General features: G+C 34.4%; 4 protein-coding genes and 1 long non-coding RNA gene across 14 annotated transcripts in view; 3 read left to right on the top strand and 2 right to left on the bottom strand.

Annotated features, from left to right (window-relative positions):
• PSP (3-phosphoserine phosphatase) overlaps positions 1-3,874 on the bottom strand; it is a 4,604-nt gene extending 730 nt beyond the window's left edge. Inside the window, exons 1-7 of the mRNA XM_022037591.2 lie at positions 3,609-3,874; positions 2,815-3,042; positions 2,444-2,576; positions 2,245-2,352; positions 1,160-1,253; positions 384-533; positions 253-306 (exon numbers count right to left, since the gene is read on the bottom strand). Of these exons, the coding sequence (XP_021893283.2) occupies positions 253-306; positions 384-533; positions 1,160-1,253; positions 2,245-2,352; positions 2,444-2,576; positions 2,815-3,034 (759 nt within the window). The 5' untranslated portion in view covers positions 3,035-3,042; positions 3,609-3,874. The remainder of the gene's footprint in view (positions 1-252; positions 307-383; positions 534-1,159; positions 1,254-2,244; positions 2,353-2,443; positions 2,577-2,814; positions 3,043-3,608) is intronic.
• A 32,304-nt stretch (positions 3,875-36,178) lies between these two features.
• Positions 36,179-37,034, top strand: LOC148239778 (uncharacterized). The gene is made up of 2 exons (XR_015816270.1): positions 36,179-36,728; positions 36,837-37,034. It is a non-coding gene; the product is annotated as an uncharacterized LOC148239778 (long non-coding RNA).
• Positions 37,035-37,573: 539 nt separating this feature from the next.
• Positions 37,574-44,360, top strand: LOC110811156 (uncharacterized). Of its 8 annotated transcripts, none has more exons than XM_088211249.1 (7): positions 37,574-38,088; positions 38,504-38,677; positions 38,813-40,155; positions 40,863-41,513; positions 42,219-42,475; positions 43,187-43,500; positions 43,593-44,360. In XM_088211249.1, the coding sequence occupies exons 4-7, from the start codon at positions 41,485-41,487 to the stop codon at positions 44,184-44,186; spliced, it is 1,194 nt and encodes a 397-aa protein (XP_088067375.1). In that variant the 5' UTR covers positions 37,574-38,088; positions 38,504-38,677; positions 38,813-40,155; positions 40,863-41,484; the 3' UTR covers positions 44,187-44,360. The 8 variants fall into 8 exon arrangements, with proteins under 8 accessions (XP_088067375.1, XP_088067376.1, XP_088067378.1 ...); XM_088211250.1 differs by having other exon boundaries at positions 38,773-40,155; XM_088211252.1 differs by having other exon boundaries at positions 38,504-40,155; positions 40,863-41,308; positions 41,399-41,513; positions 42,260-42,475.
• Positions 44,361-46,131: 1,771 nt separating this feature from the next.
• On the top strand, positions 46,132-49,380 carry LOC110811164 (DNAJ heat shock N-terminal domain-containing protein). The gene is made up of 3 exons (XM_022037572.2): positions 46,132-48,017; positions 48,613-48,671; positions 48,781-49,380. Exons 1-3 carry the CDS (start codon positions 46,254-46,256, stop codon positions 48,836-48,838), a joined length of 1,881 nt encoding a protein of 626 aa, XP_021893264.2. The 5' UTR covers positions 46,132-46,253; the 3' UTR covers positions 48,839-49,380.
• Positions 49,381-49,736: 356 nt separating this feature from the next.
• Positions 49,737-71,414, bottom strand: HDA05 (histone deacetylase 5). Of its 3 annotated transcripts, none has more exons than XM_088212168.1 (14): positions 71,079-71,414; positions 70,366-70,567; positions 69,473-69,625; positions 69,196-69,308; positions 68,716-68,927; positions 67,807-67,871; positions 67,381-67,551; positions 66,992-67,075; positions 59,623-59,719; positions 53,847-53,968; positions 50,723-50,916; positions 50,408-50,540; positions 50,223-50,287; positions 49,737-50,089 (listed from the first exon to the last, which is right to left on the bottom strand). In XM_088212168.1, exons 1-14 carry the CDS (start codon positions 71,249-71,251, stop codon positions 49,924-49,926), a joined length of 1,950 nt encoding a protein of 649 aa, XP_088068294.1. In that variant the 5' UTR covers positions 71,252-71,414; the 3' UTR covers positions 49,737-49,923. The 3 variants fall into 3 exon arrangements, with proteins under 3 accessions (XP_088068294.1, XP_088068293.1, XP_021893272.2); XM_088212167.1 differs by having other exon boundaries at positions 59,623-59,722; positions 71,079-71,413; XM_022037580.2 differs by having other exon boundaries at positions 59,623-59,722; positions 69,479-69,625; positions 71,079-71,413.
• Between the last annotated feature and the right edge of the window lie 675 nt (positions 71,415-72,089).

Here is a 72,089-nt window from a genome sequence, read left to right as displayed (position 1 = left end):
GTGCAGTCCATTTGCTTTAAATCCTATTTATTTACTAGCATATCCTTCACATTGGAAGGATATCATATCTTTTCACATTTGAATCTCTAGCAAACCTAAATTCAATTTTCTTGAGACAAAATTCTAATTGGTACTTGGAACAATAATCTCATTTTACATGTAAAGGATATTCTACCAATTAAATAAAAAGAACTGACAAGGAATTGAACTAAACTGGATCTTATTACTAGTAACTACAAAGAATTTACTAACCTCTAAATCAGTGGCACCATCCCCAATCATAACTAATCCCTTGTATCCATGAGCCTGGAAAGTAAGTTCAATAAGCACTGATAGCAACAAATTCAGTGGCCGAGTATTAAAGATAAAAAATCGGTACTAACCTTCCTTATTTGTTCCACTGCAGTAGCTTTTCCTCCACTCCTTGAAGTAGGTTCATTGGCATCAAAACCCAGAAACTCTCCAGAGTCTCCAAAGAGCAGTTGATTGGCAAAAATATTTTCTTGAGGAATTCCAAGGATTGATGCAACGGGCTTCAAAGTAAAAAGGTAACATGATTTTATAATCCTTGAACCTTTTTGTTTTTTATTACTAACTACTACATTTTTTAAGCATTGAACCTAGGGGGATCCTTCCTCCTATATGTCTGCACAAGTCCTTTTGCATCACGTAAAGCAACATCACTATCAATTATGAGCAGGATGAAGAAATTAACTAGACCTAACCATGTCACAATTAGTTGAAGACGTTACTTTCTGGACTCCTTCAAGGATGCACCATATGAAATCATTAGGGAACTAACTAGATGTGCAGGTGTGACGTTTGTTAGAATAGTTTTCTACTTCAAAAAAATAAATAAAAAAGGAAACTCAAAGTATGTTCCACTAATAATTCTAGAAAACAAGTTTTCAGAGAAAATAAATCCACATATTTGTGAGTTCGCTACTTGAACCACATATCCGCAGCGGACTTCAATCGTAGTTGAGGGTTCGGCAATCATAATATTAGCACGACATAATGATTATTTTATTTGCCAACTTTACAGGATCCATCATCAAATATTCCAGCTTACTGAAGACGCTATCTTCAGCCCCTAATGTGATTAAAGATTATAACAATTGGAAGCAGAAAATAAAGTTCTTTTGGTTCAGCAGCATACATTGATCATCTGACGAAAGCCTCCAGATATCAGGTAGACACTGGTGTTATTAGCCTTCATTCTCTTGACCAATTCTTCTATGCCAGGAGAAATTCTAAAAAGTGAAAAGCAAGGTGCAGGACATTTAATTCATGTTTAGTAAAAAGCTCATGGAACATTCGGCAAGCTATCATGCATCAAGGATAAAAAAAAGATATAAAGAGAATAAGAGAAAATGATTTTTTTTATGGAGACTAGAACGAGAAAAAAGGCTAAACCAAGATAAACAGAACAGTGACAAATGCAGCGAGAACCATTTCAAAACAGCCAACGGTTCAAAGTTCGCATATTACTGTTAATACGACAATTTTTGTTGAAGGAAACATTATTGGCTAAACTCAAAATTAAAACAAGCAAAACTTTGATCCTTTTCTCATAAATTACAATGCCACACTTGATAGTCAAAGCAGTAACTACAGATCCAATGCCTGGCCCATTGACAACAATTATAAACTTTGTCCTATTATGATGTAGCTGTTCCAAGAAGATATGGATATAAAAGAGATAAAAGAGAACTATGACATGGAATCAGATGCATTAGGAGAGATCTAAACCATGCTTAGTTGTTTGATGGGTATAAAGGCAGACACTGAAAGAAGTTTTTTGTTTTAAACCTCAGGGCTCATAGTATCTTTACATGCCATGCATATACAGTATCCCATTATGTGTCAAACACAAGTTAAAATTTGGCTACGGGGACTGGCCTAATTGAAATATAATATTCCCCTTGAAATAATGTCTGAATTAACGCACTAATATGTAGCCAGATCCTCAAGGTAAATGAATGATTTCTAGTCAAATTTTTTTGGTTGTTCATTTGGTTATGAAAGAGAAAAGGAGCACTTCTAATTTCTGTTTCTGTAACCAGTCACAGGATATCAGGAAATGAACCCAATCTTGCTTGTTCCTTTCCTTTTCTTTCTAACAATGGTATTCTACTTTCCCACTCATATCCCCACATGCATGTACTGAATTTTTCTGATTTTTCAAACTACTCAAGCACTTCGAAATAAACATATACATATTGATATACAGTTTTTGATTACCTCGGGGGTCTTTTCTCAAGAAAATCCTGGACCTGGCAAAGGGAGGGTTTGAACAAAGAAAGTCTGGCAGCTAATGCTTCTTCAAAAGGAACAGATCCACCCATAGCTCTGGAAAAATTCGAGATTGCAATTTTTTAGAACCATCAGAGCATCAAGTTAAGTACCATATACAACCTTCCCAGTGACATGGGCAACTAACCTAGCAGTCCATTCTGCAACAGCCTTGCCTGCTCCACAAAATTCAGCAAGTTCATCAATTCCTTCATCGAGGCAGACCGTGCTATCAACATCAAAGCACACGGCATCAGCACCTCTCCAATGCTCAAGAACCTCTGACATTATAAAGAAGCAACCATAAAAAACGGCAACATGATTGTAAAACAATTGGAAAAACAATAAACACTAGCCTAAAATTAGTTTTTTTCATTTAGAAGTCTAAATTTAAAGCCAAGTTCCCAAACAAACAGCTGGCTAACCAAGTTCATTCACTATAAATTCTAAAACTAAGAAATTTCCCCTTTTGGATGCCTTGTAGAGAGACTAAAACTGACGGGTTATTAACTATACAACCTTTAGAAGGTACCGTGTTGTCAATATGCCCCAAAATGGACTCCAAAGGTTTAACTGAAGCAGCAACTGAATTCAATGATTTGGGATGTTTCATCATCCCAACTCGACCTGAATGAGAACTTTGATTCAATCTCAGGGATAATGCAGGAAAGGAAGGAGAACAATATCGTCTATAAGAAGCCCGAATCGGAATGATTCGTGAACTCAACAAGGCTTCCATCAAATTTACTGCAGTAGAAAAACCAAGAAAACGATTCAACATTTATACTTTCACATCAATGCAAATCTCTAACACCATAATCAAGATATTATTTAAAAAAAAAGCACCATAATCAAGATAAAAACAATCCGGACATTTTACTAGCTAAATGACCAATGCATTAAAACATTTTCCCAAACATTCAAAGACGAAATCAAACGCAAAACAACGTCCATAGAACTTCAAATATGTACATTTGGTAAAAAAAAAAAAATTATATAATGCACAAGTTACCAACAAAAACAAAAAGATTATTCACAATTCGTACAAAGTTCTGGATCTGACATGCCATGATCGTTAGAAGAAAACATAGAATTTACTAAACTCAGGAAACAAAACTATCTCCATTGAGGAAGGTCTATAGCAGCACAAGATTCTGACAAAACCAAATTCTTATTCGATATCCCAGGAAATGGCAGGAAAGAAAGGACCCAACAGAAAGAAAAGGAAAAACAGAAACAGAAACAGAACCCGGATGAAGAAGTACGCAGAAATCTGAAACGAAAGAGACTTGCATGAAAGTATAAAAAATTACCGGTAAGCTTTGCAAATCAGATACGATACTACTAATAGTCTGCTCGGAACGTTTCTACACCGCTGTTGCAGTTTGCAGTACTTCTGCTTTGATTTTCTTGGGTTTTCCCTTTCAGATCTCTCTGTCTCTGGCTTTAAATGTTTGGTGAAAACAAACTTCTCTCACAATTCAAATGTCTTTTGCTGGACCAGCTTCCCTTGAATTCGAGTTACCGAAAATGACCCGATCTGAACTTTACACGCCTGGGTTGGTAGCTATTGTCTTCCAGGTGTGCAAATAAATTCACACGGTCCCTAAAAAAAATTACTAGGGTTTCACTTTTTTAAAAAAAAAAAATTAAAATGATTTAATATTTAAAATATATTATGATATTTTATTTTTTTAATCCTTTAATTATTGCATACACATTTTTTTAAAAAAAAAATACAAGACCCTTAATATTCTTGTTAAATTTTGTAAAAAAAAAAAAAAAAAAATATCTGTTACAATTAATCACCAATAATAACACAATTTCCAATTAATATGGATGTTAAAAAATATAAGAAAATTGGTCACACAATATTTATATAAAGAATATAATTTCCTTCATTTCTTTGGCATTGCTAAACTCCAAAGTTTCTTCTTCTTTTTCTTGCATGCACACAAAATAAATTTTCGTTTCACATTATTATTTTTTTTAAAAAAATTATATTTATGTTTTTTAAAATATTATAATAATAAAAATAAAAATATATCCGCTTATGTTAAAAAAATTAAGTTAAAGTTAATCGATAAATATTATCAAAATTTATAATATCTTTTTAACTCTAAAGTATTTTATCCTCCCATCACAATAAAAATTTATTATATATAATAACTTAAAAAGTATTTAACTCTACTTGAATCTATAGCTATTTTAAAAAGACTAGATTATTAATCTTTTGAAAAGTAATTCTGATCATAATTATAAAGAAAATAAAAAAAATGGAATTTCTTTATATTTTAAATATATATAAGTGAATTACTTATATATCTTAAAAATAAGAATATTAAAGAAAATTGCATGATAATTAAGATACATAAATAGGAATGTTTTGAATAAATAAATGTATAGGTTGGAAAGAAAAAAAAAATTGCATATTGTACGAATGTGATTCCTCTCATTTATGGATATAACATGAATAGTTTTCTAACGCAGGAATTTTTGGAAGAATTATTAAAAATAGACTAGAAATGTGAGTGTGTGGGGGGGGGGGGGGGGGATTTCATTTCTAATAGGAATTGACTTTTGGAATGACCTTTGGTTGGAAACGTTATTTTTCATTTAAGATAAATTCTCTATGATGTTCTATTTAGCTAAGAGGCAATTTGGTTTCATAGTGTGCTTTACAGGTCCTGTATCATATATCCTACACCAATTTATCTAAAAATTGCAGTCCTAGTTGCCCTCTTCAACTGAAGGTTACCATTGTGGAGGATCGAAGAAAAAGGGATAGTAGAGTGATCAACATGGCCGCAAAAGGAATGCCGAAATGGAGAAGAAGAAGAAGAAAACATGAAGAGAGGGAGAGGAAGAAGAAGATGGATAGGGGAATTCTAGAGAGAACAAGTGTTTGATTGATTTTATCCTAAAATTGTTAAAAAAATTCATTTTTTTCATGATACTTACATATGTTGTTTGTTAAGAGATTTCATATTATTGAGATATTTATGGCTGACAAATTTGATAATGATTTATATTGGAACAACTTTACTCTTATAAATCTTGCCAAAATGATTGTCCAAGTGATAGCAAATTCTTTTGTGAACTTGGAATTGTAGATCATTTATTCTAATAAATGACTAAAATATTTTTCTTATTGTATTTGGTTGAAATAATATGACTACATAACTAAAATAACAAGAATTAACTTAGATATTGTAAGAAATCTTAAGGAGAGATTTGATTTCTTAAGCTCTAAGAAGAAGAATCTGAAGAGTGTATGAGGAGAGCAAAGTAAACGAGAGAGAGAAAGAGAAAGAGTCGTTTGACTTGGGAAAGACTACTTCTCATTAATTATTTTCCAATATTCATATACATAAAATTAGTGAGCTCAATTAATAACTAATATGGCAATTACAAAGTAATTATAACTAACTACAATTAGTTTGTTTAACTAATCTATTAACTATAGTTAGCTTCCAACTTTAGTTTGCGAACTATAATTATCTAATAAATGATTATAATGTTTTTTTAAATGTATTTAGTTGAAAAATATATTTACAAGATAAAACATTACAAAAAATTAAAATAGTAAATAAATATTAGATTATTTATCACCACTCATTTAAATTCATTCTACTAAATATAAATTTTAAACAAAGTTTTCAATTTATACCTATAAAATAATAAACTCAAAACAGAAAAACACACAATAACGAAGACATTAACAAGTAATTTCAAAAGGCTGGCTATATAATAAGACCATTAAGTTATGGGGTTGTCTCCTTGGAGTTGTGCACACCGTAATCTAAAGGAGAGGAATAAAGAGGACCTATTTCTTCATCATGAGGATCTGCAGTATTGTTGGTATCAAGTTTGCTAAAATATGGTATTCTTATTTTCTCATCAAAATGGATCTGCTTATTTATTGTCATTTCTCTTGTTTTCCCTTGTTTTTACCCATTTTCTGCACTTGTATGTGAAGTTTACAAGGGTTGATAGTGTATCTGTCATTGAGGAGAGCTATGAGTATCTTGATGCATTGGTTTGGAGGGTTACAAGGGTTAATGTTCTCATGCCCTATGCTGCAATTATTGATCGGATGGTAGTTTCTCTAGTATGTGTTTCCATTAAATATCTAATGCTTAAAATAATGTTGTTTTATATAAAAATCGTAGCTACAAAATAAAAACCTCCTTCTTTCATTCCAAATCCACGAAAAATGTCGCACATGAAGGTAAGTCTTTAAGAGTGCCCTTACATAGTAGAAGCCTCCCTTTTTCATTCAAATTCTAGGGGAATGTCGCGCGTGAAAGGAAGTCTTTAGAAGTGCCCTTATATTATAGAAACCTCCCTTATTCTTTCCAAATCCACAAGGAATTTAATGCATGAAGGGAAGTTTTTGGGAGCGCTCTTGCATAACAAAAATGTACCTTCTTCATTCCAATTCCAACGGAAATATTGCTCGTGAAGGGAAGTCTTTGAAAATGCCCTTACATGACAGAAGTCTCCATTCTTCATTCTAAATTTATGGAGAATTTCACGTGTGAAGGGAAGTCTTCGGAAGTACTATTGCATAACATAAGCCTCCCTTCTTTATTCGAATTTTATGGGGAATGTCGTGCGTGAAGGGAAGTCTTCGGAAGTGCCCTCACATGATAGAAGCCTCCATTCTTCAATATAAATCTATGGGAAATGTTTTGTGTGAAGGAAAGTCTTTGGGAGCACCTTTACATAACACAAGCCTCCTTTTTCATTCCAATTCCAGGAGGAATGTCGTGGATGAAGGAAAGTATTTGGAGGTGCACTTGCATGATATAAACCTCCTATCTTCATTCCAAATCCATGAGGAATATCATGTGTGAAGGGAAGTTTTCGAGAGTGCCCTTGTATAACAAAACTCTCCCTTCATTACAATTCTAGGAAAAATGTCGTGCACGAAGCCTTTGCATGATAAAAGCTTTTGATTTTCATTTCAAATTCAAGAGAATGTCGTGTGTCAAGGGAAGTCTTCAGGAATGCCCTTGCATTATAGAAGCCTTATAAAGACCCAAAATTTAATTGAATAATAATATTGAGATTTATAGGATATTAGTGGAAGTAATTAAGAATTTAGGGTTTATATTTCTTGCACAATTTAATCAAATGCATAATAGGGCTATGGGAATGTCCCTTGAGAAAATTAAAATCGTAAAGGAAAGAGAAATGCAAACTGAAGACCTAATGGGTCGATCTCTGCTGTACAACTCTGATAGAAAATAAGAGGCAACCTCTAATTGCTAACTTTCTTGCTACTCAGGATCCAGATCTTGGTCGTTATAATCTGAAATAGTTAATAAATGGAGATGAGCTATACTAGCCCAGTAAGAATATTAACATTTTACTACTGATACGGAAAATCAAAGGTTGGTAAAAATTACAAAACAACTAATTGAACTATTTTTTCTTTTTAGGTAAATTTATTAAATTTACGTTAATTTTATACTCACCTCTTAAGTTCTAAAATACTACTTATGAAGGAAATAATCAAGATAGTAATACATTATACACTCTAAAAAACTAACAATAATCAAACTTTATATTTTTACTTACTTATCGATGCTGTTGGGGGTTTATAGGGATTTCCATTACATGTTGACCGAATATTCAATCTATTGATCAACCGGCTGTCCTCATACCTTGTCCAGTAATGGGCACCAAACATACCACTGTCTCAATATCTCATCCGGTATAAGTGTGAACAAAGTACTTCCCAACCCCTTTCGGTATAGGACTTCTCAGCCTGTTCGACTGAAAGTAATATCCACAATAGGGTTTGCCTTATGTACTGGATTCATACACTATTTGCCATAACACTCGATAAGTTTTTTAATTTAATAACATTAACCAATACATACATGTTCATATCACCATTTAGCCACTAATTCCGTATGATAATTTCATTTAATAATTACAGGACAATAAGGTGATAATTAAATAGACAATATAATTTAATACTCGGTAATCAAAGAAGGCAAAATCAAGACATTCATTCAAACCAATTAACTGATAGGGGTATAATGGTTGAGTAGACTAATAAGCGAGAAAGCAATTAAAAGATAATGAATTAAAATGCATGAAGTAGCGGTAAGCAAACAACAGTATAAATAAGTAGTACAGATAAAATAGGACAATTACATACTGATCAGTTACTGCCTCCATCAGTGATCTATATTTAATTAATCAGGGGTTGTCAATATTTACAAAATTCACCATTTATTATTATTAGTATTATTATTTTTAGACTTTAATTAATTGTAATAGAAAAAAAAGATGATGGATTCTTACCACGGATTGGTGTTCGAAACACCAGCTTTTTTACTATACTTCCCAATAGTGTTTGGTTCCCTGATTTCTTTGGTTTTTATATGAAAGTAAAAAACACGCGTTACATATCTTAGAAATACTCGAGAAATGGCCAAAAAAGGGTTTAAAATTTTTCTGAGGCCGATTTAGAGTTCTGGCATGGCAGCACCACCATGCTCTGGGGCCAGCTCTGCCACCTACGACAGTGCCTTCTTCCAGTGTGGCCAGTTTTGGTTGGTCTTGTGCAAAAACCTACAAAACTCGAGGTTATGTGGCCCCTGTTGGTTAAAAAAAGGAAAAAAATGAGACTTATCAGCGGGTGGGGTTTCTAGTGCAGCGGCTCCACTGTTCCTCCTTCGCACTCAGGGTTTTTCTTCGATTGCTCTGCACCAAAAATGAGTCACAAATTCAATGGTAAAAAAATGGAAGGGAACATGATGGGGATTCGAGTTCACCGAAGGGGTTTTGGGTCGCGGGTGCGCCGGCTCGGACAAGCTCCGCCCTCTGTTTCTAGCTTCTCCTTCGATTTTTCGGTGCTGATATAGGTTTGGGGTGGCTTAGAATCAAAAAGAAAGAAAAAGATCACCTTTTAACTTCGGCGAGGCTTTTAGTGCGGCAGTAACACGGGTCGGCTTTTCTTTCGGCTGCCCTTCTTCTTCTTCTCTAGCGGGCTGGTTACGGTTAGGGTTAGGATTTCAGTGGAAGAGGAGTTTAAGGATGTGTGGTCCAATCTCAGCCATTAGATATGTCTTATTTAGGAAACAAATCAAGACCGCACGATCAGATACAATCAGGACCATCTGATCGTGCCTGAAGGGGATATGAATTTGGATCGTTCATGCGCGCTGGAGTGAATCTGGGCCATTGGATTGATTAACACGCGGATCGCCCACATGGCTTCTCACGTGGACGCGTATCTGCGTGTTTGCCACGCGACGCACGACGATTGGCCGCACTGCTGACGTTGTGGTCCTACGTGACCACTTTTTTATTTTTTACTTTTGCCTCAGTTTTTAATTTTCTTTTCAAATAAGTCATTTCTTATTTTCAATTTTTCCATAACTTTTGAAAATTATTTTCAAATACACCTAAAATGTATATTTTTTCAAAATTTTTTAAAAAAATTAAATTTATTATTAATATAATATTGATTATCCCAAGCCTAAATCCTGGGTTCGGGTGTTACAACTTCCTTATCTTAAAAAAAATGGAGGATACTGGGTTCCGAAGTCTGATTCTAACTCCCAAGTGGCCTCGTCTTGCGAGTGATTCTGCCATAAGACCTTGATGAAGGAAATTTCTTTATTGCAGAGCACTCTGCTATTCCAGTCCAAAATACCAACCAATACCTCATTGTACAATAAATTCTCATTGAGTGGGAGTGACTGATAAGACCAGGCATATGAGGGTTGGGGTTGTACTTGTGTAACATCGACACATAAAATACATTATGGACTCTGGATAGTTCTGGAGGTAGTGCTAGCCTGTGGGCGGATGTCTCAATCCTATCTAAGATGTTAAACAGTCTGATGAACTGGGGGTTTAACTTCACCCTCTTTCTAAATATAGTGATACCCTTAAAGGGGGTAACCTTAAGGAACACTCGATCGCTATTCTTAAATTCTAAATCTCTCATTCGGGTGTCTGCATAACTTTTATGTCTACTATGATCTATCTAGATATTCTTCCTGATTTTAACTATCTTCATTGTGGTCTCATCTACGAGATCTGGGCCAATCAATTTCCTATCACCCACATCTTCCCAGTAGATCAACAGTCTACAGGGTTGACCATATAATGCCTCATACAGAGCCATGCCAATATTTACTTAATAATTATTTTTATAAGCAAACTCTATCAGAGGTAGGTGGTCATCACAAAACCCTCTAAAATCTAGAACATAAGCCTTGAGCATATCCTCCAATGTGCGAATGGTTCATTTTTATTGTTCATATGTCTGAGGGTGAAATGTTGTATTTAAGAGATAATTTTGTCCCCGTTGCTTACAGAAAACTTGTCCAAAATCGAAAGATGAACCTAGAGTCCCTATCTGATACTATTATCACCGGAACTCCATGTAGCTTGACTATCTCTTAAATATAGATTCTAACTAGCTTGTCTAAGGGATTAGTCATTCAGATGGCCAGAAATAATATAACTTAGTGAGTCAGTCAATAATTACCTAGATTGCGTCATGCACCAAGTGTGCCCTAGGCAAACTGTTATAAAGTTCATGGTGATATATTCCCATTTCCACTTCAGGATTGGTAATGACTGAAGTAGCCCGCCTGGGCGTTGATTCTTTGTATTGAGCTGTTGACATACAAGGTACTTGGAGATGAAATCAACAATTTCTTTTTTTTATCCTGTTTCACTAAAATCGAAGTTACATACTTTGATACATTTTAGTACTTTTCGAATGCATGGTGAACCTTGAGCTGTGAGCCTCTGTCATGATATCATTTTTTAATTCACTGTCATTTGGAACACATAACCTGTCTTGGAACCTGAGCAACCCATCAGCAGAGACTCGAAATTCTAAATTTAAATCTTATTCTATATCCTTCTTGAAAGTTGCTAAAGTGGGATCAGTCAGTTGAACTTCCTTTATTCTTTGAATTAATTCGAGTTAGACTACTAGATGGGCCAGACATATGACCCTTTTTAAATCCTGAAGCTGTATCTACTGCGTAGCTTTTATTATCCTGTAGTCAGAAACTATTATGTGAGCTAATATACCTTCATTCTTCCTATAACATTACCTTTGCTCGGGTGATATAAGATTTTACAATCGTGGTCTTTAAAGAGTTTTATCCAACGCCTCTAGCGCATGTTGAGATACTTATGAATGAATATATATTTTAAACTCTTACGGTCCGTATAAATTTTAAATGTCTCATCATTTAAGTAGTGGTGCCAGGTCTTCAAGGCATGAATAATGGCGGCAAGTTTCAAATCGTGGGTGGGGTAATTCTTCTCATGAGTTTTTAACTACCTGGATCCATAAGCGATGACCTTCCCTTGTTGCATCAGAATGCAATCCAATCCTTGATAGGATGCATCACTGTATACTATATATCCACATGTTCCATTCGGCAGAGCCAAGATTGGCGTTATAGTTAGTCATTTCTTGAGTTTTATAAAGCTCCTTTCACATTTATTATTTCATTCAAACTTGACGTTTTTTTTTCGTAAGTTGGGTCAGGGGAGCAGCTATGCTTGACAACCTTTCTACAAACCTGCAGTAATAACCAGTAATACTAAAAAAAAGTTTCAACTTCCTCAACCGAAGTCAACTGCTTCTAACTCATCACTGTATCAATCTTATCAGAATTTACTAATATTCTATCCTTTGATATTATGTGTCCTAGGAAGGAAGTCTGCTCAAGCCAAAACCCACACTTATTCAATTTTGCATATAGTTTCTTTTTCCTAAGAACCTATAAGACCTGAGTCAGATGCTGAGCCTGTTCATCCCTGCCATTCGAATATACCAGGATATCATCAATAAATAATATGACGAACTAATCCAAGAATGGCCTGAAGACCCCATTCATTAAGTCCATAAAGATCGCAGGTGCATTGGTTAAATCGAATAACATGATAAAAAATTCATAGTGCTCATATCGAATTTTGAAGGTCGTCTTAGTGATGTCTTATGTCTTGATCTTTATCTAATGGTATCCCGAGCACAAGTCAATCTTAGAGAAGATTTTAGTACCTTGTAACTTGTCAAAAAAATTATCAATCCGTGGGAGGGGGTATTTGTTCTTAATTGTGATTTTGTTCAATTCCCTGTAGTCAATACACAACCTCAAAGATCCATCATCTTTCCTTGTGAACGTGACTTCAACACCCCAAGGAGATATAATATGCTGGATGAACCCATTATCCTATAATTCTTTGATCTATTTTTCAGTTCTTCCATTTCAACACGACTCATTCAATATGGGGTAACCGAGATGGGCTGGGTGCTAGGCTAAAGATCTATGATAAATTCAACTTCTCGATTTACTGACAGTCCTAGTAGTTCATCAGGGAATACATCTAAAAAATCTCGGACAACAGGGATATCTTCAATGCAAATTTCTTTCTTAGGTTTGCCTAACATAGAAAAGAATAGCTGAGTTAAGGCATTCGATAAACAATGCAGTTACCATGTGTGAATAATATTTAAATCTTTTATTAATTTATGAAATACTCTTCTTTAGGAAGGTTGAATACAAGCTTATTATGAAAATAGTCCACGGTGGCGTGATACACCATTAACTAGTTCATTCCTAGAATTACATCAAAATATTCCGTGTCCAGTGCTATCAGATCTACACTTAATTTTCTACATGTTATTTTTATGATCTGAGTTTTGTATAAAACATCTCCTAATAGTGTCTCATTCACAAGTGTAGACACAAATAGTACAGAATCAAGGCTTTCAGGTAACACATTTAAATTTTTAGTAAAAAGATGTGAAACAAAAGAATGTGAAGCACCAGTATCAATTAAAACATATGCAAGGTGATAACGAATAGTGTACGTATCCTGTATCACATATGGATTGGCTTCAACATTCTGTTGAGTGAGGGTATAGACTTTGCCTTGGACTACAGGTCTGGCCTGATTCTGATTCCACAGGCACTCTCTCGTGTAATGTTAAGCACTTGCGCATATGCGACATATGTTGTTGAGGCGATAGTAGAGTCGATCCCCATGGTCCTTGCCACAGTGCTGACAAGTCTTGCTATGTCCTGTTGCCGGGGCTTGGAGAGAAGCTTGAGTCGCAGGCATATATCTCTTTTTCAGCTAGTTCGGCGCAGTAGGTGCTGTCCTACAATGTGGAACCGGGGGCCTGAGGTTGCCCACCACTGGAGGAAAAATACAGAGCTTCTTTTTTATCAGCTGTGCCTTAGCCAAAACTATTGAGTAGGTGCTCAACTAAAACATATACAATTATTTTCTAATCTCAGGGGGGGAGACCCCACTCAAACTTCCTTGACTTTCTATCTTCATCAATCATGCTCTCAGGAGAGTATCGACATAACTCTAGAAATTTTCGGGCATACTCTGATACTGACATATCCCATTGGACCAAGTGTGCAAATTCCATCTCCTTCAAATGCCGAAGGTGTTCTAAAATGTACTCAGCACTGAAAGCTGTCAGGAACAGTTCTCAGGTGACTGGGGTAGATAGAGTGGCCTGCTTCAGTTGCCACCAACGCCCTGCCTCACCCACGAGCATATAAGTGGTAAGAATGACCTTCAGTTCAGAAATCACACCAAAAGTTGCGAAGGCCTTCTCCGTCTCTACTAACTAGTACTCAGCTTCTTCAAAAATGGATGCCTCTGCAAAAGTAGATGGATTAAGTCTTTTGTACCTTTTGATATAGCACGAGTCCATCATGGGTGGAGCTGGGTCCTGCTGAAAAGGGACTAGATTATGTTGGGGAGGGATCGGGTGGCCCTATAACGACACCTAGTTGTATGGTGGTGGCATCGGATTATATTGTGGCGGTGCCGGATGATATGGTGGAGGAGTAGTGTTGTACCATGATAGCACTAGGTCCTTTCGTTGTAGAGGTCGCTTATACTATGGCAGTGGTGGAGGATGATTAGATAGCTCCCTCCTTTCTTACTGGGTCTGTTGGGTAGAGATGAGTCTCTCCAGCATCTCGAAGCGTCGATCGACATCCTCATGAAGCGATCCTTCCCGGGCTGCGCTATTTAGTGGGGCATTCCTCTCCTCATGTCCCAATACCTACATTTCACAATAAATGGATGAGATTTAGGTTGTATTGAATTATTCTAACCTTTTATCTAAGGAATGATTTCGAGGAACACGACTCTAATACTAACTGTAAAGGCTCAAAATTTAATTAAATAATAATATTGAGATTTATAAGATATTGGCGGAAGCAATTAAGAATTTAGGATTTATATTCCTTACATAATTTAATCAAATGTCCACTAGGGTTATGGAAATGTCCTTTAAGAAAATTAAAATCGTAAAAGAAAGAGAAATGCAAACTGAAAACCTAATGGGTTGACCTCCACTGCGCAACGCTGATAGAAAACAGAAGACAATTTCTAATTGCTAACTTTCTTGCTACTCAGAATCCGAATCTTGGTCATCCTAATATGAAATAGTTAATAAAAGAGGATGAATTACACTAGCCCAGTAAGAATATCAACACTTTACTACTGATATAGAAAATCAAAGGTTGGTAAAAATCGCAAAACAACTAATGAAACTATTTTTCTTTTTAGGTAAATTTATTTAATTTAAAAATGTTAATTTTATACTCACCTCTTAAGTTCTCAAATACTACTTATGAAGGAAAGAATCAAGGTAGTAATACATTATACACTTTAAGAAACAAACAATAATTAAATTTTAATTTTTTACTTACTTACCGGTGCTGCTGGGGGTCCATAGGGGTTCCCACTATACATGGAACCAATATTCAATCTATTGATCAACTAGTCGTCCTTATACCTCGTTCGGTAATGAGTGCCAAACATACCACTGCCTTAATACCTTGTTTGGTATGAGTGTGAACAAAATACTTTCTAACTCCTTCCGGTATGGGACTTCTCAGCCCCGTTCGACTGAGGATAACGTCCACGGTAGGGTTTGCCCTATGTACCGGGTCCGTAGACCTTTTCTCATGACACCCGGTAAGCCTTTGAGTTTAATACGTTAACCAACGCATATATGTCCACATCATCATTTAGCCACCAATTCCATATAACAATTTTATTTAATAATTACAAGACAATAATGTGATAATCAAATAGACAATATAATTTAATACTCAGTAGTCAAAAAAGGCGAAATTAAGACATTCATTCAAACCAGTTAACTGATAGAGTTACAATGGTCGAGAAGACTAATAAACGAGAAAGCAATTAAAAGCTAATAAATTAAAATGCATGTAGTAATGGTAAGCAAACAATAGTATAAATAAGTAGTACAAATAAAATAGGACAATTACATACTGATCAGTGACTGGCTCTACCGGTGACCTGTATTTAATTAATCAGGGATTATCAATATTTACAAATTTTACCGTTTATTATCATTATTATTTTTAGACTTTAATTAACTATAATGAGAAAAAGGATGAGGGATTCTTACCCCCGGATCGGTATTCGAAACACTACATTTTTCATTGCACTTTTTGGTGGTTCCCAGTTCTAGGATTTTTTGGATTTTTCTGCAAAAACCAAAAACGTGCGTTAAATATCTCGACAAAACTCGAGAAACAACCCAAAAAGGGTCTAAAATTTTTCTGAGGCCGATTTAAGGTTCTAGCGCGGTCGCACCATCGTGCTCTAGCTGGCTCAGCTGTATATGGCGGTGTCTCCTCTTGGTCTAGCTAGTTTCGATCAGTCCTACACGAAAACTTGTAAAACTCAAGGTTAGGTGGCCTTTGTTGGCAAAACAAAGGGAAAAATCGAGACTTACCGATGGATGGGGTTTCTAATGCGACGACTCTGTCGTTTTTCCTTCGCGGTCGAGGTTTTTCTTCAGTCACTCTGCACCAGAAACGAGTCAAGAATTCAATGGTCAGAAAATAGAAAGGAACAAGAAGGGAATTTGGGCTCATCGAGGGGGTTTTAGGTCACGGGTGTGGCAGCTCGGTCGAGCTCTGCCCTCTGTTTTCAGCTTCTCCTTCGGGTTTTTAGTGCCGATATGGGTTTGGGGTAGCTTAGAATCAAAATGCGAATCCAAAGGGAAGAAAAAATTCGCCTTCCAGTGCCGGCGATGGTTCCGGTGCAGTAGTGATAGTGGTTGGCTTCTCTTCTGGCAGCGCTTCTTTTTCTTCTTTGGTGGGCTGGTTACAGTTAAGGTTAGGGTTTTGGTGGAAGAGGAGTTTAAATACTCCTCTTCCTTCAATCCGGGTTGTCCGTTCGAGGATGTATGACCCAATTTCAGTCGTTAGATCCTTCTTATTTGGAAAACGAATCAAGATTGCACGATCGGATGCAATCAGGATCGTTCGATCATACCTGAAGGGAAAATAAATTTGGGTCGTTCATGCGTGCGGGAATGAATCTGGGCTGTTGGATTGGTTAGTACGCGGATTGCCCACGTGGCTTCCCGCATGGATGCGTATCTGCATGTCTGCCACGCAGCGCAAGACAATTAGTTGTGTTGCTGACGTTGCGGTCCTATGTGGCCAATTTTTCATTTTTTTGACCCTTTCCCCAGTTTTCTTTTTTTTTTTCCAAATAGGTCCTTTCTTATTTTCAGTTTTTGACATTGATATTTGAAAATTATTTTTAAATACACCCAAAATGTATATTTCTTTAAAATTTCTAAGAAAAATTTAAATTTAAATTTTTTAAATTTATTATTAATATAATTTTGATTATCCCGAGCCTAAATCCCGAGGTCGGGTGTTAGAAGCCTCCATTTGTCATGCAAATTCCATGGGGGAATATCACGCATGAAGGAAAGTTTTTGAAAGCGCCATTTGATGATAGAAGCCTCCATTCTTCATTTTAAATATATAGGGAATCTCGCATGTGAAGGGAAGTCTTTAGAAATGCCATTGCATGACAACAACCTTTCTTTTTCATTCAAAATTCACAGGGAATGTTATGCATAAAGGGACATCTTTGGAAACACCGTTGCATAACAGAAGCCTCCTATATTCATTCCAATTATGGGGGAATGTTGCGCGTGAAGGAAAGTTTTTAGAGGTGCTCTTGTATGACAGAAACCTCACATCTTTATTCCAAATTCAAGAGGAATGTCATGCATAAAGAGAAGTCTTTGGGAATGCCTTTATATAACAAAAGGCTCCCTTATTCATTCCAATTGTATGGAGAATCTTGTGCGTGAAGGGACATCTTCAGAAGCACTCTTACATAACATAAGCTTCCCATCTTTATTCCAAATCCATGGGGAATATTGTGCATGAAAGAAATCTTTAGGAGTGCCCTTTCATAATAGAAGCCTCTCTTTATTATTTCAATTCTAGGGGGAATATCGCACATGAAGGAAAGTTCTCAAAAGCACCCTTAGATGACAGAAGCCTCCCTTTTTCATTTTGAATCCACGAAAAATGTTGTTTATGAAGGGAAGTCTTCAGGAGTGCCCTTATATAACAAAAGCCTTCTTCCTTCATTCTAATTTTAGGGGGAGTGTCATGCGTGAAGGGAAGTATTCATAAATGCCCTTGCATGACAGAAGCTTCTCTTCTTTATTCCAAATTTACATAGAATGTTGCATGTGAAGAAAGGTCTTTAGAAGCGCCCTTACATAACAGAAGCCTCCCTTATTCATTCCCATTCTAAGAGGAATGTCACATAAAGGGAAGTCTTCAGAAGTGCTTTTACATGTTAGAAGCCTATTTTATTTGTTTCAAAACAATAGGGAATATCCCCCATTAAGTGAATTATTCAAAACGCCTTAGCATGATAGAAACTTCCCTTCTTCATTCCAAATCTACGGAGAATATCGTGTGTGAAAGGAAGCCTTTAGGAGTGCCCTTGTATAATGGAACCCTCCCTTTATCATTTCAATTCTAGGGAGAATATCATGCATGGAGAAAAGTCTTTAGAAGCGCCCTTACATGATAGAAGCCTCCCTTCTTCATTCCAAATCCACAGTGAATGTCACGGATGAAGGAAAGTCTTCAGGAACACATTTGCATAACAAAGCCTCCTTTATTCATTCAAATTCAAGGTGGAGTGTTGTGCGTGAAAGAAAGTCGTCAGAAATGCCCTTGCATGACAGAAGCCTCCCTTCTTTATTACAAATCTACAGGGAATGTTGCAAGTGAAAAAAAGTCTTCGGGAGTGCCCTTACATAACAGAATCCTCCATTCTTCATTACAATTATAGAAGGAATGTCACGCGTAAAAGAAAATTTTTGGGCCTTTATATGACAAAAGCCTCATTTTTCATTCTAAATCCATAAGGAATATCGCATGTTAAGTGAAGTCTTCGGAAGCACCCTTGCATAACAGAAGCCTCCTTTATTTATTCCAATTTTAGGGGAAATTTTGCACGTAAAGGGAAGTCTTCAGAAGCGCCCTTACATAACAAAAGCCTCTCATCTTCATTCTAAATCCACAAAGAATGTCGTGCGTGAAGGGAAGTCTTTGGGAGAACTATTGCGTAATAGAAGCCTCCCTTTGTCATTCCAATTTATGGGAGAATATTGCACATGAAGGGAAGTCTTCAGAAGCGCCCTTACATGATATAAACCTCCATTCTTCCTTCTTAATCCATAGGGAATGACGCGCGTGAAAGAAAGTCTTTAAGAGTACCCTTGCATAACAAAAGCCTCCATTTTTATTCTAATTCTAGGGGGAGTATTATACATAAAAGGAAGTCTTCAGAAGCACCCTTGTATGACAGAAGTCTCCCATCTTCGTTCCAAATCCACGGGGAATATCACGCGTGAAAGAAAGTCTTCAGGAGTTCCCTTGTATAACATAAACCTCCATTCTTCATTCCAATTGTAGGGGAAATATCACGCGTGAAGGGAAGTCTTCAGAAGTGCCCTTACATGGCGAAGCCTCTCATCTTCATTCCACATCCACAGGAAATCTCATGCGTAAAGGGAAGTCTTCGGGAACTTTCTTACATAACAGAAGCCTCCCCTTATCATTCCATTCGAGGGGGATATCACGCATGAAAGGAAGTCTTTGCATGATCAAAGTCTCCATTCTTCATTATAAATCTATAGAGAATGTTGTGCATGAACGAAAGTATTCAGGAGCCCCCTTACATAATAGAAGACTCCTTTATTCATTCTAATTCTAGAGGGAATGTGTATGAAGGGACATCTTTCGGAGCGCTCTTGCATGCTAGAAGCCTCCTATCTTCTTTCCAAATCCATGAGAAATGACATATATGAAGGGAAGTCTTCGGGAGCGGCATTGTGTAACAAAAGCTTCCATTCTTCATTTTAATTATTGGGAAAAGGTCGCGCGTGAAGGAAAATTTGCGAAATTGTCATTGCATGACAGAAGCCTCCTATTTTCATTCTAAATCCACAAGGAATGTTGTGTATGAAAGGAACTCTTCGGGCACACCATTTTATAACAGAAGCCTCTCTTTGTCATTCCAATGTTAGTGGGAATATTGCACATGAAGGAAAGTCTTCAGAAGAGCCTTTGCATATAGAAGTCTCTCTTCTTCATTCCAAATTCATAGAAAATGTCACGCATGAAGGAAAGTCTTCAAGAGCACCCTTGCATAACAAAAGCCTATCTTCTTCATTCTAATTCTAGGGGGAGTGTCATGCGTGAAGGGAAGTCTTCGGAAACACTCTTGTATGACAGAAGCCTCCCTTATTCATTTTAAATCCACGTACTATATTGGGTGTGAAGGGAAGTATTTAGGATCGTCCTTGTATAACAGAAGCCTCCCTTCTTCATTCCAATTCTAAGAGGAATGTCACGTATGAAAGGAAGTATTTGGAAGTGCCTTTGAAAAATAGAAGCCTCCCTTTTTCGTTCCAAATCCACAGGACATGTTGTACGTTAAGTGAAATCTTCGGGATTGCCTTTGTATAACAAAAGCCTCCATTTTTCAGTCCAATTCCAAGGGGAATGTCATGCATGAAGGAAGTCTTTGGAAGGGCCCTTGCATGATAGAAACCTTCCTTATTCATTCAAAATCCACAGAGAATGTCGTGCGTGAAGGAAAGTCTTCGGAATGCCATTGTATAACAAAAACCTCTATTCTCCATTCTAATTCTAGGGGGAGTGTTGCGTATGAAGGGAAGTCTTCAGAAATGTCCTTGCATGACAGAAGCCTCCCTTCTTCATTCCAAATATACAGATAATGTTTGGCATGAAGGGAAGTCTTTAGGAGCGTCCTTGCATAACATAAGTCTTTTTTTTTTTAATTCTGGGAGGAATGTCATGCTTGAAAAGAAGTCTTCGGGAGTGTCTTTGTATAACATAAGCCTCCCTTATTCGTTCCAAATCCACAGGAAATATTGCATGTTAAGTGAAGCCTTCATGCATGAAAGAAGTTGTTGGAAGTGTCCTTATATGACAGAAACCTCCCTTATTCATTCCAAATCCACAAGGAATATTATGCGTGAAGAAAAGTTTTCAGGAGTGCCCTTACATAACATAAGCCTCCCTTTATCATTCTAATTCCAAGGGGAATATCCTACATGAAAGGAAGTATTCAGAAGTGCCCTTGTAGGACAGAAGCCTCTCTTCTTCATTTTAAATCCATGGAGAATGTCATGTGTGAAGGGATTTCTTCAGTAGCACCCTTATGTAACAAAGGCCTCCCTTCTTCATTTAAATTTCATAAAAAGTGTCGTGCGTGAAGAGAAGTCTTTAAAAATACCCTTATATGATAGAAGCCTCCATTCTTCATTCGAAATCCACGGGGAATGTTTTGTGTTAAGAAAATTCTTTGGGAGCACCCTTGCATAAAAGAAGTATCCTTTCTTTATTTTAATTTCAGAGGGAATGTCACGCGTGAACATAACAAAAGCCTCCCTTCTTCGTTCCAAAGCCACAGAGAATATTACACGTTAATTGAAGTCTTTAAGATTGCCCTTGCATAATATAAACCTCCCTTCTTCATTCCAATTATAGGGGGAATGTCGCACATCAAAGGAAGTCTTCGGAAATGCCCTTGTATGACAGAAACCATTCTTCTTTATTCTAAATCCACAAAGAATGTCATGCGTGAAAGGAAGTCTTTGGAAGCGCCCTTGTATGTCCTAAGTATCCCTTCTTTTTTTTAAATCCACATGGAATATCGCACGTTAAGTGAAGTCTTCAGGAATGCCCATACATAAAAGAAGACTCCGTTCTTCATTTTAATTTCGGTGGAAATATTGTGTGTAAAGGGAAGTCATCAGAAGCACTCTTATATGACAGAAGCCTCCATTATATTTCAAATCCATGTACAATGTTGGGAGTGAAGGGAAATCTTTAGGAACGTCCTTGCATAACAGAAGCCTCCCTTTTTCATTCTAATTCCAAGAGGAATGTCACATGTGAAGGAAAGTTTTTGGAAGTGCCTTTGAACGATAGAAGCCTCCCTTTTTCATTCCAAATCCATAAGGAATATTGTACGTTAAGTGAAGTCTTCAAGAATGCCTTTGCATAAGAAAAGCCTTCCTTTTTCAGTCAATTCTAAGGGGAATGTCATGTTTGAAAGAAGTCTTTGGAAGTGCCCTTGCATGATAGAAAACTTCTTTATTCATTCAAAATCCATGGAGAATGTCCTGCGTGAAGGAAAGTATTCAGGAGTGCCATTGCATAATAAAAACCTCTATTCTCCATTCTAATTCTAGGGGGAGTGTCACGCATGAAGGGAAGTCTTCAGAAACGTCCTTGCATGACAGAAGCCTCCCTTCTTCATTCCAAACCTACAGACAATGTCGGGCATGAAGGGTAGTCTTTAGGAGTGTCCTTGCATAACAGAAGCCTTCCTTCTTCTTTCTAATCCTGAGAGGAATGTCACGCCTAAAAGGAAGTCTTCGGGAGGGTCTTTGCATGACAGAAGCCTCCATTCTTCGTTCTGAATCCACAGGAAATATTGCACATTAAGTGAAGTCTTCGTGTATGCTCTTATATGACAAAAGTCTCCCTTTTTCAGTCCAGTTATGGGGGGAACATCATGCATGAAGGAAGTCATTGGAAGTGCCCTTACATGACATAAACCTCCTTTATTCATTCCTAATCCACAAGGAATATTGTGCGTGAAGAAAAGTTTTTGGGAGTGCCTTTACATAATAGAAGCCTCCTTTTATCATTCCAATTCCAAGGGGAATATCCTACATGAAAGGAAGTATTCAGAAGCGCCCTTATAGGATAGAAGCCTCCATTCTTCATTTTAAATCCACGGAGAATGTCGTGTGTGAAGGGATTTCTTCAGTAGCACCCTTGTATAACAAAGGCCTCCCTTCTACATTCAAATTTCATAAGAAGTGTCATGCGTGAAGAGAAGTCTTCGAAAATGCCCTTATATGATAAAAGCCTCAATTCTTCATTCTAAATCCACAGGGAATGTTTCATGTTAAGAGAATTTTTCAGGAGCACCCTTACATAAAATAAGTATCCCTTCTTTATTCTAATTTCAGAGGGAATGTCACGCATGAACATAATAGAAGCCTTCCTTCTTTGTTCTAAATCCACAGAGAATGTTGCACGTTAATTGAACTCAAGATTGCCCTTGCATAACAGAAACCTCCCTTCTTCATTCCAATTACAGGGGGAATGTCGCACATGAAACAAAGTCTTTGGAAGCGCCCTTGTATGACAAAAACCGTTCTTTTTTATTTTAAATCCACGAGGAATGTCATACGTGAAAGGAAGTCTTTGGAAGCGCCCTTGTATGTCATAAGCATCCCTTCTTTGTTTTAAATTTACAGGAAATTTCACAAGTTAAGTGAAGTCTTTGGGAGTGCCCCTGTATAAAAAAAGTCTCCCTTCTTCATTCTAATTTCAGGGGTAATATTGTGCATAAAGGGAAGTCATCAAAAGCACTCTTGTATGACAGAAGCCTCCCTTATTCATTTCAAATCCACATACAATGTTGGGCCTGAAAGGAAGTCTTTAGGAACGTCCTTGCATAACAAAAGCCTCATTTCTTAATTTCAATTCCAAGAGGAATGTCACGTGTGAAGGAAAGTTTTTGGAAGTACCTTTGAACGATAGAAGCCTCCCTTTTTCAGTCTAATTCCAAAGGGAATGTCATGTGTGAAGGAAGTCTTGGAAGCACCCTTACATGACTGAAACCTTCCTTATTCATTCAAAATTCATAGAGAATGTCGTGCGTGAAGAAAAGTCTTTGGGAATTCCATTTCATAACAACCTCTATTCTCCATTCTAATTTTAGGGGGAGTGTCGCACATGAAGGGAAGTCTTCAGAAACGTCATTGCATGACAGAAGCCTCCATTCTTCATTCCAAATCCACAAGGAATACTGCACGTTAAATGAAGCCTTTGTGTATGCCCTTATATAATAAAAGTCTCCATTTTTCAGTCCAATTATAGGGGGAACATTGCGCATGAAGGAAGTCGTTGTAAGTGCCCTTACATGACAGAAACCTCCCTTATTCATTATAAATCTACAGGGAATATTGTGCGTGAAGAAAAGTTTTCGGGAGTGCCCTTACAAAACAGAAGCCTCCCTTTAACATTCCAATTTCAAAGGGAATATCTTGCATGGAAGGAAGTATTTAGAAGCTCCCTTGTAGGACAGAAGCCTCCTTTCTTCATTCTAAATTCACGGAGAATGTCATGTGTGAAGGGATCTCTTTAGTAGAACCATTGTATAACAAAGGCCTCCTTTCTTCATTCTAATTTTATAGAAAGTTTCGTGCATGAAGAGAAGTCTTAAAAATTGCTCTTACATGACAAAAACCTCCATTCTTCATTCCAAATCCACAGGGAATATTTCGTGTTAAGAGAATTCTTCAGGAGCAACCTTGCATAAAAGAAGTATCCCTTCTTTACTCTAATTTCAGAGGGAATGTCAAGCATGAACATAATAAAAGCCTCCCTTATTCGTTCACCTTTGCATAACAGAAACCTCCATTATTCATTCCAATTATAAGGGAGGCTTCTTCATTCTAATTCCACATAAAATATCATGCATAAAGGGAAGTCTTCAAGAGCGCCCCTTGCATAACAAAAGCCTCACTTCTTTATTTCAATTTCTAGGGGAATTTTGTGCATGAAGGGAAGTCTTTAGAAGCACCCTTGCATGACATAAGCATCATTTCTTCATTTAAATTCCATGGAGAATGGTGCGCGTGAAGGAAAATCTTCGAGAACGCCTGTACATAACAGAAATGTCAAGGAGAAAAAAAGATAATTTAGGACGTTTTAAAATCTCAAAAATGAACAACAAAATCAAAGTAAATGATTGTAAGATTGTGAAGACAAGAATTTTGTACAAAAAAGAGAGGCTAAATAAGAAGAAGAAAAAAGTCAGCAATGAGCATTCAACCAAAGAGTAAGACTGAGCAGAAAATTCCAAGAAAAATATCTTGTAGGAGATGAAGAAAGAGAAAGAGTCTTCTATTTTCACCAAGCCACCAGCATAGGAAGTATCTTTTTCACCTTAGATCCTTCAGTTTTGCAATGATTATGAATAAAAACATGACATAGTTACCCTGTTCATAGTAGAATGAGGATAATGGATGTATTCCTATATCATTTTCATGCATTTTCTAATGTTTCAATGAATGTGGAATATGATGGATCATATGATGTTTATATAAATCATTACTAACAATGTTATATAAATGTTCTTACCAATTGTCAAAGTTAATCTTTTCTCTTATTGGACATATCTTTAGTTTGTAAATAAAAAAACAGTGATAAATTTAAAATGTAAGCTACTTTTGTGGAGCACATGTTTGGCTTAGTGTTTTAACATGATTAGGAGTTTGTAAATTTAAATAAAGTATTTATAACAAATTAAGATGTGGAATATGATGCTTATACAAATCATTGCTAAAAATGTTATGTAAATGTTTTTGTAATTTTTAAAGTTAACAGAAAACATAAAAACATTTTCTCTTACTGGACATATCTTTAGTTTGTAAATCAAAAAATAGTGATAAATTTGAAATGTACACTACTTTTGTGGAGCACATGTTTGGCTCAGCGAAAACTGTTGCAAAACGTTAGGAGTTTGTAAATTTAAGTCAAATGTTAATATGATAATTATATAAATCATTGCTAATAGTGTTATGTAAATGTTCTTGGCAATTGTCAGAGTTAACGTAAAACATTAAAATATTTTATCTTACTGGACATATCTTTAGTTTGTAAATTAGAAAACAGTGATAAATTTGAAATGTATGCTACTTTTGTGGACCACACGTTTGGCTTAGCGGGAACTTTTGCAAAACGATTAGGAGTTTGTAAATTTGAATCAAGTATTTCTAATAATTTAAAATGTGGAATATGATGTTTATACGAATCATTGCTAACAGTGTTATGTAAATGTTCTTAGTAATTGTGAAAGATTGCATAAAGGATAAAAAGATTTTACTTTACTAGACATATCTTTAGTTTGTAAATGATAAAACAATGATAAATTTGAAATATAGGCTATATTTGTGGAGCACGTGTTTGGCTTAGCAAAAAATGTTACAAAATAGTTAGGAGTTTGTAAATTTGAATTAAGTGTTTATAACAATTTAGGAAACGAGGAGAAACAAAAAACTTACAGCTTACAGGTGACCTATATTTTTGTCATGCAATGTCATCTTAGTGGAATAGTGAACTGATGGTTCATTGTGTTAGTATCTAATCATGTGAATAGACTTGAAGTTGAAGTTAACCTGGAAAGAAAAACCAGATGTAGTAAAACAATAAAGGGTTGTTGAAACAATTTAGTTTAACCTTTTTTCTCTCTTAAAAGATTTTTGATTGTATCTTCTACTTTCCTAATTACTTTATTTCCTATCCTATAATATTTTGTTGTTGCGCTTGTGATGTGATATTTGAGAGCTCTAAATCCACAAAAAAACATTTTCTCTTACTGGATATAAATTTAGTTTATAAATTAGAAAACAATGATAGATTTAAAATGTAGGCTACTTTTTTGGAGAACATGTTTGGCTTAGTAGAAACAGTTGTAAAATAATTAGGAGTTTGTAAATTTAGATCAAGTGTTTCAAACAATTCAGGATACAAAGAGAAACAAAAAACTTACAGCTCACAGGTGACCTATATTTTCATCATGTCTCAATGTCATCTTAGTGGAATTATGGATTGATGATTCATTGTGTTTATATCTAGTCATGCAAATAAACTTGAAGTTGTAGTTAGGCGGGAAAGAAAAACCAGATGTGGTAAAATAATAAGGTGTTGTTAAAACGTTTAAGTTTAACCTTTTTCTCTCTTGAATGATTCTTACTTATCTCATCTACTTCCCTGATTACCTTTGTTTCTATCCTGTAATATTTTGTTACTGCTCTTGATTTTTAATAATTGATGGTTTGAAATTCTAGTAGAAAGTATTGCAAAATGATTAGGAGGTTGTAAATTTAAATAAAGTGTTTCTAATAATTTAGGATATGAAGAGAAATAAAAAACTTACAGCTCCCATATGACCTATATTTTCATCATGTTTTAATGTCATCTTAGTGGAACTTTGGCTTGATGATTCACTGTGTTGGTATTTGGTCATGCAAATAAACTTAAAGTTGTAGTTAGGTAGGAAAGAAAAACTAGATGTGGTAAAATAATAAGAGGTTGTTTAAATGGTTTAGTTTAACCTCTTTATCTCTTACAGAATTCTTAGTTGTATCATTTACTTCCCTATTTACCTTAGTTCTTATCCTATAATCTTCTGTTGTTTCATTTTATTTTTAATAATTGATGGTTTGAAATTCTAGTGATATGCCCGGCTGATTGCATAAAGACACACCTTAACTTTGTTAGCTACAATAGACTTTATTGATCTTTTGTAAACCATGTAAATATCTTTACACAAGGAATGCAATCCCTTTGTGCTTTGTATATAATTTTTATTTTTCTTTTGTTTTTTCTGTTAATTTAAATGTCAGTTTGATCCGCATAAATGAGATAAATACGCCATGATAGATTTTATCAACACTTTACCTAAGAGTCTCTAGATACGCATCCCCTCGTTTTCACCCACAAAAGGTGCCATTAGAATCAGCACATTATGTAAAACATAGAAGCGTCTTTAGATTCATCTCCCACGCATAAAAATCTGCCGTTCTGATTTCAACAGGACCGTGTCTAATGAAATACAATATGAATCGATGCACAAAATTTTACTAATATACAAAGCTCTCAAGCTCCATAAACTTTTTCTTGATCTTCTAGAAGTTCCATATAACTCTTTTCCTCCCCTTATCAAATTGCTACAATTTGTCATCGACTATCATGTGGAGAAACTATCTCTATATTTGTGCAACTTTGAGTTACCTAAAGACTTTTACATGAATTCAATTATCTCAAAACTGAGTTTGTGTTTTGGCCATCATTTACCTAATACCTTATCTTAGATGACACTGAGGATTCTAAAAATTTCACTTACTTATGTACGCAATAATTTTTTAATAATGCTTTTACTTGGTTGTCTAGTTCTTGAGTTTTTAAAGCTGGACAATTACTTTGATGTCAACATTGAATTAAATATTACTTATGGTTTGTTGAAGGAGTTGGTGTTACAATCTCTTATTAGTTTCATGAGGGAAACTAAGATTTGTGCTCCAAATCTTTTAGAGTTGAGCCTAAATGGGAATTGCTTTTGGAGACTTAGATTAATAGATGTGTCGTCTTTGGTTAGCTGATCTCTCCATTTGCGTAGAAGAAGTACCATATGGATACTTGAAAAACCTCTAAGACATGGAGTGGACTATCTTGAAAAGCAATGTCACATTCAGAAACTTTTTTTGTGTTGTTATTACCTTTGTATAACTTTCTCTATAGACTTGAATCTATTATCGCACTGTGAATCATTTTATTCCTATAGGCTCTGATAAGGCATGTTTCTTTTCCCTTCTTGATGGATTAGAAGTAGTGCATGCATATTTTATTAAGGCTATTTATAGAACAAATGCATAATTTATTTAGAATGCATTTGCAAATCTACACTTAATCTACTGAGAAAAAGTATAAATTATATTAAGTGATGATAAGATTCAAATTCATAAGAGTACATGAAATTCCTAACAGCCCAAAAATATTTATCATTTTAGTTTAAATTTTTATCATTATCTTGTAGTTAAAATTAGTTCACATTTGTAAATGAATTCAACACAAATATATGTTTGATTTAAAAATAGGCTAAATATAGATGCATCTCTATGTTTCAAAATGTATTGCCTAATTTTTTGTCTTATTTTGCCTCCTTCAGCTGTTCTCAATATCAGAGATGAAAAGTTCTCCTACTCTGCTGTTCGAGTGCAAAAGTATAACTTTAAATACTTCGTTCATAACATCCATAGTTGTTGGTCTAAAAAAGCTGCTAACAAGTTCGCCTTACCTGGAGAAGTTAACAATCAATTGTCAATTATGTAAAGTACGTATCTTGTGAACCAAATATTGAGAGTTACACTTTTGTACTATGTGGATGGAGTTTATATGGGAACCTATTGATGGAGCTTTCAGAAATGGAATTCTGCACCCAAGTAATTATTTCTTATAATTTATTTAGAAAATACATTATTATTATTACTAAATTTTTGTTCTCTAATGTTAATTATGTTGGATTTTTTCTAATGTGTGGGCTTCATGTGAATCTTGGTATGCATATTAGGCTACCAATTTAACGGGTTCGTTTAAAAGCGATCAAATATGATTAAACAATATTGAGCTTTAATGCATTAGGTTTAAGTATGAGCTTGTAATGTGCAGATATCTTTTTTGTAATATTATCATTTTATGATAGGTTAAATGAGAATTGTAAAAGTTAGTCGATATAAAAGACGATTATGGTTCTCGAATCATAAAGTTGTTATTTTATTTTTTTAAAATTTCATCACCAGAAAAAACTAGTTACAAGGCACTGTGTTGATTTGGAGGATTCAACCACCGGACGCGAACAAATCTTCTGCTATGGATTCAAGTACGTTTTCGCTTATATTTTTCTTTAATTCAGTACGAAAATGTATATTTAATTTTTACAAATCTACTTATTTGAAAATAAATTTTATTTTAACATTTGGTATTACAGTCATTTCCCTTATTGAATTTTTTAAAAAGTTTTTTTTACATTATTATGTAATGTTGGACTCAGATTCAAAATTTTAGATTTTTGATTCTATTTTATTTAGTTGAAAATATATACAGAAAATTAAGAAATATATATTAAGTTAAGTATTATATATGTATATATATATTTTTTAAACATGTATGTATATATATATATGAAGCAAGAAAAAAAAAATAGAGTAACGGCCGATCGCCACTACATGATTAAGAAAATCTGGCAGTTCAGCAACCGTTCAGCAGCTGAAACGGCTGCAAATTTAGTCCATAATGGCTTGAAATTTCTAGCCGTTACTTTAGCAATTAATTCAGTTTTAAAAAAAAAATTAAAGGCGGCCGTTACATGCATAAGTTTAATTTACTGTTTAATTTTATATTCAAAATTAAAAGGGAAAAGGGTTTTGGGCTGGGTAGTTTAATTTTCTATTTTTAAATTTATTGATGTGGGCTTGATACGTAAGAAAAAAAAAATGAAGGACAAGGAGAGCCCATTCGGATGACCCAAAATCCAGATCCGTTTAGGCTGGACCTAACCCGAACTAGACCCAACGAATGTTGACTCGATCCGATCAACGGTTGATCGGTCAACAGTCAACGATCAATCCTGATTTTGACCGGTCAATGATCAACTTAAAAAAATAGTTTTAATTTCTTTTTAATTCAGTTTAAATTTGGTTTTAATTTTAAATTTTAATATTGGTAAGTGAATATACATATTGAAATAATTTAATTACACAACATGTCACCAAAGTGACATTTTTTTGGATAATTTATTTATTTCATAATGTAGATAATTGTATGGGTGTAATTTATGTAAATGTTAATCGGCATGAAGGAAGATTAACATTATTGCATTCCATATTTAAGGTAATGAATATATGACGGTTATTTAGTATGACATGTGAACTTTAAATCGGTCAAAATGAAGGTTTATTGTTTGATCTATTTCTATTGTCTATATTTAATTACTGCTATAGGGTGTTACTTATGAGTTAATTTTCTGTCCAAAGATAAAGTATTAATAGAGTGCTCGGTATCTTGATATGAGAATATACATTTATTTAAAATTCATTATTAAATTTTATGATTTACAGTTTTATGTGAGTATTAATTAATTTATTTTTTATATGTTTTCTGTTCAGTTTCCTTTTCTACTAGAACTATCACCGCAAATGTTAATTTCATTCTAATGTTGAACGACACAAATTTCAAGCAATGGAAGAATATTGTTCAAATTGTGCTTAGAGTTATAGATCTAGATTGGGCTTTAAGAGTTGATCAACCCAATCCAATTAATCTTGACAGCACCCCTGATGAAAAGAATGAGTTTGAAAGATGGGATCAGTTAAATCGTATGAGTATGTTAGTTATGGAACATGCCATTCTATATGTTTTTTGGGGCACTATGTTCGATGAGATCACAAAAACTAGAGATTTTATTAATTATCTATAACAATGTTTCGCCAGAAGTGATAAGGCCGAGACATGTACACTTCTATCGACTCTTATTTCCATGAGTATAAAGAAAATGAAAACATTAGAGAGCACGTAATAGAGATGTCACATGTGCATGTAAAGCTCAAAACACTTAGAGTGGAATTGTCAGAAGAAGTACTTGTGTACTTTGTTTTGATTTATCTTCCACCATAGTTTAATCATTTTAAGATGACACATAACTGTCAGAAAGAATCTTAGAATCTGAATGAACACATTTCACATTATGTATAAGAAGAGAAAAGGCTCAAGTTTGAGGGGACAGAGAGTACTCATTTAGCAGTGATCTCAAAGAATAAGAAGAACAAGAAAAAGAAAATAGGTAAATTTGTTGCAGTTTCAATACAACAGAAGAAGCAATAAAAGGTTTAGACGAAAAATGTTTGTTTTTTCTGTAAAGCTCCGAGACACCAAAAGAAGCAATGCACTAATTATCATGTGTAGCGTGCAAAGAAAGGTATGCTTCTTAATTTTGTTTGTTCTGAGGTTAATTTAACTTTTTTACCTACACATACCTAGTGGATAGATTCTGGTGCCACAACTCACATCAATGTGTCTATGCAAGGTTGCCTCCATTATTGCAAGCCAAGTGATGATGCCAGATTCATTTATATTGGCGATGGCAAACTAGTCGAGGTGGAAGCAATTGGCAAATTTAGATTGTTGTTAAGAACTAAATTTTATTTAGATTTAGAAGAGACTTTTATTATACTGTCATTTAGACGAAATTTCATTTCAGTCTCTGTATTAGAGAAATTTGGCTATTCATATTCATTTGGAAGTGAAAATTTTAGTTTTTTTCTTAATTCAAATCTGGTTGGTTCTGGTTATTTATCAGTGCATGATAATCTTTATTTGCTTAATACAATTGCTTCTTATAATGAATCCTTACATGTTAGTAAAAGAGGTATAAATAGAAAATTAAACAAGAAGGATTCAACTTCTTTATAGCACAAGAGATTTAGTCACATTTCTCAAAGGAGATTTGAGAAACTTGTGTCATATGAAATTCTAGATCCCCTTGATTTTTCAAATTTTGATAGATGTATTCATTGTATCAAGGGGAAACAGAAAAATCTTAAGAGATTAAGTGCCAACAGAGCTATGAACATATTAGAACTCATTCATACATATATTTGTGGACCATTCCTTATGGCTTCTTGGAATGATCAACAATATTTCATAATGTTCATATATGATTATTCAAGATATGGATACTTATATTTAATTTATGAGAAGTCTCAGTCCCTAAATGTGTTCAAAAATTTTAAAGTAGAAGCTGGGAATCAACTTAACAAAATGATTAAGGCTGTTAGATCTGATCGTCGTGGTGAATACTATACTAGATCTGACGGATCAGGTGAATAGTGTCCAAGACTGTTTGCTCGATTCTTAGAGGAATGCGGTATCGTCCCACAGTACACCATGCCAGGTTCTCCTAACATAAATTATGTTGTTGAAAAGCAAAACAGAACACTTAAGGATATGGTAAGGAGTATGATTAGTCATTCTACCTTACTTGAATCACTCTAGAAAGAAGTATTAAAGACCGCAACATATTTACTCAACAGAGTTTCAATTAAAGCAACTACAAAGACCCCTTATGAGCTTTGGACGAGTCAGAAGTTTAGTTTGAGACATTTGCACATTTGGAGATATCCAGCTGAGGTTAGACCTTATGGGCCACAAGAAAATAAACTGGACTCCAAGACTATTAGTTGTTATTTTGTTTGTTATTCTAAGGGATATAAGGATTATAAGTTTTATGATCCCACTACTAAGATAATTTTTTAGACGAAAAATGCTTAGTTCTTTGAAGATATTGAGTTTGCAGGGGGAGAAAGAGTTCGTGACCTTGTTTTTGAAGATGAATGGGCAATATTCTTATTTCCTTATGTGCTATTGACAATGATCAGGATCAGGTTCTTATACCTACTATTGTTTAAGAAGCAACTCCAAATCAAGACAATGTCATAGTATCTCCCGTTCTTATTTAGGAAACTATTCTTGAAGCACAAACTTCACACCCTCAAAAACTTATGCCATTAAGGAGATCCACAAGAGAGATGAGAAGTGCAATACTAGATGATTATATTGTATATCTCCAAGAACATGAGTTTGATATTGGCACGGTAGAAGATGATCATATCAACTTCTATCAAGCCATAGAAAGTTCTAACTCTCATAGGTGGATTGATGTCATGAATGAAGAGATAAAGTCCATGAAGGACAATGACGTTTAGAATTTTGTCTCATTACTTAAGGATGCGAAACTTAATAATTGAAAATAGATATTTAAGACCAAGAGAGATTCGAAATGTAATGTGGATAGGTACAAGACCCGTCTTGTCGCTAAGGGCTTTATACAAAAAGAAGACATCGATTATAAAAAGATTTTCTCTCTAGTTTTGTTGAAAGACTCTTTCAGGACTATAATAACTTTAGTGTCACATTTTGATCTTGAGTTACATTAGATGGATGTTAAGACAACATTTCTCAATTGTGACATTGATGAGACAATTTATATAGTGCAACCATAAAATTTTGTATCTGAAGATGCACAACAAATAGTTTGCAAACTAAAAAAAATTATCTATGAACTAAAACATATTTCCCGTCAATGGTATCACAAATTTCATCAAATCATCATCTCGTTTAATTTTGAGATGAATTTAGTAGAAGATTGTGTATACCATAAGTTTAGTGAGAATAAATATATTTTTCTGGTTTTATATGTTGATAACATATTGCTTGCCAGCAGTGATATAAGTTTATTGCACGAAACCAAAAGATTTCTGACAATGAAATTTGAGATGAAAGATCTTAGGGATGCCTCTTTTATATTAGAGATCCAGATACACTGAGATCGCTCTCGAGGTATTCTTGGATTATCACAGAATAGCTATATCGAAAAGATTCTTAAAAGGTTTGACATGCAGGATTGTAAACCAGGAAACACCCCTATATCTAAAAGAGCCAAGTTTACTCTAAGTCAATACCTCAAGAATAATTTAGAGATTACAGAGATGCAAAAAATTCCTTATGCTTCTGCTATAGGGAGTCTTATGTGTGTACATGTTTGTACGCGTCTAGATATTACGTACATTATTGGAATGTTAGGTAGATATTTAAGCAATTCAGGTATGGATAATTAGAAAGCAGTCAAACATATTACGCGGTATCTATAGAGAATAAAAAGTTATATGCTCATATACAAGAGGTCATATCAGTTGGAGATATTTGTTATTTTGATTCTGATTTTGCCAAATGTCAAGACAGTAGAAAATCTACATCACACTATATTTACTTACTTATTGAAAGAGCTATTTTCTGGAAGAGTGCTAAACAAACACTTGTAGCCTCTTCTACTATGACAGTAAAGTTTGTCGCTTGTTATGAGGCATCCAATCATGAAATATAGCTGCAAAATTTTGTCACCAGACTGCATATTTTTGATGGCATAGAAAGACCATTAAAGTTTTGTAACAATAAATATGCAGTTATGTATTCCAACAACAACAGGAGTTCAACGAAGTTAAAACATATAGATATTAAGTTCCTCATTATTAAAGAAAGAGTTCAAAGTAAGCAGATATCGATAGAGTACATTAGAACAAACTCCATGATTGCAGACTCGCTCACTAAGGGATTACCATCAAAGATCTTTCATGAACACACTTCTCATATAGGTATTGTATCCCTAAATGATGTGTAGTTCCAATGGGAGTCTTGTAACATAGTTGCATTTATTTTGTAAGATATGTCATAAATTATGTACTTTGGTTTGGTATATGTATCGATGGTTTCATTTAAGTTTTTGTTTTTTGCATTTATGTTTATATATATTATTATCTCTAAATTTTCTGACAGTTAATCTCACTAAGGAGAAGGCAAGATCAGTTGGAAATAGGTATGATTAGATCACATAGTGTGTAATTTTCATACTGCACATCAATGCTTGATCCATGTCGTTCGGTTATATTGATATATGTGACCATTAATGGGTTTAGTTATTTAGTTATAGCGAAAATTACTTTGATCATATGTCTTTATAATTGATGGACAAGATTATTTGGTGATACATTTAGGTATTGATAGCACAATTATGAATATTCTTACGGTTATTAATGCATAATTAAGGTGTCACATAAAGGTCAAGTGAGAGATTATTAGATTTTTTATAACGTGTGGGTTTAATGTAAACATTGGTATGCGTATCATGCTATCAATTTAAGAGACTTATTTAAAAGTGATCTTATATAGTTAAATAATATTGGATCTTAATGCATCAGGTTTAAATATGGATTTGTAATGTGCAAATAATTTTTTTGTAATATTTTTATTTTATAATTGGCGAAATGAGAATTGTAAAAGTGAGTCGATATAAAAAGTGGTTATGATTTTCAAATTATAAGGTTGTTATTTTTTTTTTTTAAATCTCGTCACCAGAAAAAATTAGTTATAAGATGTTGTGTTAATTCAGAAGATCCTACTGCCGGACGCGAACAAATCTTCTGCGATGGATTCAAGTACGCTTCTGTTTATATTTTTCTTTAATTCAGTACGATATGTATGTTTAATTTTTACAAATTTACGAATTTAAAAAAAAAATTATTCTAACAAATTATACAATCAAAATATTTTTTTAATTAAAATTTGAAGAATATTACTGTTTAATTTCATTTAGAGACTTTCTAAAAACGTTGCTTCTTATATTGAAATATTTTATTCAATTACCTGATAATTTCTTTTTTATTCAACTTATCATGAAAAAAAAGAAATGTAAAAGTTAATTGAATTTATTAAATTAGAATATATTTCTTGATTATTAATTCTTAAATATTATATATTTTTTTTTATTTTTGATAGATTAAAGATGACAAAATTAACTTAAATATTATTTAAATAATTAATTTATATTTATAATTAATTCATACTAATTTAAGCGTGTAGTTATATATTTTTTAAAAAAGTTTATATCTTTTAGTTTACAAAATTTTAGTTTTTTTATGCATTTGTGATAAATTAAAAATTTTTAGAATAATATTTTAAAAATTTGTAGTTTGTAAACTTATAAGTCATATAGCTGGGGGATGAAAATTAGTTATTTGTTTAATTTTTTAAAAACAATTGAAATATAATTATTATACATATTTAGTCATTTAGATTCTATAAATTAATAATAATAATTGATTTTATTAAATAATTAATAATACTCTTTTCATTTTATTTTTTAAATAAAGCATATTTAAGAAATTATTATTAAATTACAACAAGTTTTGTATTAAAGAGTAATAATACTAAACAATTAAATATTAATATGAAATAAATAATTTATTATAAAATTGTTATTTTACATGAATTTATCTAAAAATTCCAGCCCTAGCCGACCTCTTCGGCTGAAGGTTACCCCTTGCAGAGGGTCGAACAAAGAGGGTTAAGTGAGTGAGAAGCGGTGGAAGAATCAGGAGCAGTCCAAGAAACACAATTTTCATGGTGCTCAGGTGAAGTTTATTTATTTGAAGTATTCTTACTATTGGAGAAAACGGAGAACCGCCTCCCTTCTTCGTTCCAAATACGCGTGAAGGGAATCTTCAGAAGCGCCTCGGCATAACAGAAATGTGGAGGAGAGAAAGGCGGTTTTGAACCTGCTAGAATCTCAGAAACGAATAACTGAATCGAAGCAAATGACTGGAAGAAGGGTGGGAGGATTGCGAAGCCAAGAAGCTGGATGTGAAGAAATGTGTATAGAAGAAGGGAAAGCAACACAAGGAGAAGAAAAAAATCAGGAGTGAGCATTCGACCACAGAGCGAGACTGAGCAGAAAGTTCGAACAAAAATATCTTTCAGGAGACAAAGAAAGAGAAAGGGACTTTTGTTTTCACCAAGCCACCAGCATAGGTATAATCTACTTCACCTTAGGTCCTTTAGTTTTGCAGTGATTGTGAATAAAAGCATGAAACAGTTACTTTGAGGATATAATGAATATCCCTTTCACGTTTTTACCAGGCTTCGAATGAATGTGTGACATGATGAATAATATGATGTTTACACAAATACTTGAGGATAAAGGCATGTGAAGATTGCTATGTTTATAGTAGAACGAGGATAGTAGATTAAGCATTGCTAACAGTTTCTACCTATCCTGTAATCTTTTGTTGTTGTGCTTGTTTTTTTAATAATTGATGGTTTGAAACTATAGTGATATGCACGGCTAATTACATAAAGACACACCTAACTTTGTTAGCTAATGTGGACTTTATTGATTTTTTGCTAACCATGTAAATATCTTTATACAGGGGATGCAACCCCTCTGTGCTTTTCTTTATATATAATGGTTATTTTTTTTTTTCAAAAAAAATTTTTATTACCTCCATGTCAGTTTTGATTCGCAGAAAGGAGACAAATATGCCATGATGGATTTCATCAGCGCCTTACTAGAGACTCTCCTGCTACACACTCTCTCGTTTTTGCCCACAAAATGTGCCATCAAAACCAGTGTGTTATCCAAAACATGGAAGCCCCTTTGGAATTACCTCCCATGTATCAAAATCTATCGTTCTGATTTCAACGGGAATGTGTTTAGTGAAATACGATACAAATCAATGTGCAAAACTTTACTGCTATGCAAAGCTCCCAAGCTCCAAAAAGTCTCACTCGATCTTCCACAAGTTTCATCTGGCTCCTTTCCTCCCTTATCAGATTGTTGGAAGTTGCCGCCAAATATCATGTTCAGGAGCTGTCTCTAAATTTGTGCAACTTTCAACTACCTAAATATTTCTTCATGATCAGTTTTCCCAAAACTGAGTTTGTGTACTAGCATACATTTACCTGACACTTACCTTGGACAGCACTGAGGGTTCTGAAAATTTCCGTTACTACTATATATGATAATTTTTTAACAATGCTTTTACTTGGCTGTCCTGTTCTTGAGTGTTTAAAGCTGTTCAATTACTGATCCGGCGACAGTGAAGTAAATATTACCTCTGGTTCGTTGAAGAAGTTGGTGTTACAATCTCCTAGTTGTGAGTAGGGGGAATTTAAGATTTGCGTCCCAAATCTTCTAGAGTTGAGCTAGCATGGGTGTTGCTTTTTGAGATTTAGATTGATGGATGTGTCATCTTTCGTAGCAGTTGATCTCTCCCTTTGCAGAGAAGAAGTACCATATGAATATGAGTGAAACCTTAAGGACATGGCAGTGGGCTATTTTGAAAAGCTACGTCATGTTCAAAAACTTTGTTTGCGCTCTTGTTACCTTCGTGTAAGTTTCTCTATAGACTTGAATCTATTATAGCATCGTAAATCATTTTATTCCTCTAGGCTCTAATTAGGCAGGCTTTTTTTTTGTTTTTTTTTCTCCCTCTTGATGGATTATAAATAGCGCATGCATATTTTATTAAGACTATTTGTAGAACAAATTACCTAGAATGCATTTGCAAAGCGACACTTAGTTTATTGAGGAGAAGTATAACTTCTATTAAGTGATGATAAGAGGAGCTCAAATTTTTTTATCATTTTAGTTTAAATTTATACTATTATCTTGTGTTAACATTAGTTCACATTTATAAATGAATTCAACACAAATATAAGTTTGTTCTAAACATAGCCTAAATAGATGCATCTCTATGTTTCAGAATGTATTGTCTAATTCTTTTGTCTTCTGTTGCCTCCTCCAGCTGCTATCAATATTAGAGATGGAAAGTTCTCTTACTCTGTTGTTAGAGTGCATAAGTGTAACTCTCCATACTTGGTTCACAAGGTACATACTTGCTGGTTTAGAAAAGTTGCTACGAAGTTCCATTCACCTGTTGAAGTTAACAATCAACTGCAATTTATGTGAATGTTACGAGGTTTGTATTAGTGCAATGCTTTATCTTTCTCTTAATACATCTCTGTTCCTACATGTACACAAATATATATGATACTTCTTCTCTATGTTTTTAAGGTTTTTCGTCATATTCATATGGTACTTCTTCTTTGTAAAGGGAGTGATCAGCTGCTACCAAAGATGACACATTCATCAATCTAAATCTCCAAAAGCAATACCCATACAGGCTTAACTCCAGAAGATTTGGGGCACGAATATGAAATTCACCCTCCTCACCACCAGGAGATTGTAACACCAACTCTTTCAATGAACCAAAAGTAATATTTAGCTCACTGTCGCTATATCCATAGTTAAACAGCTTTAAACACTCAAAACATGACAATCAAGTAAAAGTATTGTCAACAAACTGTCATATATAGTAGTAACGAAAATTTTCAAAATCTTCAGTGGTGTCCAAGACAAGGTATCAAGTAAGTGTATGCCATTACACAAACTTAATTTTGAGAAAACTGAATTCATGTAGCAGTATTAAGGCAGCTGAAAGTTGGACAAACTTAGAGACAAATCCTCCATATGATATTTAGTAACAATTTCCAACAATTTGATAAGTGAGGAAAGGAGCCAGATGAAACTTGTGGAAGATCAAGAGAGAGTTTCTGGAGCTTGAGAGCTTTGCATAGCAGTAAAGTTTTATACATTGATTTGTATCGTATTTTGCTAAACACACTCTCGCTGAAATTAGAACGGTGGATTTTGATACGTAGGAGGTAGGTTCAAAGGGGCTTCTATATTTTGGATAACACGCTGGTTTTGATGGCATCTTTTGTGGGCAAAAATAGGAGGATGTGTAGCAGGAGAGTCTCTAGTAAGGCACTGACAAAATCCATCATTTCATATTTGTCTCCTTTCTGCAGATCAAACTGACATGTAGCAAAAAAAAAATTTTGAAGAAAAATAACAATAATATATAGAATGAGCATTTATAAGGAGCCTGAGTGGGTGAGGATTGAGGGCAGATAATGGATTGGAAATTTTTTTGGGAGATGGTGATAAGAAGAAGAATGATGGATTGAGAATGAGAGTGATGAAGCGGATTTTATGGATTATGATAACAAGAAGAGCACGAGGAGGAATCAGGGAGGTAAGAAGGAGAGGGGTAAAAGGAATAGTGGAGTTGCCATCAAGAGTGATGTTGATGGAACTAAGGAATGGCGCAAGGAAACTGGAGGAAAAAGAAGATAGGAAAGAGAGGGGTCAAAATGGTAGGGGAGCTGCCGTGAATCATGATATTAATGATAGTAAGTATAAGAGAGAGGAAATGGAAGGGAATGGCAAGAGTCCTCTTCATATGCTCCTGTGGACAGTGAGAGTATTAACGACAAAAAATGTGTGAGCATTTGGGAAAAAATCACAAGGCTACAAAACAATACCTTGACAGAGGCGAGGAAGAAAGATATGAATGTCAAATCAGAGAGTTCATCAAAAGGGAAGAAAGTGAAGGTAAGAATACTATAGACTTTTGTTTCTCTCCTTAATTACAAGCATTTACCATGTCAACTTCATAATATGTCTTATAGAAAAGTTTTGTCATTTATATATGGCCTATTGCAGTGAAAAAGGTAGTATTTGAATGTACTGTCCCTCAAAAGGGAAACAGAAGTCAGTAATATGATTGTGTTAGCGATTGAAGTTGAACGTTCACCTTCTTGTTTATTGAAATTTTCAATGCCTGATAATGGTGTGTATAGGGAAGTACTTTAACAACAAAAAGTAAAATAAGAGAAGTGGAAATAAGAAAGATTAAATTAACTCCATAGAATGGTAAACCCAGGCTGGTGCTACAGAACTCAGTTTGCAAGAATCTAAAGTAGTCTGATTTAACCATGTATGTAAACTACATATTGTGAAGCCTAGAACAGGTAGAACATCTCTAGCAGACCATATTCTCCTGTTACAGTATAAGAAAGTGATTTAGTTTTAAACTAAGCACCTACCGTCCAGCAGTGTCATTAGGGAAATGTGCAGCTTACCATCTTAATCTTCTTTCAATTCTCAAATTTTGAGAAAAATTAATGGAATGCTTACCTGCTGTGATAATTGATATCAACTATGCTGTAATTTTTCTATCCCTATTAAGGATGATCCATTGATTTTCATGTGACTTATATTCTAATTTAGCGATTAAAATCCTGGTGTATATCTTGCAGTGATGAACTAGATGAGGTACGGAGAGAAAGTAGAGGTCATCCATACCGTCAAGGCATAATGAATGTAATCCTCTTTAATTTCCCTTTGGAGGAAATGAGGACATAATCATCTCATGTTCTATGAAGTGTTGACAGTTATATCACGAAGTTAGGATTTTAAGTTCCATGAAGGATTTGAGTCTCCTTTCATCGAATTAACATTTTACATCAACCATTAGCCTACCCTTTTTTTTCGATTAATATGTCAAAAGAAATTTGTCTTATTTTGTACTTTTGTTCTGGAGTAATGTTTTTTTCCAGAGCATTTTTGTACTCTAGCTGCTGGATTGTATGTTTTGTTTCATTTAGAAAGCATATGTGGAGGGGAAGATCTTGTTGAAATGGTGCAAACTTTTCTTATGAAAAAAGCATTGAGCAAAAGCTAAATGCCCCCAACCATTTCTCAAGTATGAGTTCTATCTTTCCAAACTTTCATTTTTGTTCTTATTCTGGGTTTGAGGGTGGAGGAGATGCAAACATGACAATTACATCATCAGATGAACCAACAGTCAGCACAGGAAACGGAAGAGAATAATCTGATGTTTGAAACTTAAGGAAACAGGAAGAAGATCCAAAGAATGGAATGCCCTTTTACACGTACTTCCTGTCAATGTAAGTCCTTCCCCAAATAAACGATTGAAGTTGACAAAAATGATAAAATGTTCAAAACCCAAGATTAGAATAAATAGATTCACCGAACTAGTAGAGTAGATGATGAACTGAGCAGAGGGATCTCTCCAAGCTCAGCATCCAAAATAAAATTATCAAATCCTTCTTGTATGTTAAATTTATAAAATTTTACGGAGAAGAATCTAATTAAATCAAACCAGAATCGAAACTTAAAAGTGACTTATTTATTAACAATTGAAAATTTAATATAAGTTATTTTCTAATTTTTATTATATGAAAATAATAATAATAATTACTGTTATTATTATTACAAGAAAAAAAAAAGATAAAAAAACTGGGGTAAGATTTATTATTTAGATATTTTATTTATATTTAGATAGCAATAAAAAAAAAAATATATATATATATGTGATTGAAACAATCTTGTAATACTTATCATTTAAGATTAAAAAAATAAAATATTTTATTAAAAAAATATATCATTCTAATTTATCTATTTAAATACAAATCTAATTTATCTCCTCAGAGAAAAATAATGATAAAAAATCTGTTCCTCCCCCATATTATATAATTTACAGTGCAAATCTTGTTTCCGCCAAAACTGTTTTTATTTTTCAAAGAAACTTAACAAAGTCTAACCATGGAGGACCAGCAGCAACTGAATTTAAGTAAAACCTTTGTGAACAGCCCAGTAGACGTAGTTGATGATGGTTCTGATTCTTCTGCAGCCGCGAACAAGGGTTTTCTTAACCATGCAGATCAGACTTATAATTACGGCGAGCTTGAGGCTTATTTTGCCTCCTTTCCTCCTGGTTATCGCTTCAAGCCCGACGATGAAGAACTTGTGTTAGACTATCTGCGTCCAAAAGTCAAGAATATGCGTCTTCCGCCAAATATGATCATGGACGTTGAAGTATACAAGTTCACCCCCGATGATCTTTCAGGTTCTGTGTATGCATCATATATATATATATATATATATATACATACACGTATTTACACATGAACAAACGAACGCATATACACAGGAAACTTTTTTTTTTACTCTTTAATTTTGAATTATACCTTTTTTTTAACTTTTTAATGGTGAATTATTCTGATATATGTACTTTTTGATTTTGAATTTGACATATTACAGCATCAATGGTTGTTTCTTTGTGTTATATGTGTGTTTTTCTTTCTTTTTTTTTTTTTGTTTTATTTTCTGAATCCAGTGGTTAAATCTGGTAATTTATATGTACATATACTTATCTATATATTACATATATATATAGCATCAATTCTCATTGTGTTTTTTCTTCATTTCCTGACTTCAATGGTTAAATCTGATACATTACGCAGCATAAATTCTCTTGGTGCTTTTTCTTAATTTGTTTTCTGAATTCGATTTTTCTGTACAAAAAATTGTTTGCTGAATTCAATGATTCTCTTGGTGGTTTTGCTTAGTTTGTTTTCTGAATTTAATGGTTACCCTTTTGCATTGTGTTATATCATTGGCTTCATTGAAAGATTGATGGTAAAGGACTAATCTTTCTTGTTGGAAGGAGGTTAAAGTTTCTTCTTGATCCTCAAAAGTTTCTTTCTTTCTGTGTATAGAATTATGTATCTTCTACTTTTTCATACTTCAATTTAATTTTGTGAAATTTTTTATATAGCTACTTTCCCCACAATTGGAAAGTATCAGAAAGAATGGTATTTTTTCAGTCCAAGAGATCGAAAGTACCGCAATGGTGACCGACCAAATCGAGCCGCCGGCAATGGCTACTGGAAAGCTACTGGAGCTGATAAAGATATTTACAGAAACAAAAATGAGACTTGGTCCAGGAGGGCTTTAGTGTTTTATCGTGGCAAAGCTCAAAGAGGCAGTAAGACTGACTGGATCATGCACGAATATTATTTCAAGGAAAATAAAGATAAAAATGAGATCACTAATCCTTCCAACAAGAAAAAAGGAGGAAACTGCATGAGGGTATCAAAATTTTTTATTTCAACTTAATGTTTTCTATTCACTAGCCTAATATTTACACGTTTTTTCTTTCTTTTTTTTTTTTCTTCTTGCAGCTTGATGGCTGGGTTTTGTGTAAGATATACAAGAAGACTGGTAGATATGGTAATAAAGTTCCAAATGGCCAACAAGATGTTGCGATTGATAGCATAAATCCATATCAAAATGGAGTGCAAGAGCTAAATAATGATATTGCTCAAATCCCCATTGAAAATGGTGTAGCTGACAGCATTGTAATGGCATCTAAAGTCTACAACATGTCTCCTGCTGCTAGTACACTTCATCAGTATGCTCCAATTGAAATGTATAATCAATGCATGAGTTCTCACAAGAAGATCATTTTTCCTCCTCAGGTGCCCTTCGGTGAGTATCCTAATTTACTTGATCATCCCCACAATACCAACTTCTTATACATGATGCCTGATCCCATGGCTGCACATACCTCTCCAATGAAAGGACGGTTCAAGAATGAAGAGTCTGTTAATTTTCCCGGATTCTTTGACTCAACATCTGTTCTAGACATGGCTGTCCACTATGATCTCTCTTGGCTCGAGCATTTTAACCATTTTGATAACAATGATCATCATCCGTTCATGACGAGCTTGGAGAATATTGTGTCTGTTCCAGCATCTTTTTCAGAAACTAAATAATATTTAGAAATCTAAAATATATTAAGCTTGAGTATTAGGTTTGTTTTAATTCTATTTTTAGGGGTTTGTTTGGAATGTTTTTTGGACTTGATTTAACTTTAGATTTTTAATTTAACTTTCGTCTATGTTAGATTTCTAATTTACTATTCATGATGTGCAGATTGTGGTCATGCAGCCCAGCCCCCTGTGATATTACATATTAATGTGATTTTATAATTCCAACAACGAGCAAGTAACATTTATATATATATATATATATATATATATAGATGTGTGTGTGCGTGTATATTACGTGGATGTATGATGTATGTATGTTTTCACTCTCCAAACCAGCCTTTTTTCCATAGAATCATTTGAAAAATGGAGAACCTGATTGAAAATAAAACAAAGTTCTATTTGTAAAGATCTCAAAAAGAAGTGTCAGAGTAGAAAAATAATGTGTAAGTCATTGACTGAAAATGGAATATATACATATATTCTTTGAGGAAGATTAGAGAATGGAATTATTTCTTCTGTAATTACTGTGTATAGAAATTAGACTCTTAAGTGGTTCCAATACCTAACCAGTTTACTGGCCCGATTCCTACAGCTGATGACAATTATTAACCATGCACGTTGTTAGAGCTACTTGTGTTGGTAAGTTTTATTGGGGGATTAATTCACATTTTAACGTTTTATTTAATTCAAAATTAATTATGCAGAAACAGTAACACTTGTTTGTCTTCCTGCATCCATCTCTTTACTCTCATTTATCAAATTACATTTTCTTTTCCTTGGTGTCATTTGAGTTTGAAGCTATAAATTAATAAAATAAAAAAAGATATTACTTTAGACATGTCAATCAAAACAGTGTTGCAAACAGTCTCATCGTCATAGATTAAACGCACACACTTTTTTTTCGTATTTGGTAAAATATGTATTAATTAAAATTTTTATTACGCTTCCGCATTTGAGATTTTAAATACATATATTTTATTTAAACTTTCGGGGCCGTTACAATGGTAATTTACACAATATAAATAAAATTTCTCATTAAACAATTTTTACTATGTTTAATATGGGATAGTAGCACATTCTTTTTAGGTAGGAAGTAGTCTACTTAAATAAAATTTCAAACATAAAAAATTAAATATATCCTTTCTTGATTTACACTTAATGTTGGTTTTTGTATCAAACCTAAAAGGGACAAACTTTTGAAAATCCATCACATTTTTTTGTTTCACTTTATCTATACATTATTTAGTTTTTTAAATTACAAAAATATCAATCGTATGAAATACAAATAAATTTAATATTATAAAATTTCGTGTAACTCCATATTTATGTTGGCCTTGAGCATGAGTGATATTTCTACATTAACATTAACAATGTCTTGCGTCCACATTGCACTGCCTTATAATTAAAGAAATGCTATTTAATTGGTGATTTTTTAAGATTGTGAACATTTCTTAAATCTTATCAACATATATTAAGTTTATAGGTAATAGAGAAAAAAATTTCAAAATATAACAGAATTTACCCTTAAATTTTTGGCAAATATATTAATATGATAATAGTAAATATCTTATTTTATTTTTTAAAATGATTCGTACTACTATTATATTTTAAAATACTGTTAAAAATGTATTAATATTTTAATTATATATATTAAATTTATATAGATAAATAAAAAATAACTATAAACAAAATCTAGACACAGAAGATTAAATTATTTAATTTTTTAAAAGATCTTAAGTTTGAAAATATTAGCTTAATTTTAAGCATACATTAAAAATTAAGAGGAAAAAAAAAACATAGTGCAACTCGAAGATAATGCAAAGCATAATATTTATACATATAAAACTAAAATAAAGTTTCAGTAAAAATTACTTTAAAAGCAAAAAAAAAAAAAAAAATCAGTATAATTATATCTTAATATTTTAATAATTTTAATATAAATTATTCGGTTTCCGTTTCCATCTCTGGCCTCGCCTTCCTCCGCCCTTATAAAATTGCAGCTGTCGCCGCCGTCTTCAGCTGAAGGTTCCTAATTTCAGAGGAGCGAACAAAGAAGGAAAGTAACCCTAAATGGCATCGGAGAAGCGATGCCTATACGAGGTTCTTGGCCTACAGAAGGACTGCACGGCTGATGAGATTCGCTCTGCTTACAAGCGGCTCGCTCTGCAACGTCACCCCGACAAGCTCGTTCAGTCCGGCTTGTCCCAAGCTGAAGCCACGGCTCAGTTTCAGGAGCTCGCTCAGGCGTACGAAGTTCTCTCGGATCCCAAAGAGCGCGCCTGGTACGATTCCCATCGTTCCCAGATCATCTTCTCCGGTCTCAACTCTTCCTCTAACTCGGTTCCCAACTCAATAATCCCTAACCTCTTCTCCTACTTCTCAACTTCAGTCTTTTCTGGTTATTCTGACTCTGGCAAAGGCTTCTACAAAGTCTATGCGGACCTCTTCAACAGAACTTATTTAAACGAGATCAATTTCGTTAAGAAGCTAGGTTTAGGGTTAGACTCAGTGCGCGAAGCACCGATCATGGGGAATCTCGATAGCCCTTATGAACAAGTAACAGCGTTTTATAACTATTGGTTAAGGTTTACAACGGTAATGGATTTCTGTTGGGTGGACCAATACGATGTCATGGCGGGGCCGAACAGGAAGTCGAGAAGGGTGATAGAGGAGGAGAACAAAAAGCTGAGGAAGAAGGCCAGGAGGGAATACAATGACACTGTGAGAAGTTTGGCGCAATTTGTGAAGAAGAGGGATAAGAGAGTGATCTACATGGCTGCGAAGAGGAATGCCGAAATGGAGAGGAAGAAGGAGGAAGAGAGAGAGAGGAAGAAGAAGATGGAGAAGGAAAGACTGGAGAGAGCGAGCGCTTATGAGGAGCCTGAGTGGGCGAGGGTTGAGGAAGAAGATGACGGATTGGAAGAATTTGAGGGAGATAGTGATAAGAAGGAGAATGAGGATAAAGAATTGTACTGTGTAGTCTGTGGGAAGAAATTCAAGAATGAGAAGCAGTGGAAGAATCATGAACAGTCCAAGAAGCACAGGAAGAAGTTGGCAGATTTGAGGGAGTCATTTGCTGATGAAGATGAAGAAAGCGAAGAAGAAAGAGAAGAAGAAGGTATAATGGATGAGTTTGAGGAGACAAGTGAAAATGTGGATGAGTTGAGAGAGAGGTTTAGAGAGGGATTAGAGATGGGAGATGACATAGAGGAAAATGAGGATAGGATTGATCAGAGGACTGATGAGGAAGATAGGTTTATTGACGAGGAAGGAAATGATGAGGATGATGAATTGGGTGTTCTCGAAGCCATGGTATCTGGGCATAAGAGTAGGAAGAAGGATATGGATTCAAAGTATGAAGATGAGATTGTGCAGACTCAAGATGGGATCGAGAATGTGAATGATGAACTGGATTTTATGGAATATAATAACAGGAAGAGCACAAGGAAGAATCGAGGAAGTAAGAAGGAGAGGGTTAAAAGGAATAGTGGAGTTGCCACCAAGAGTGATGTGGATGGAACTAAGGAACAGAACAAGGAAACTGAAGGCAATGAAGATAGGAAAGAGAGGGGTCAAAACAATAGGGAAGCTGCCGTGAATCATGATGTTAATGAAAGAAAGTGTCAGAAACAGGAAACAGAAGGGAATGGCAATTCACATTTCACGGAGTCCTCTTTCCATTCTCCCATGGACAATGAGAGTTTTGACAAAAGAACGGATAATCATTCAGGGAGAAATCACAAGGCTACAGAACAATCCCTTGGCAGAAAAGAGGCAAGGAAGAAAGATATGGATGCCAAATCAAAGGGTTCATCAAAAGGGAAGAAAGTGAAGGTAAGAATAAGTTAGACTTTGGTTTCTCTCCTTAATTGGTAGCATCTACCACGCCAACTTTATATGTTTGTCATGGAAAAGTTTTGTCATTTATGTATAGCCTATTATAGTGAAAAAGGGGAGTATTTGCACGAACTGTCCCCTAAAAAGGAAACAGAAGTCGGTAATATGATTGTGTTAGTAATTGAAGTTGTATCTTCACTTCCTGTTAATTGAAATCTTCATTGCCTGATAATAGTGTGTTTAGGGAAGTACTTTTACAATGAGCAGCAAAATAAGAGAAGTGTTAAATAAGAAAGATGAAATTAACTCAACTGAATTATAGGCCTGGGTGTAAAGTAGTCTGATTCAAATACATGTCTAAAAGCCTAAAACAGGTAGGACAGCTCTAGCAGACCATGTTCTCCTGCTACAGTATAAGAAAGTCAATCAGTTTGAAACAGCAGCATTTTATAAAGTTAGATTGAGCACCTAGTTTCCAGCAGTGTCATCAAGGAAACATGCAGCTTCAAGATCCTAATCTCCTCTCATTTCATATCTGTTGATTTCACTAGTCTTGGACTTTCCTTCTTAAAATAAAAGTTTTGTCGTGCAGGGATCATCAAAAAATTCTAGTAATATGTGTGATAGATGTGGAGAGGAATTTGAATCAAGGTTAGTACAATTCTCTGATATCGTTGCTGCTGTGTTCTCTCTTCTTTTCCGGTTACCATTGTTTTTGAGAGATGAAAGAGTTAGCTTACTATGCTGTTTATTATGGCAGGAACAAATTACACAAGCATTTGGCTGACTCAGGTCATGCTAGTCTGAAATTCAGGTGATAATCCAATATTTATAATTTCTTGGAAGGAGCAAGTTATCGTCTTGCGAATGTCTACTAGAGGTTGGTCTGCAAAAAGGTGCATGCATGAAGCAGGCTAATGGAAATGATAAAGAGCATCTGCAATTGGGATGTTAAAAATTCATGCACCATCAAAGTTCTGGTTTGAAGCAGGGAAGCATGTTGTTGTTGTTAGATGTGGACCAAACAATGTCTTTTTGCCAAAATGAGTGCCAGATTCAGGCGTGCACCAAATGAACTCCTCTCACCCCACAAATTTTGTATGCTTAGATATTCTTTACAGTATACAAATAATACAGGAATGCAGTGTTCTCAAAATTTGAGAAAAATTAATGTTATGCTTATATGCTGTGATAGTTGATGGCAAGTGTGCTGTAATTTTTTGTCCCTATTGGGATTATGCATCAATTTTAATGTGACATATGTTACAATGTGTATCTTGCAATGTTTATGAAGTGTTGTACGTTACATCACAAATTTAGAATTTGAAGTTCAAGGAAGGATTTACTTCTATGAAATTAACATTTTATGTCTCTTATTAGTTCAATTTTGTTTGGATTAATATGTCAAATAAAATTTGTTTCATGTTGTATTTTTGTCTTTACGTAATGTTTTCGTTGGAGGCATATTAGCAATATTACTACTGGAGTATATTTTTGTATCATGTAGAAAGCATGTGTAGAGACAGGTCATGTTGAAATGGTACAAAAATTTTTACAAAAAAAGCATCGTGCAAAAGTTAAATGCCCCAACAAGTTTTAAGTACAACATCTGCCCTTCATGCTTCAATTTTTGTTCCTTTTCTGGTTTGAGGGAGGAGGAGATGCTTCAATTTTGTTTATTATCAGTTATTTCAGTCGCATGATAATCACATCACATTGAGCAGCAGTCCGCGACTAGTATGGTCTTTGGACTGAATTGATATAAAGGTGTAGCATAGAGACCAATTCGAGATGTAAGTTTTAAACATAACGCGTGAATTATAAAAATAACTAACTTTTTTTCTTGCACCAGCAACAGCTATTACACCATATTTCCACAATAAAAAGGAACCAAAAGCAAAAGTTACAATGGTTTAGCAGAAGCTTCCTCTATATACTGTATGGCTTCCTCTTCTGATAGCTGTTCTCCTTCCACCAGGCCCTTAACTAAGACGGAGGCATATTCTTTGGAAGGAGCACGCAAGGGCAGTTCCCCAATTTTGAAGCCTTCCACACGCGAAAGTGGGCACCTGAGTTGAAACCAATAAAATTACAAATGCAAATATTACACATGTAGATTACTCACTACTTAAGAATAAATCTGTGTGAAACTTGAGGAAATGGAAAGAAAAACAAAAGAATGGGATGTCCTTCCACACATACGTCATTGTCAGTATAGGAATATTGCGCTCTTTCCCCAAATAAACAACATTATGATACCAGCCCCGCTGCATGACAAAAATAAAGTCACCTAAACAGCTTGAGAGAAAAATCTCATTTTTGTAGGGAATAATATAAAAGAATTAGATGCAATACTATTTGAAATATGCATAATAACCATGGTTTACCTTGACAGCCTCCACTAAAATGGACCCTTCGGTTATGATAGAGTTCAAGTTCTTCAAATCAAACAAGGGTGAACTCAAGATGTCATGACTTGGTATATTTTCCTGAAGTAGAATATCATTAAACTGCTCAAGCCTGTTGAAGCGGTCCAAGGAAAAGAATTCAATTAACTTTTGGATGTAACCAGAATCCAATCTAACAATGTGATTCTGCTTTTTATCATTGGCTTATACTGAAGAATTCTGATAGACTGAAGTTTTTGCTAAGAATATAGAAGAAGCTACTTAGAAATGGAAGCAAAACCATAAGTAGCTTACGTGATTCTATATAGGCACATGTAAGTTTTATCCTGATGATTGGTCTCTGGATGGAGGAAAGCAACACCTCCAGAACCCCAGGTAAATGTCGATTCACGACCAAAGAATAAACGATGTGGAAAAATTTTCCATAGAGTTTCTTTTGGCGGGCTTCTGTCCATCGAACCAGAACAGAGCTTCTTCATACCCTCCACCTGAAAAAGCCAATCTACAAATATTAAACACATGGTAAAAGCATAAAAACGGTAGGAACTAGGCATTTTGACATGACCCAATTTCAATTACACATAGTTATGTAAGCCTAGGCATTGCTCAAATTTGCATTATACCCTGGTTGATTCTCAATATTATTAGGGTAATAGAATGATCCAAATAAATAAAATTTGTTTAACACCATTTCAACCTTTTTCATAAAGCACTAATAAACCATGAACCAATTAATATCAAGAATAAATAATGTCAACTAATTAGGGAGAAAAACTGGCTTTTAATTTTTTTTCTTTTTTAGTCTTTTCTTTTAACCCTGTCTTGAGCTTAGGGAAGAAAGCTAAGAGTTTCTAAAGCAGAAAAAACATTAAGCGCAAAGGTTTGTTTTTAAATTACTCAAACAAGAGAAGCATCAAAAATCTACTTCCCCCAACAAAAGCACTCTAGTGGATAGAGATAGTCTCCTTGACCACTTTAGTTAACCAAAGAGAAGAACTTTTGAAGTAATCTTATAAATGTTTGTGATTAGACTGATAGCTATTTAATCAGAAACCTTAGTGAGGGAAAGTCTTTTCAGATGACTAGTATAATGAAAGCCCAGTTCATGCTAGTACCAATTTTACTACTAAGGTGAAATTCCTGAAAAACCTTGATCAGATCCCCCTTAACCACTTCCAAACTGCATTGAAAGAAAGCAATAAAAAACAATTAAGCCCAGGAGCCTTATCCACTCAAAGACCCTTAACCACATGCCAACTACAATGGAAAGGGTGGTTGATGATCTCATCCTCATAAAATTCTTTTACTAAGCTTGTGATAACAAACCAATCACCTCCTAATCCCTCTTACTCTACCATCAACCTTAATTTCCTTAATACAATTCCTCCTCCTACTTCCATCAACCACCTATCAAAAGAATCTAGTACTGACATGTCCTTCCTGAACCAACTACGAGTTTCTAAAGCAGAAAAACATTAAGAAAAAAGGGTTTTTAGATTACACTCTTAACAAGAGAAGTGTAAGGAATCTGCTTTCGCCCAACAAAAGCACTCGGGTTGTGAGAGATAATCTCATTGAGCTCCTTAGTCAACCCAAGAAAAAGAACTTTTTAGCAATCTTATAAAAGCTCGTGATTAGACTGACAAGTATTTAATCAGAAATCTGTGAGAAACAGTCTTCTCAAGGGACCACTGTATAAATTCCAGTTTATGCTATTACCAAGTTACTACTAAGGCGAAATTCCTTAAGAACCTTGACCAGATCCCCCTTAATCACTTCCAAACTGCACTTCAAGAAAGTGATGAAAAATGATCAAGTCCAAGAAGTCTCCACTTAAAGTTTATTCATAAACTTAAGACTGCCCCAACCATTCAGAGACTCTCTAGCCACCTGCTCTTTGATGTTCTTATTGAAAGCAGCATGAATCAACCATATATTTTGAAAATAAAATGTAGGATCCTATCTCGTGCAATTGGATTTCAGAAGAACATCACAATACCCTTTGATTCCACAACCTCGTTAGTGGGCTTCTTCCTCCATTTGCATCTGGGTCTATAAACCCGAGCCCATTAACCTTTCTCCGAAACTGTAAATCTTCTTGTGGTATATTAACCCAAACTGACATTGAAAGAACTACATGGACTCGGCCCAAAAGGCTTCTTTTCCTTGGTCACAACCTGATTTGAGGAAATTCATTTTTGAACTTGAAATTCAACCTGCTCGAGCCTGAGTTGGATCTTGTCATCCCCACTTGCCTTTGACCATCATCTAGACCAACTCACCACCTTCATATATGATTTCATTGCCTTCCTCAAAATTTGCATAAATCACTGCCTTGCAGCTAGGACAAGAAAAATGCAAATGGGTTCTTCCTACTTTAATGGAGGTTGCACCTCCTAATTTTCTAGAACACAATTCGCCTTAACAATTGCAGTTTTGAATGGTTTTCCTAACAGCTCTCCTAGACTCGCCAGCGACCTCAACCTGCGGCCCTTTTAGGAGAACAATTCTTCTCCCTTTTCCCTTCTTTTCCCTGAGCACCAGGAATTTTCTCTTAACACTTTCACCCACTGCCACCCATAAATGGCACTTTTGTCCACCACGCTTCTCAACCAAGAAGCTTTTCCCTCTTCCCATCAAAACTCCTTGAGGCAACCTATCAACCAATCTATCTCTTCTTCTCAAATTACAATCTTGATCTGAATCCCCATCCATTCTCGCAGAATTTGAGCTCTTCCACCTTCTCCATATAGCATTACCTCACAGGTAATGTAGCATAATGGATCGAAAAACAGAAAAAGGAGAAAATTTTCCAATCCACGTGGGACCAAAACAACATAACCATAGGGTTGGCAAGCACTTACCACCCTCTAATTTTATCACAAGTGGAACCATGCGTATCTCATCTATAATTTCATCCATAACTAGTCCTAGTAACCATAGGGAATTACCCACCTATTTGTTGGGACAATTAGTTAACATGTTCAGAGATCAATTTGTTTTTTCTTGCTCCCCTTAATTTCCCATGTTTGACAAAATGACACTGAATTGCCACCCCAAGAAAACAGGCCTTCAGTGGAAACACAAAAAAGTGTGATGTGAAATGATTTGAAATTTTATGGATCACATGGAAAGTCACAGCTCGAAGGCAGTCATCATAGAAAATGAACTGGTAGATGAGAATTATCCTAGAGCTAACCAAAATGGGTTCCCACTTCAGTTCAAGCTTCAGCAACTAAATAAAAGAGAAATGACTGCACAAATTGACAACCCTGGATCTAACGTATACCATAGAACATTGTTAAAAGTGATAATCAAAAGCTGTAAAATAGAAGGGGGAAAAAGATGAAAGGAATTGTAGTTCCACAGCAATATTCAGGCATTTTATCTAATTACTATGATGAAATAACTGAATTACCTGTCCACCTTCAAGATAGCATAGGAGTCTTGATTTCCACATATTTGATCCAAAAGCGGCGTACCAAATGTCAACCCTTGAAAGCTCAGATCTCCAATGTGTAGAAACAGCAGCCCCTGGATCTGTTTTTCAATTTGAAGTTCCATAAGTCGAAATGAAATTGTCGAAATTACATATTTAGTCCTATTGACAATCAAATATTAATTTTATGAAAACGTTGGGGTCAACATTATTTGAATTTATTAAATGCAATTATTTAATCTTTTAAAAGCCAAATATGACATCTGATTGAGAATCCTTGAGAAGTGCACATATTTAGAGTCCTGGTTCCTGGACTTTGAACTCCCACAGTACCCCTGGAGTCTGAGTTGACTGGGCATTTTATGAAAATGCATGGTTTGTATCTTTGTTCGTGGTTGCCTAAAAGCTGGTTGACATATGCAAGTATGTTGACTGGTTGACACCTCACAAGGAAAAAGGGAATCACCAAAGCGACCTCATGTGCGATGGGCAATTCTTGACTTGGTACGCCTGAGGACGGACCATGACAAAGTTCCTTCAGTTTGTTCACTAAGGCCTCACCAAAAGCAAAAAGCTATCGGCTCTTTGAAGATGATATGCCCTAGTTTGGCCATTGGTGACAACCAAACTTCCAAGCAAGACTCCTCACTTGCCACTTGATATAAGTAGCACCAGCAAAATACTCATGACATATTAGGTCAACTTGATCCCACAATCCCTATATAAACTCATTCTTTCACGATATAAAGTCATCTCATCTTATACCATCCACCCTTACTCATCCTACCTCATTTTATATGTAATTTAAACATCAAAGGTGTTGTGCTAGATAAGAATATACTTTATCTTTCCACTGTTTTAGCAATCTGTCTTCGATAGCCCTTCATTATGAATTTAAAGAATATATTTTTGATATCATTTGTCCAAGCATTTAAGTTAAAATTCAAAAAAGAAAGAAGAAAAAATCTCCTAAAATACAAGTTCTCGACCTTGACTAGAGAATTAACCAAAAGAAAGGTAGAAAGGCTAATTAGTAAATAACCCTTTTCCAGATTGGTTCTTGTACAAAATTTGCATCCAATTAGGAGCAAAACTTTTTGGTCGTGTTCAAATAAACTGTTGCACAGACAGAAAAATGGATGCCCATCTGTGAATTACTAACATAGTTATTTTTGCAGACTAGTAGATGAAGTTCGCTTTTTATGCATGTGGCTTCCATGTGCTATTTACATTTATATCCTCTATTTTTTAATAATAATATTTGAAATTACTAAAAAACTTGAAAAATAGAATATTTCTATTGTTTTACATAAATTCATCGTCTTCTGCATAACCTTCTTTTCACTAAGAAATAAATGAGAGTTTATTTATGATTAAAGCAGAGTTTTTAAATAGATAAGGCACTATATCATAAACAAACAAAACTGGAAGCAAGCAAATGAAGTACATGAAATCAGAAATAAACTAAATCAGAAGCAAACAAATGCTAGAACATTTTTGGCAGACTAACACCTTCAATTTAAACAGATACATAATCCGACTAAAATGACCATGAAAGTAGCTGGGGAAAAAGAGTTGTAGCAACCAAAATGCAAGTTCATCATTCAAGCTGAGAAACTATCACCAGAAGATGGTAGACCACATAAAGCAAATAAGAAACAGACACCAGCAGCAGAAACACAATAGCATAGTAAAGAACTGCACTGCCCAAGCTTAACCAGAAATTTCTCCTCTTCCTTTTATTTCTCTCCTCTCCAAACACCCAGTATTTGCTGAATTTCTCTTACATTTCTCATCTCCCAACACCCATCTGTTCTCCTCCCAAATATTAATTACATCAAACCATTGTTTGATTCTCATCTCAAGGAGCAGAACCAAGTTTCCACAGAAATCCACTGTTGGATCCTCTCTTGCTGTCTCGACATTATCTCTTCTTGATTTGATCTATCTCCTCCCCTGCTCTCTTTGCAAAAGAGAGTCAGGCTGACAAGGTTTGCACGAAGAAGAAAAGGAGGAGAAGGAGGAGAAGGAGGAGGAGGAGGAAGTGGAGGAGAAAGAGGAAGAAGGCCGACGGCTTGGTGTGAGAAACCAGTTGGCAAGACATGCAGAGATAATTTTTTTTTTTGAAAGAAAAGTGTGAAGTTGTATAGATGTAAGGTGCAAAGGGAGCACCACCCATGTACAAAATTTACATCTCAATTAGAATATCTACAATGTCACCAAGATCTTCAAAATAGTCGAGGTTACGCCAAAATAAGTTAGAATCAAAGTAGTGAAACCAGTTATCCATGATTTTGTTGAAATTGAACTCGACTCCATCAAAAACCCTTTTGTTTCTTTCCTTCCAAATGACCTAAAAAATGGTGAGGGGAATGAGTCTAATGGATTTATTGTTGCTGCCAAGACCCTCCCAGGCCATTGACCGAAGAAGTTCCCAACAGTCCAAGAATCATACTCCAGAGTTTATGTGCGATTAGGCAACTCAAAAGAAGGTGGTTGCAAGATTCCAAAGCATTTTTACACAGAAAACATATGTTGGCAGTTGTATGACCTCTTTTCATCAAGTTGTCAAAGGTAAGGATCTTCTCCTTTGCTGCCTCCCATGCAAAGAAAGAAATCCTTGGGGTAGCACCAGAAAGGTTCTTGGACTATGCTGATGGTGACCATCTAAAAAACAGAACAGTGAGTCGACAGAGAAGAGACCGTTTTTCTTGAGATTCCACAATAATTTGCCGTCTCTGTTAGTGAGATTGATACTGGCCAACGTAAAAAGTATAGATTCGTATTGTTCAAGCTCTCAATCATTAAGATTCCTTGGGACTGGGACATTCCATGAAAAGCTGCCATCAAAACCAGCAGCTTCCCTTACAGTAACAGCTTTGTTCCTAGCAATGGCATAGATAAGAGGGAATCTGTCCATGAGTTTTTCAGTACCACACCATGTATCTTACCAAAAGTGAATTTTATCCCGTTACCAATGGACCATTTAGTGCAACCCAATACTGAACCATACATGTTTATAATATTCCTCCAGAGACTCAAACCATAATTTATATTCTTAATGTATGAAAGATCAAGGGGATTGCCATTATACCACTTGCAATTGATAACTATCTTCCAAAGGCTGTCATTGTCATTCTAATATCTCCAGATCCATTTACCAAGCAAAGCCTTATTAAGTTTGTTTAAGGATCTCAACCCCAAACCACCCATCCTCAAAGGTTTCTTGACATCCGACCATTTAACAAGGTGATATTTTTTCCTGTTATTAGTATCGCCTCATTGGATGGCTTCCAATTTTTTGGTTATTTTCGAAGGAATATTGAGAACATACAAGTAATAAATAGGAAGATTACAAAGAGTGTTTTTGACGAGTGTTAATCTACCACCTTTTGACAGGAATTTCCTATTCCAAGTGGCTAATCTGCTGTTAAATATATTTATCACCGGCTCCCAAGATTTGGAATCATTATGTTTAGATCCCAGCAGAACACCCAAGTAAGAAATAGGAAGACAAGATTTTTTACAGCCGAGAATGTCACAGAAAGAGTCCCCCGAGGCGCAGCTCCCCAACTCAGCCAATTCAGATTTTTGTATATTAATTTTAAGCCCAGAAACCGTCTGTAAACACAGCAGAATGCATTTCAAAAATATGAGGTATCGAGCCTTTGGTTGACAGAAAATAAGCATGTCATCCACAAAGAACAAGTGGGAAATCTCAACAGTATTTGCATTGTTTCCTACAGGCAGACCTTTAATTAACTTAAGTGATTTAGCTCTCTCCAAAAGCTTGTGCAAAGCCTCCATCACAATGATAAAAAGAAGAGGGGAGAGAAGATCACCTTGTCTTAATCCTCTGGTAGCAGTAAAAAAGGAGAAAGGTCCACCATTAATCAAGACAGCGAAGCTGATAGTTGTGATACAGGTATTGACCCATTTTCTCCACCTGTTACCAAAACCCCATTCTCTGGAGCATGTAGTCAAGGAATTGCTAATTAACATGATCAAATGCTTTCTCCATGCCCAATTTACACAAATTGGGTAAATTGTTGGGTTGTCATGGCTGGTAGATTTGGGGTTGGCTTTTCGTTGGAAGAGATTTGGATATTGTTAGTTACTTAAGAAGAAGATACTATAAAGTTTCCTTTTTTGATATTAAAAGTATACTCTTTTGAAATAAAAATAGTATATATGATTCATTCACATGCACCTAGGGGGTGCAAATCCATGTAAAATGTTATTTATATATTAATCAAAATATCAATAATATTCCCAAAGTCCTCAACTGAAGTGAGATGATGATCCATAATAAAAAAACTTAAGGTTTAGAACCATCTATCTTTTACCCTATCAAAATCATCTTTCATCCCCTCAAAAACCCTCTTGTTTCTCTTTTTCCACACTGCCCAACAAAAGTACCAAGGAGAATGAGACGGACATGTCTCTTCACGCCACTAATGTCGTTCCACACCCAAATTTCATCCTTCATAGAATCAGCAATTACCCAATTGATACCGAAGAGTTCACAAGCAAGGGTCTATAATTTATATACAAAAAAACACCACAGTAGGATATAATATTACAATTATATTACATTTTTAATTTTAAAATATCATTTGTCAGGATAAATAAGTAAAATCGTATATACCATATCAGTGTCACGTGAATAGAAAAAGCTATAGCCTCTGCCATATAACAAAAAAACAACGTTGTTATCGGATATTAATTGGTGTTCAATTTTCCTTCTATGCAAGGGTTTATTTAAATGTGATTGGAAAAAAAAATTTATCTAACTGAACGCAAATTTTGTAGCTGAGTTAATGTGAAAATTTTTAAAAATAAGTACATGTATCTTGACCTACCTTAAATAGGTATATGTATCTTGTCTAAATATCTTGAAATATATGAAATAAAGTCATTTAGCCACTTATCAATTAAACAGTCTTAAAGACCAATATATATAGAAATATATATATATATATATATGTAAACTAGTAGGGTCTACCAAAACTATATATATATATATAAGGGCACAGAGACAGAGAGAGAGCTTTGGCGAAGACTTTGAGGCAGGGGAGAGAAAAAAAGAGAACAAACCGTGTTGGAGAAGGAATCATGACTGGAGCGCATTCTAAGGCAGGGAAGAGAGACAACAGAAAGCAGAAGCAGCATATCTTAGTGGAAGAGAGAAACATAGGACATCTACTGCGCAGGATAGAGAATATGACTTGAGAGTTTGGGCCAGGAAAGAGAGAAAACAAAAAGCAGAGACAGCAAGTCTGCAGTGGAAGAACAGAAATGCAGGCTATTAGTGATGGTGCAGGAAGGAGAAGATAACTTTTTGCGTCGGTAGGAGAGTGGCAGAAGCTTGCAGCTGAGAAGATGAAGGGACAGAAAGTGACAATCTGGCATAGGAAGAGAATGAAGCTTGTGACTGAGAAGAGAGAGAACACAATACTTTTCAAAAACAATTAGCGATGAAGAGAAACAGCCAAAAAAGAAAAACAAAAAAAATCGTGTCTGGGCTCTAAACCATGATCGATTATGAAAAACGGTTAGTGGTTGATTTTATTCAACACAATGTGCTACTTATTTACAAGACAACAGGATATACAATTCTAATCTTACAAAATATTAGGTTGTGGCCTAATAATACAAAAATATAACATTAGTTAAAAGCATAAGTTACTAATGCTCCCTTTAATATTTTCTGTTAACATCTTGAACAATTAAAAAGAGTCTCAAAAGTTACTACCTTTACTATCTTCAACTTTTAGCTTCGAAAGGGAGTCCACAACAGCTTGACTGACAACTCCATCTTCGGTTTCAGAATCGGAGCTTGAGACTAGAATCTGCTGAAATGCACGAAAGAATTTGGTAAGGCACATTGGTCAAGAAGCACCATGTTCAAAAAGAAACAAAGGAGTCACCAGAGAAAGCTAGAAGCTTATTTGCTTCATAAGCCAGAAATTATACATTGTAAACTTCCAGCAAGTAACTAGCCAAAAGAAAATGTTGCACATATAGACAAAACATATGATAGATACGCATCTCAATTTGCTTCTTACTTTCTTTAGCATTCTAAAGCCTCTACTTGATGCGGAGAACAATTACAGAAATATTATCATTATTATTTTTTAAAGTATTGATATTTATTTTGATTTAAATTCCTCTAAGTAGGTTAATAGTTAAATACTATTTTAACGATAGTCCTAATTTGTTAGGATTTACATTCCAAATCTATTCCAATTTTTTCAATTTAATTAAGAATTATACTAATTATTAGTATTGGATTTCCTCTTCAATAATCATTGTTTTTGTAGGATTGGGATTGAAAACATTATAATATGCAAGTATTATCTCCATTCAATTTTTAATAAATTTTATACTATTCTTTAATGAATAGTTTTCCGTTAATGGATTATAAGAATTTTTACTTTCCCAATGGATTCCAATGAAAACCCAGTGCATCCTAAAGTATCCATCTAGCTTTGATATTAATAAAACACCCACATAGGCTTGAACAAAATCAGGCAAATTTATTCACCTTTCAATCCGGCATCTTTGTTGGCAACAAAAATTTTAGGTTCACTGATTAATCAGAAGAGCTCCTTCTAGATATAGCGCAAGGCATCTAGGGGGACAAAAGATCAGATATGCAGGCATGTGATAGAAGAAAGCATCACTGAAGGCAGTCAATAATTGTAAGTTTATCACCTTGCCTAGATGAAGGGAGGATCTAACTTGACACTTCACCATCGTTACCAACCAAACAATGTGCTTGCATGACCAAGGCACATAATGCCAAGTGCCTATTGTTGACATCACTTGGCTAAAAATATTGGTAGTCAATAATATGAAAGAAAATGTTGAATAGGGAACCACGGACAGCAATGGGGAGGGAACGAAGTTGAAGCTAAAAAAGAAAAGTTTAAAGCCCTTTTGATGCAGGACAAATTATAGTAGAATCACATTTACTCTAAAAAAAATGAGAAAAAGAAGAAAATATGGAGGAAGATAATAGAAAGAGATATATATAGGGAAATAGGGGCTAAAAGAAAGAGATATATATAGGGAAATAGGGGCTAAAGGTGAAGAACAGAAGAAAAAGAGAGAAAGAGGGAGATCTCCAATATCAAAGATCAAAGCAATATCTCAATATTTGAATAATAATCATGAATAGTCTATTTAGTAATTAAACCAGGATAGCTTATTTGTAGGTACCAAAATAGAAAATCTAAAAAATAGGAAAATGATCTAAATAATTAAGTAACCGGTAATGGAAAAAAAAACTAAATAACATCCTAATGAAATAGGAAATAACAAACTCACACTAAAATGAGCATATAGTTAGAAGGACCTAAATAAGCTAGCTACCTTGATAATATATAAAATCACACTTAAATAAATATATATCACCATAGAAATATGTATGTTATATTCTGTATTATTCTCCCCACTTGGAGAAAGCTTGACATTGAGTTCTAAAATGTCGAGAGTGAAAAAAAATCAAAGTTGGAACTTATCTTCCTAAGAATTAAAGCTTGTATAAGTTGAAAGTATAATGAAAAAATAAGAAGTCTTACCAAATCAAGTATTCTAAAGATATAATGAACCAATTAGGAAAAATAAAATCAATAAAAGAAAGAATAAACACACTTTACTCATTATTGTCAGGAGCTAAAGAATGTGGAGTAGTATCGTCAAGTGGAGTCTCTTTCTTGTTAAGATCAACAAAAAGAGCATTGTTTTCAAACTCAACAACACCATTACTTACAACTAAATTGAGAGACTCATCACTAAAAAATTTAACTTGATCAACATGAATAATAACCTCATTTACAATGTCTTCTACATTCTTAATTTTTTTAAATAATCTTCTACTATCTCAATTACCTCATTTGTGTGCATATATTCAATACCATTAGACAATTCTTGATTATTTGGCTGTAGGCATTTGCACAAGATTTTACTTAGTCGTAAACTCATGCAACTTTTATTATTTTCTTGTTCATGTTCCATTGAAGTTTTAGATATGTTAGGCCCCCCCATGATTGAAGATTCTAGATTTTCTCTATCTTTTTATCTTTATTTTATACATAGTGATCTTCTCATTTAAATCCTACAGATTTATTTTGAAATCCTCTAAAGCAACTTTATAAGGACGAGAATTATCACGTTGCCCATGTGACTTCTTTTTTCTTTTAAATGGAACACTTGTTTTCACCTTTTTAGATATCGAAAATTAATATTGATTTCATTTGATAATATCTATCACATTAAATGATATCTTTAAAGAGAATCTTAAGCCCAAATAACATCTTCACAAAATTTATAAGCCACAAAAACTTGCAATATTGAATTTCAACTAATTTAAATTTTCTCCAAATATCCATATTGATCAAAAGGTTCTATATAAATAATTTTATACATTATCTTTTATAACTGAACTATATACTAGATAGAACATAACAACAAGAACACGATTAACTCCATTCACGTTTTAAATTCATCTAAAACTCCTTTATCTCCAAGTAAATTTTGTCTAAATTATTACTTGCTAGAAAAAATGAATATTGGATAGGAACTTGACCAAACTAACCTCATAAGGTGAAAGAGCAAACCCAAAAGATATACAACCTGTTGGAAAGTATTGAAAACCAGTCTACAGGTACCTGAATCGAACGAGTCAGAAAGGATATGACAAAACAGATTCGAAAACGGCAATTGGAAGGCTTCAAAATTCTTAAAATCCACGTGTGTCGGTCAGTGTGTGGCTTCATGTCCCACCTTTTGGCAAGCTTTTGGTTACAATCTTCGAGTAGTGAGTTGTCTAGAGGTGCTGGCCTTGAATTTGCGCTTAGCATTTTTTGTCATGCCTGAGGAGGAGATCTCGTGCTTGGAGTAGCGATTTGGTGATTTTCTAGCGAGTGAGGCGACTTCCAAAGCGTTTCCGCGGCAAGGTCTCCAAATTTTGCCAATCAAGTCTTCTAAAGCTGGTGGTAGGGGCAATATCAACCACCATCAATGGTGGTCAGGGATTAATTTGAGATGATATTGTGATTTTCCTTCGGTTGTTTGTCGGCTATTTATGGTTAGTGTTTTTTCTAAGCAGTAAGTTTTGTGTTTTGTGAATGTAGGACAACAAAATTAAGCCAGCATGATAAATCGAATTCAAGCTTTGATACCAACTGATGTTGGACAAGTAATGGTAGAATCATACTCAGTGTATAAAGTCGAGAAAAATATATGGAAGAAGATAATAAAAGAATAGATAGAGTGGAAAATACGGACGAAAGGTGAAGACTTTAGAGGGAGAATATAAGAGCAATAGAGTAAGAGGAAGATCTCAAATCTCAAGAATAAAAGCAATATCCCAACATATGAATGATAACTATGAATTAGCCTACTTAGAAATTGTATAAGGGTACCTTATTTACAGGTATCAAAATATAATCAAAATAAGAAATATAGAAGATAGGAAAACAATCTAAATATTAATTTTTATTCAATAATAGAAAAATAACTAAGTACCATCCTAACAAAATAGCTAAATGGGTGGCATTGCCTTAATGCCTATTAATATACGTACATACTTTTTATCTCAAAAACATATCCAATAAAATAGGAAATAATCAACTCATACTAAAATTATTTCCAAAAATAAAAAAATAAACCCATACTAAAATAACCATGTACTTAAAAATTCCTAAATAAGCTAATTACCTTCAGAACATATAAACATTACAATTGAATAAATATGTATTATTATAAAAATATGTCCATTTTAGGTCTTTTCTCGTCTGCATCACCTTTAACTCTGGAGATTGGCGGATTCTCTCTAATGAGCCAAAAATCCTAGTATTTTAGATCTAATCCCATGGCAAATCTATAGTTAGGAACCATATCAAATATCTTAGTGTATAGACAATAATCTTTTCAGGCTATCAAAGTTCTCTATTTTTTGCTCTCCAACTCTTTTAAGCTCAGTCTTGATCCTACCTCTCTGATGAATGGGACCAAAATTAATAAAAGAAATATGGAGCAAAATAACATTTTAAATTTATTTATAAATTAACTAAAAAAGTTTTAAAAAATTGAGTGGAGTCAAGGCAACTAACTAAACTCATAATTAAAGCTCTACCAGCCACTTGGTATCGAAAATAGTCACCTTGACAGTATTTATTTTCCATAAACTGTCCCTTCCCATGAAATCAACTTTAAGGACATTAGGCTACAATTTGACTTGGGATAAACAAATAAGAATAGGCTTCAACCATTGCCAATTGTTGCCCCTTTTTCTCTTCATGTTAATGAATACCCTATACAGCTCCTTTATGAAGCCCAGAGGGGAGAAGGCTATGGGACTGGGCATCCAACTGTTGGCATCCAGTATGTGGTGAGTGAATCTATATCTGAAGTTCCTTGCTTGGGAAGCTATAGCCGTTGCCAAGAGTACAAAGAACATAATTTTTACTTCTCACTCCATTTTTTGGACTATTTGGAGAGAAAGAAGGGTTTTCCAGGGTCATGAATCTGACTTTTCCAGAATTAGTGATCTCTGGTTCTGGATCTTATGCATTTTGGTTAAAATTAAAGGTCATCCTCTCCTCAATGAGGTACGGACCTTCTCCGTGTTTTGGCTAATTCTCTCTCATAATCCTTTTTTTCACTGTTGGACATGGGTGGCACTCTCTTGGTGCCCTTGCCTATAATACTTATTCTTCTTCTGGGAAAAAAATGCTAGTGAACTTTTTTATAAGAAAATAAGATCCTATAAAGAGGGAAACAAAATAGAGAGACAACGGATAAAGTATCCTCCCACTGAGAAAAAGAAAAAAAAAAGTGCAAAAGAAGAGAAGGGAAAAATATCAATGTAAAATAGCCTCCTAATTCATTTGGAGGATAGACAAAGGCAATTTTGAAAACAAGTTCTGTTTTTATTAAAAAAAAAAAAATTATTAAGGGGAAAGAGAGGGTACAAAAGAGTAGGAGAAGTTAAGATATTCTCCTAACATTAAGAAATGAAAACCACAAAAACACAAAAGAGCAAGAACGCCTAGCCATAAAGATTTATGCCCCTAAATCTTCATAAAACTCCTCAAATGGCACAAAGCACCTCCAGCATGGGAAGGCAAATCCAAGAGTCCCCAGAGACAGGTGGAAATTTCACTCAGATTTATGCTCTAATTAGTAATTGCTTCCTAAATTGTTATGCATCTCGAGTTCTACCATATAAGACGAAGAACACTTGACATATTTTTCTTGTTTGTGCAATGGCTAGGTGAATAACAAAGGGTCAGCAAGACGGTTCCACCATGACCAATACCAGACAATGCATTTACAAAATCATAATTATTGAAGCATGGTGACAACCTCAATTATTGACACTACTAGGAAAAATATCCTCAGGAACTATGCTGTTATCATTTCTTCTCACAGCTGTAATATGGCGATCATTTCTTTAAATCATCCGACTCAGCAAGCATAGACATGGCTATTTCTCTAATTTATTAGCTCTGACATGCTCCTTTATCTATGCTAGAGAGATTTAGATGCTCTTTTGTTGACACAGCTTGTTATCCCATATACTTTTGTATTTGTTGTTTTTTTCATGTTGAGGACAGCTTATACTCCTTCACTTTATAGGCTCTTCTCCTTAATCTAATATACTTCTATAAAAAAATTAGTTGTAACAGGCAAGCACACATCCCTGAGATATAAAAGACTTATTAAAGCAAATGTGTTTATTTAATGTTGTTGATCAGGATATTTTATTATTTTATTATTTTATTATTTTATTGATTTGTTATTTAAGTAGTTAAGATTATGTAATTATAATTTTATGATAATAGTAATTTCATAAAATTAAAATTCTGTTACAATAAAAATTTTCTTACCAGTAAATTAATAATTCTATAAATATCTCAAGTGTAACAATATAAAGAATCAGAAATGAAATTTATATTTTCTTCTCCAAAATTAATATGGTATCAAAGCCAAATAAAGTTATTTTAGAATTCTAATTTCACAGTTTCCTTCAAACACTAAAATAGTATAATAGACCGATTTGGTACTTAGTTATCCAGATCTACTCTCATTATCACTCCATATCGGTGATGCAGACTCATCGCAGCTTTTTCCCGACACTACTAGCCGCTAGCAGTAGAGGCACGTGAGCTATACACGTTGCCGTCAGTCGCCATGTTTCGCCACGATTTCACCGTGAGTCATCAGAAAAACTGTCGACAGGTTCACGTCCGACACAAATCTGGGAAAATTGCGCGAAAACTTTCTGATCTGGCTTTCCTGCAATTTGGCCACCGCGGATCTTCTTCTTCTCCAACATGCATACTCTCTCTTAGGTTCTCTAGTTGCACTGGGCACAAACAAGCCTTCTTCACGCATGAGCCGCTTCGACTAGCCTTTTCTGATCTTTTTTCTGGCTCCTCCACGCGCGACCGCCTCTGATTTCGCGATACCGGCACAAATTTGCTTCCTCTGCATGCAAGCTGCTCCGACTGACCTTTTTTGGTCCTTCTTTCGGCTCGTCTGTGCGTGTCCGCCTCTAGTTTCATGATCTGGCGCAGATCCGCTTCCTCCTCGCACAAGCTGCTTTGATTGGTCTTCTCTTATCCATCTTCTGGTTCCTCCGCACGCATCCACTTCTGGTAGACTACAGGATGACTCTTCAGAACTTATTCTGCAAGTTGGGCATGCGTGATATCTTTGCACCAACTTGAAGGGATGTTGATTAGAATATTTTATTATTTTATTATTTAATTAGTTTATTATTTAAATAGTTGAAATGATATAATTAGAATTCTACAAAAATAATAATTTCATATAACTAGAATTTTATTATAATAAAAATTTTCTTATCAGTAAATTAAAAATTATATAAATACTTTATGTGTAACAACATAAAGGGTGAGAAATAAAATTTATTCTTTTTTCTCCAAAATCAACAAATATAATAGCAATGTAGTTATTTCTCTATTTGGAATTAATATAATAGTTGCTACTTTAGTAAAGTTCTACTATAAAGAATTTCAATCTCAAAAAAAGAGAGAATTGCTCAAATGTAGTAAGAAAAATCATTGACAAGAAAAAAGATGTCTTACTGGAGGAGGAGCCTTCTGACTGGTTAATTTCGCTGGTAATTCATCAGCAAGTGAGGACCAGTAAGCACTTAAATTCTGGCGAACCTGGAAAACAGATAATACATACTTTAACAAGATGACACCTTTTTTTTATAGAAAAAGTATAGTATTAATGAGCATCAAGGAGGATGCAACTAATATACAAAATTATTTACAAGCTGAAAAAATTTTCAATCAAATCCCCAAAGTCCTCAGAAGTAAACAATTATTAACAAGATGATACCTATCTGAAATACAAACTGCTTACAACTGATAGATCCAGGGAAGGGGGTGCAGAGGGAAGAAAGTAGCATTATCTTACATGAGGATATAAAATGATTAACTGAGCACAAAATCAAACTTTATCTTACTGCTTGTATTACACGCCATGTCGACTCAAACGGATAAGCCTCTGAAGATCCAGGCCTAGGTCTTTTGTCTAACAGAACTTCCATGCAGGCAAGTGCAGAATTTGCTATAGAGTCAAGATTGTATCCCCCCTCTAATACCAATACAATTTTATCTTCAGCAAAATCCATCAACTGAAATGCAGAATACATAATAAGTATAATCAATATACAAATTTGTAAACCAATTGATCTTACTTCAGATTACTTATTATGGTAGAAGGCTAGAGACTGAAATTCTTAACCAGCTGTAACAGGAAGCAAGTGTAAGAGTTGAAATATAACTTGAGGTACTGCAAATGTTAAGCCGTATCCTTAATGGTATTTACATTCTTTTCTCTTTATATTAAAGAAACTATCATTCCTACTCATATTAATTTAAATACCGACCTTTTTCAACATAAGAGAGTACCCATATGGTGTAACACAACAACCCCCAAGTGGATCACGAATAGCTGTTCAAAGAAATACCTGAATATGAGAACTGAGGGGGAACAAAGGTCAAAAATACCTAATGCTATGAAAATCAACTATCATCTAATGTTACAAAAGTAAAGTAGGCAAATCATTTTCAGAATGGCTTTGTCGATAACCATTTAGGAAGAAATGGTACTTAATGGCTAAGCCAACAGCTTCATCCTGCAGTGCAGTTATACCACTGAATTCTTCCACCCACTATTTGTTTACTTGGATGTATCTTCAGATATAACTAAACGAGATTAATAAAGTATAGAAATAAAATATCTACGCCTATGGCAAGCTACTGATTTTTTTGGGTTGGGGGGGGTTAACAATCATTAATTAGTGTAGGCAAATGACTTGGATCAAAATCCAAGAACAAAAGATCAACCTCCGCATGATTCAAGATAGCACTTTTTTATCTTTTGTTTCAATTTATAAAATGATAAGATGCCGTCTTAGTCATGAATTGATTTTGTTAAGAATCTGCTTAAATTCCTAAAGAAACTTCCTGGAAATTTATAGATAATTTACATTTATTCACAATACAAAACAGTTTTTTCTAGATTTTCATCTAAACAGCTTCAGTTCAAGCATATGTCACAAAAAAGGTGGAATGGCATGATATTAAGTGAAATGTTATATTAATTAAACAATCACGAAACTAAGTGATACACATCATCTAACCAACTAGGTAAGTAGATCAGTAGGATATCAGACGGTTAAATACCTAAACCTTCACCAAACATTTAAAAAATAGCAAGAAAACTTCTAAGAAGATCTGTTTAAAAAATAAAATAAATAAATAAAAACTTTAATGGAGACGGAAAAGAATTGAACCTGCATCAAATCCGGCAGATATGAAAACTATGTCTGGATCAAATTGCTTTGCAACAGGAATCAAAATATGATCCCAAACAGCAAGGTAGTCTGCATCTCCACACCTTGCATTCTCCCAAGGGACATTTATATTATATCCTGCACCTGGTCCTTCTCCAATCATACTATAAAATCCATCATCATTTGCAGGGTAGAAACTCCCAAACTCATGCCTACATGAAACGAAAACATAATATAATTACCATTCGGAGTAGCTGCATCAAAAGCCATAAGGTAAAAACTCAGGCCAGAAACAAGATGAATTTAAAAACAAAACCAAAGAAAAACTACTTTCCAGCATATATAACTGCTTCATGAGGACATGGAGATCTTGCCAACATTATAGTTTTATCTTTATATCATGAAAGCTTGGGACTTATACTACAAGTAAATCACGATGGTGAAGCAAATGAATAAGCATGGCTCAGATTTCATACGTACCTATGAACAGAGAAGAACAGAACGCGAGGATCATTCCAGAATGTTTTTTGAGTACCATTACCATGGTGAACATCCCAGTCAACAATTAAGATTTTGTTCAGACCCAAATTTGGCTGGAAAATAGAAAAATGTATATGGTTAACAAGGAAACAACTCATTAAAGGATTGAAAAAGGAACATCTAATTTAAATCCCTATAGGCAAATATACATCTAACAAAAAAAGTAATTGATTAATAACTTCAGGTAAGAAACTATATCTAAAGAATTAAGACTGACTCTCACTCTTTCATTCAATAGAAAACGTGTTGCAACAGCCACGTTGTTAAATAAACAGAACCCCATAGCTTCATCTTCTTCGGCATGATGCCCTGGAGGTCTAATGATAGCAAAAGCAGACTCCAACTCCTTTTTGGCAACCCGCTCCGCTACCTATTAGATAAAACAACCATATTTAGTTTTTTAGCTTTGAAATATAAACTAGCTTATAATGAGTAACTGAACTGCACTGAAAATTATTCTTGACATTAACAAGATGGTCAGTTGATGCCCAAACATTTGACAGTTCAAACATATATGTTGACAATGATAAACCTGATACCATATACTAAGAAATCGTTTAAAGTAAAGTAAATTGCAAAATAATTAATCCCTTAGATATTTTAGCTTAATAGAGACTAATTTTTTGTAACTTTGGAGAACTATCGGTGATGGATTTCAATAATAATTAGAATTTTGATACAATATCTTTCATCCTTCTCCCTTTTCCTATTAATTAGTATTAGAACTTGTTATCCTACAACAAGACCTTGAGCCTAATAGAACAGAAAGAATATCTGAACAAAAACCATAAGTCGACCAAATGCCATATTTACCACCGAAAACAACTGTTTAGCATTTTGCTAAACAAATAGATCAAGCAACATTCATTTTATATAAGGTAGCTTTAGCTATTATATTAGTTACTAATATGGTCATGAATGGCAAAATATTTTAATATACAGGTTGCATCTCCTTGATACTTCAAACATATTATACTTTTTCTTTCAAAAAAATTGTTTGTGAAATGCAAGAGTTTAAGATGTGATCTGGTCAAAGATCAAACAAAAAAGCAGCATAACAAAACCGTTAAGAATCATTACAGTAGCTTTACAAAATTGCTTGCTTATTACCTCAATGACAGAGCCAGCAGCAAGATATGCAGCTTCAGATGATCCTTCGTTAAAATATATGGAATTTAATTTTGAAGCAATCCTCTTCCGCTGCAAATCAAACTCTTTTGAGCTTATATTCTTGATCAATTTAACATGATTTTTTGAGTGAACCAATTGTATGTGCTTATCTTCTGCTTCTTTTGCACCTAAAACCACGCATCTGAAAGGAGGAAGCGCCCAAAACCGTTTTTAGAATAGCATCAAGTAAATTTCGCGAAATATACAATCAGTTCAATAGTTAGCATCACCAGGACATCCATCAAAACATGAACAAAAAAAAACACATAAATGCAGTATATGTAGAGCAAAAGGACAACATGCGACAAACACTTACAGATAAAGACTAACTCCCCTACATTTTTCTAAAAAGCAAAACAGTGAAGTGTGCAGAAGTGAATAGATCTGATCTTAAAAGTCCAAGATCTACGCCGTTGTTACGACTCGGCGAAGGTAGGGACGTCTTATTCAATAAATTTGCGAGTGAATTTCCCGTTTCTAGAACCTCATAAAACAAGAACAAACGCTCCCTCCATTAAACATGACAATCCCAATAGATTATAAAATTAAATTCTCCATGTCAATTCTTCATTTAGGTTTCTCGGCAACCAAACGAAATAGAGAAGCGAACAGTATGAAAATAAAGAAAATAGTTTTAAAAAAATAGGAAAAACCTTTGAGGGATGCCAGCACGTTGGAGTTTATTCCAGATAGCCCTGATACGATTTGGATTCTCCGGATGGGCTTCGCCGTCCGGTGTATGATGCTTACACATCCGCTCGTCGTACAGCAAACCTACCTTCCGCTGCAGTTTACCATCCCGACTGTCGTTACCGCCACCTTCCATGGATAAGTGCCCCGATCCCTTTCGAACTCTGCGTTGACGTGATGAAGGAGAGAGCTTTGGTGAGTGAGCCGAGCGACCAAGAAGACGAAATATTAGGAGCGTCTGGATTCCTTTGACTTTTATTTTTTATTTTGATAGAATGTTTTGGAGGGAAAAATACTTTACTGCCGTCAAATGATATCTTTTTTTTTTTTTGGGGGGGGGGGGGGGGGGTCTTTTTTTAAGGATTAGGGTTTAGTTTAATAATATTAATTTTTTCTGAAATTATTGAAATAAAATTTATTTTTATTTTATTATTCTCTCAGCTTTTATCCTTTTTTAACAATAGCGGACTACAACAATTTACTCCATCTTTTAATTCAGACTTTATCTATATTTTCTAATAAAATATATATTGTACATAAATTTTCTACTAAATATGAGGTATTTATATAAAAATTATAAGTAATATGAAGTAAACATATATTTCTACTTATTTCTTAACAACTTATAAGTTTTGCTTTGAAAATAAATAAAATAACTCATTATCTTGGTCCATAAGTATTCAATACTACATTTGGTTAATTTTTTGTTTAATTTTTAGTAATTCTTATTCTAAATACTCATAATATTTTTATGTAATATTTTTCTCACCTTATTTTTTTATAATATAAGTTTACAAACTTTGTATAAAAATTTGTTATAGAATTGTCTGGTGTGATTTTTATTTTAAAAATTTTAAAAATCATGTAAAAATACTAATATTGATAAACTAAATTACTAAGATAACACAAATAATATGTTAGTTGAATGATAAATATTTTTATCATTTTATATGAGGATATGAGTTAAAGTTGTG

This window comes from Carica papaya, chromosome 9, assembly GCF_054855325.1.
Source record: "Carica papaya isolate Zhongbai chromosome 9, ASM5485532v1, whole genome shotgun sequence".
In the NCBI taxonomy this organism is placed as follows: Eukaryota; Viridiplantae; Streptophyta; class Magnoliopsida; order Brassicales; family Caricaceae; genus Carica; species Carica papaya.
Note: the sequence above shows the minus strand (reverse complement) of the source record. Positions and strands in the feature narration are given on the sequence as shown.

Coding starts and splice junctions, on each gene's coding strand:
- LOC110811164 (XM_022037572.2), top strand. CDS start 46,254: ATGGCATCGGAGAAGCGATGCCTATACGAGGTTCTTGGCCTACAGAAG. Junction 48,018..48,612: donor CAAAAGGGAAGAAAGTGAAG/GTAAGAATAAGT, acceptor TTTGTCGTGCAG/GGATCATCAAAAAATTCTAG. Junction 48,672..48,780: donor GGAGAGGAATTTGAATCAAG/GTTAGTACAATT, acceptor TTATTATGGCAG/GAACAAATTACACAAGCATT.
- LOC110811156 (XM_088211246.1), top strand. CDS start 42,172: ATGGAGGACCAGCAGCAACTGAATTTAAGTAAAACCTTTGTGAACAGC. Junction 42,476..43,186: donor CACCCCCGATGATCTTTCAG/GTTCTGTGTATG, acceptor TTTTTTATATAG/CTACTTTCCCCACAATTGGA. Junction 43,501..43,592: donor AAGGAGGAAACTGCATGAGG/GTATCAAAATTT, acceptor TTCTTCTTGCAG/CTTGATGGCTGGGTTTTGTG.
- HDA05 (XM_088212167.1), bottom strand. CDS start 71,251: ATGGAAGGTGGCGGTAACGACAGTCGGGATGGTAAACTGCAGCGGAAG. Junction 69,309..69,472: donor TATTGAATGAAAGAGTGAGA/GTCAGTCTTAAT, acceptor TCTATTTTCCAG/CCAAATTTGGGTCTGAACAA. Junction 50,090..50,222: donor ATTCCTATACTGACAATGAC/GTATGTGTGGAA, acceptor GTTTCAACTCAG/GTGCCCACTTTCGCGTGTGG.